The sequence below is a fragment of the Gymnoscopelus microlampas genome (assembly GCF_963454915.1).
Source record: "Gymnoscopelus microlampas genome assembly, chromosome: 13".
In the NCBI taxonomy this organism is placed as follows: Eukaryota; Metazoa; Chordata; class Actinopteri; order Myctophiformes; family Myctophidae; genus Gymnoscopelus; species Gymnoscopelus microlampas.
This window is the reverse complement of record NC_139950.1, coordinates 37,611,259-37,683,347: the sequence shown is the minus strand read 5'-3', so window position 1 is coordinate 37,683,347 and position 72,089 is coordinate 37,611,259. Positions and strand designations below refer to the sequence as shown.

The 72,089-nt window shown below is 40.7% G+C and overlaps 3 protein-coding genes across 8 annotated transcripts; 2 read left to right on the top strand and 1 right to left on the bottom strand.

The window, feature by feature from the left end:
* Positions 1–6,825: 6,825 nt before the first annotated feature.
* On the bottom strand, positions 6,826–10,379 carry fuom (fucose mutarotase). Of its 2 annotated transcripts, none has more exons than XM_084076340.1 (6): positions 10,145–10,379; positions 9,477–9,545; positions 8,262–8,339; positions 8,023–8,102; positions 7,836–7,909; positions 6,826–7,279 (listed from the first exon to the last, which is right to left on the bottom strand). In XM_084076340.1, exons 1-6 carry the CDS (start codon positions 10,224–10,226, stop codon positions 7,213–7,215), a joined length of 450 nt encoding a protein of 149 aa, XP_083932466.1. In that variant the 5' UTR covers positions 10,227–10,379; the 3' UTR covers positions 6,826–7,212. The 2 variants fall into 2 exon arrangements, with proteins under 2 accessions (XP_083932466.1, XP_083932465.1); XM_084076339.1 differs by having other exon boundaries at positions 8,023–8,109; positions 8,266–8,339.
* A 6,616-nt stretch (positions 10,380–16,995) lies between these two features.
* Positions 16,996–71,806, top strand: LOC311058965 (uncharacterized protein). 5 transcript variants are annotated; one of them, XM_084076530.1, is made up of 9 exons: positions 16,996–17,045; positions 29,519–29,631; positions 47,555–48,357; positions 58,387–58,548; positions 64,901–65,063; positions 66,898–67,037; positions 68,127–68,248; positions 70,632–70,732; positions 71,532–71,806. In XM_084076530.1, the coding sequence occupies exons 2-8, from the start codon at positions 29,598–29,600 to the stop codon at positions 70,726–70,728; spliced, it is 1,521 nt and encodes a 506-aa protein (XP_083932656.1). In that variant the 5' UTR covers positions 16,996–17,045; positions 29,519–29,597; the 3' UTR covers positions 70,729–70,732; positions 71,532–71,806. The 5 variants fall into 5 exon arrangements, with proteins under 5 accessions (XP_083932656.1, XP_083932655.1, XP_083932652.1 ...); XM_084076529.1 differs by lacking the exon at positions 16,996–17,045 and having other exon boundaries at positions 29,239–29,631; XM_084076526.1 differs by lacking the exons at positions 16,996–17,045; positions 29,519–29,631 and adding an exon at positions 37,355–37,753.
* Positions 18,279–18,997, top strand: LOC311058212 (uncharacterized protein; the record flags this gene model as incomplete). Its single annotated transcript, XM_084075577.1, has 1 exon — positions 18,279–18,997. One exon carries the CDS (start codon positions 18,279–18,281, stop codon positions 18,957–18,959), a length of 681 nt encoding a protein of 226 aa, XP_083931703.1. The 3' UTR covers positions 18,960–18,997.
* Positions 71,807–72,089: the final 283 nt, after the last annotated feature.

The following is a 72,089-nucleotide window of genomic DNA, read 5'->3' as shown; positions in this document are numbered from 1 at the left end:
CACCCCCTGATGTTTTGCTGTTGCTACATGCAACAGAGCATTCATTGTCATGCTTCTTGCATGTGCACCTCAGGCTGCTGCAGTCTGTCTTGCAGGTGCATGTAATGACCTGTAAGAGTCACTGTGGAGCTGGTGGTAAGTCAGTTTGCACTAGCCTGGAAACCAGACAAATCTGCCATTGCCGGCAGTGATATTAGTCTGGCCATGCCAGGCTACGTTTGCACAGGGACATGCCCCCATCACAATCTTTCCATACCTCCATCCCCATTCTTGTGGCAGGAGTTCATCTGTGGTTCTCTTTCAGATGTCATTACAAGACATTTTGCTCCCGTGGACTGAGGTATCCTGCATAAGGTATCCTGGTAAAAAGAAAGGGAGCTTATTCAGTGTGTGGATATTATTTCTTAATTGGTGGGCCAAACAAGACGTGAATAGCCACCCTATTAATCTGTGTTTTATTACAAGGGTGGTATAGTCATACCAAAGACTATAAAATAAAAATAAAGATGCCTCCCTGCTTGGCACGCAGCATCAAGGGTTGGACTGGGGGTAAGTCCCTGCGACATGTTCAGGGGGTGTAGTTGTACATCATGGCCGCCTGAACTCTACAGAAAGAGGAGATAGGCTCTTGACCTTTGGGGCTATATGGCTCGGGAACCATTAGTTCCTAAGGCTACTTACTCTTACTATGTCCCCAGTACAGTATGTACTATAAAATGTCATCAAAAATGTCACATGTGTTATTATAAACTAGATAAAAGTTGATAACAATGTCATCAAAAATATACTACAGTATAATGCCCTGCATACAGTATGCATTATCCTTTGAAAGCTTTTCACCCAGTTCTCTGCATCTTGGCGCGCGCACACACACACACGCGCGTGCGCACGCACACACGCACACAGATGCTTTATTGTGTTGTGGCTAGAATCACAGACTTATCATCTGTCTCCAATCTATCCCCCCTATACTATACTGTATGTGAAAGGTAATTAGTCACTCTAAAATGGGTGACGTCCTGGCCTAAAAGCCACATATGAGGGAGACTGTCTGGGCGTGAGAGGGTTCCTGTATAGTTTCTTAGAAAGGAATACCAGCACTCACTTTGATCCATTTAGGATTTCTTGTTTATTTCAGTCTTTCAACCCCTGCAGCAGCTCATAAGACAGACCTTTCGGCCCACAGGCCTTCCATTCACGCTGAGGAAGGCCTGTGGGCCGAAACGTCCGTCTTATGAGCTGCTGCTGGGGGTGAAAGACTGAAATAAACAAGAAATAAGAAACTATTTCTGCCAGAACCGTGCACCCGATACACACGTACTGTGAACTACTGTACTCGTCTGATGAGTGCTTGCTTCTCTCTCTTTCAAGGGTTCCTGTATAACCTAAACATACAGTATATGGTAATAATATACAGTGCTTACACTGCACTAGAGGGGGTCATGCTTATGTTCCCTCAGCCCTATGTTCCCCAATCCCAAATTAGACCCTACAGTATGTTCCCTCAGCCCTATGTTCCCCAATCCCAAATTAGACCCTACAGTATGTTCCCTCAGCCCTATGTTCCCCAATCCCAAATTAGACCCTATTTTCCCTCAGCTTTATGTTCCCTCAACCCAATGTTCCTTCAGGATCACATACAGTATAGCCCTTTGATTGATTGATTGATATCTTTATTGATCATGAAATAAAACACAAGACGCCAGACAGGTGGCTTGTGCAAACAAACCGGCGTGTGATTCCAAATGCAAAAAAATAAAGATGACTGACAGTAGGCCGGGGGAATTATGTGAAAAATCATCATGTGGTGGATACAGGCATAACATTTGGCACACATTTAAACTGTAAACAAAGCAACATCATTTGGTGCAAATTTTGGAAAAATTGGAACAAACTCCCGTTTGCAGTTAGAACTACAGACTCACTCCCAATTTTCTGCCCTAATCTGAAGACACCTCAGACTCCACTTTAGCCTGTAGCACTTGACCTAGCCTTGGCGACCATGCAGTCTTATGCAAAGGTTAAAATGTGATTTCCTACAGTTTGTATAGTTTTAATGTACAGATCATTTATTTTTTGATATTGCACTGTTTAGACTGATGCTAGGTTCTTGTTTGACCTATGATCCTATTACTGAGGCACTGTCTGCATTTGATGTACGTGTTTACCTTGTTTATTGTAAATCACTCTGGATTAAGAGCATCTGCTAAATGCCTAAATTGTAAATTGTAAATTTTAGGTCTGTTTTGCAAACCATACAGTATGGTAGTGCACAGGTTTATGAAACATATTTTTTTCACTTTATGGGAGAAAACCGAAGACAAAAGATAAAAAAGAGAAGTATGACTAAGTTACAGAAGTGGTAAAATGTATCACCAACTTCATGTCCTGGGTGGACTGGAAACAAAAGTCTGAGAATATTAATTGTAGCGGTCTCATATTTTGACACTACTTGCCTTTTTTTACGTTATGGGAGGAAACTGATCAGTTACAGAAGTGGTCAATTTCATCATCAACTTTATGTTGAAATTTGTGGACCAGTAGATCATATCAGTGATCATATCAGTAAAAGTGGTTCTCTGGCTGTGTGTGTGTGTGTGTGTGTGTGTGTGTGTGTGTGTGTGTGTGTGTGTGTGTGTGTGTGTGTGTGTGTGTGTGTGTGTGTGTGTGTGTGTGTGTGCGTGTGCGTGTGCGTGTGTGTGTGTGCATGCACACGTGCGCGTGTCCACTATGCAGAAACAAGAAGATACGTACTGTAGAAGGAGAAATGGTTGGTACAGTATCAATAGTGCAGCAAATAGTCAGATGGATTGAAAAACGCATAAACTAAAATATATATATATATATATATCAAAACTGTAGACATAAACATTGTGGCGCAAGCCACTTTCTTCAGTTGGGTGGAAAGTACCTAGACCATATTTACTCAAGTACTGTACTTGAGTACAATTTGAGGTACTTTTACTTTACTTGAGCGTTTCCATTTTACAATACATTATACTTGTACTTCACTACACCTTAGAGGCAAATGTTGTACTTTTTACCCCACTACAATAATATGACAGCCTTAGTTACAAGTTACTTTACACATTTAGAGTCCTTCTGGGGCTCTATTTTAAAAAAATCTAATTTTAACTGGGGCCCCCCCAAAATAATCATATTTTAACTGGGGGCCCCCAAAACAATCCTATTTCACAAGCACTTTTAGTTTGACTAGGGAACTTGAGTACGCTCCCCACTAGAGGGCTTGTGTTTGAGACAACTAATAAAACAACATTAGAAAAAAATAGAATACAATGATGATGTTTGCTGAAATTTGCTTTCTACTCTTTGCCTGCCACCAACGAGATTTCTCATCAGATTATGCCAAGGAGCAGCCTGCCACTGACGAGAATGACGAGATTTGTGTTTTCAGTGGTTTTCCACCAGTGGCGCTGTTTGCTACCCTATGAATGATGCTTTCACTGCCAGATGACGACAAACCCGGATCTGACAGTCTTTTTTTTTATGGCTCATTTACTTAAAATGGCTATATCTCCGTTCCTCTTGCTTTACGGCAAAAACAAGGCACATTCAACTGGCCACAGCTATGCAATGGATTACCGCGACCGGATTTTTTTTTTCTCGAGACTCCGTGCGTGTAATGAGGCGATCTCCGTGAGGACGGCGATCACGGATAATATTCCATGATTTTTCAAAGGTCAGTAAAATCGCTCGTTTTCGCTGGCAGTAGCATCCCACTATTATACTATTACTCTGGCAGTTAAAAAGTTAATACATTTGACAGTTCAAAATATGCATTTATAACTGCTGAGAAACATCTGGGCTGCTTGACTTGACTGTTGCAAAGTCTGTGACCCTGACCAAGATACGTGGCTCCTGATTTGATGGGATGGTATGTTAATAGTACATGACTCATTCCCAATCCCTGCTTTCATAACTAACTCTGAAAACTGGACACAGTACTGTAATAAAAGATTAAAGATTAAATTAAAGATAAATAACCTCCACCCAGTGTCAGTGATACGACCTTAGTTATGTATTATGAATGTGATAGGCCTCGTCATTGCTGATTAAGCAGGACTACATGTAATCGCATTCATTTGTCATTAGTGGTTTCGTAATTGAATGACAGCTGTTTTTTATGTGTTTGTTGACTGTAAAGGGTTGGCAAAACATTTTAGACATATAATTACTTACAAGTACAGTAATTGAATCAATCAACCTGCAGTGTCAGTATGATTAACTACGGGTCACACTTCCTACTCTAATCAATTAATGATAATACACTACTGAGACACTGTATTATTTAACACAATAGGGCTCAATGTTTTAAGGTAGTTCTTTTCATTTTGCAGATCACAACACAAACAAGTTAACCCCAAGGAATTACTGAAAACCAGCAATCATCTATCCAGAGGGTACAAAGGTGAACAGAACACACCGATTTATGAGTGAACCTTTGTCCTTTGTTTTTAATAGCAGGATTGAAGGGAAGTGTTTCAGATCTACTAAATCTGGGAAGGCTAAAAGCATTCAGAGCGCCATGTTCAGGTACAGTAAATTCTTTTCCACTTTCCATTAAAAAAAACATTAATTTATGTAGAAAGATACCAGTGGTGTAAAGTAACTAAGTACATTTGCTCAAGTACTGTACTTAAGTACAGTTTTGAGGTATTATTTACTTTATTGGAGTATTTCCAATTTTCTGTACTTTTACTTCTACTCCACTACATCTCAAAGACAAATATTATTCTTTTACTCCACTACAATTATTTGAAAACTTTAGTTACTAGTTACTTTGTAGATTTTGATTATTATTACAAAACATTCACTAACCACTTCAGCCCTATATATATTTTGTCCATTTGAAAATAGCCGATCTACAAGCTCACAATGTGTTGCGATGCGACGCATTGTGAGCTTGTAGATCTGCTATTTTAAAAGAAACATTTTAAAAATAAACTTGTGAAATGGAACATTCTGATTAATGAGTACTTTTACTTTTGATACTTTAAGTACATTTTTATGCCAATACTTTTGTACTTCTACTCAAAAATAAAAAATAAAAAATCTGGACTTTTACTTGTTATGGAGTATATCTACATTGCAGGATTGATACTTTTACTTAAGTACAAAATGTTTATACTTTTTCCACCACTGAAAGATACTGGCTATGGTTATGGTGTGGTGGCTGATCTATTGTGATGATTTGGATGGGTGACAATTCCTTTGTCACATTTGTTGACACTGAAAACTCATCTGGCTGGAATCAGACTAATAGTTGCATTTCCACTTGTAGGCTTTTCCTGTGTGTCTCTCTGCTGTTTATCAGCAGCACAGCAAAGCCGTACAAAAACTGGGTATGTATTCCTCACATCTGTCTGTCAGCAATTATATCGATAAACTCGATAAAATGATGAAATGTACATAGTTGTATGGTCACTGACATCTCAGTCATTTTTTTTTATCAGGATAAAATAGATGATTCAGCATTCCAGGACACTATTTTGTAAGTTAAGCTGTGTAGTTTCCACACATTCAAATGTACACATTCAAATGTATAGAAAATGCATTGAAGGACTGGGATTACAAAACTACATACTGTATGTATGTCTCCTGGTACTGTATATTTTACCGTATGTGCAATGTTATGTTCCCCCTTTTAAGGGACAGAAATGTCAAAGAAATTATGTCTTTGGAAGTGCAAGTGGAGCCTCCACAAGATATGGATGTGACCGGCTATGACATTGACCCTAGTATGGCCATCTGGAAGAGCATGACCGCTACTGGACAGAATGGACACTACCAAAAGCCTGAAGAAGACAATGACGAGCTCCATCATCCTTCCATCGCGGATCTGCCAGACACATTCCCTGTGGTCGATATCCAACCAGTGAGGGAAGCGGATGACACCTGGTACCATCAAGAGCCAGAGGAAGATACAGATGATATCATCCATTCCTTTTCAGTTGAGGAGGCCCAAAAGGAACAAGAATGGGATGAAATGTACCAGGGTGATAAGGTGGAAGAAGTAGTTGGGTATCTTGCTCCCCTGGTGGCTAAGAATGAACCTGGAACAGGGGTCTATGCACACACTGAACCAGAGGAGGATCATCCTTCCATGGCTGATCTGCTCAAAGCTCAGCTACAGAAGCAAGACACATTCCCTGGGTTGGATATCCAACCAGTGAGGGAAACGGATGACACCTGGTACCATCAAGAGCCAGAGAGAGATACAGATGAAATCAACCATTCCTTTTCAGTTGATGAGGCCCAAAAGGAACCTGAACAAGAATGGGATGAAATGTACCAGAGTAAGATGGAAGAGGTAGTACGTGGGTATCTTGCTCCCCTGGTGGCTAAGAATGAACCTGGAACAGGGGTCCGTGCACACACCGAACCAGAGGATGACATGGATGATCTGTATCACGTCGATGCACTCGCCCCAGTGGAAGTGGACTTTGTGCCCCTAGTAGGTGAGGTCAGAGGTGAAAACAGGGTCAGACTTCACTTGCAGCCAGAAGAGGACATGGACGACTTGTACCATGCTCACCTGGTCAAGCCGGTCCTTGCTGACGGATCTGCACCTGTCCAGGTGAGACAGCAGCAGCTGTCTTATAAAAATACCTATGAGTTTGATGAGTACAGTCAGCCAGAGGAAGCCTAGATGATATTTACCACCACTGACCTAAACGCTTCCGTTTGCCATATCCAATGACATGTCCCACATACCACTAATGGCTGATGTATTTCCCCCACCCATCTTAATAATAAAATCTGTAATAATAATAATGATGACTACATATTTCCTTCCACACACAATCACAGTGTATCATCGTAAGGAATTTATTATTTGTATTATTTAAACACAGTATACATATTTGTTCAATACACAAGAAGGAAATAATTAGAAAACTCAGATGTTTTATACAGAACAAACAATAAACAAAATATGAACAGTAGCGACTTATGTTTAAATCAGACAATGAATATGAAACGTAGAGAATGCACATTAATTCTTGTAATCAGTAGTAGGACAAACAGAAGACCAGCATAAAGCTATTGATAAAGTCTGCACACTGTTGTTTGCTCCCATTGTTTATTGCAAGGATCAACGTTTTGTTCACAAATGGATCTTCATCAGTGTAAGACTGTTTATTATATGATCATAGTTATCTTATAATAATATTGTCAAAACAAAACAAAATGTCACTGTAGTAGTTCAGCCGGAATGACCCCCTTCTTCAATATCAGATTCCCATAGATAGCGGTCTCCCTATGTACAGTACACATGAAACAGTCTGTTACTCACAACGATAAGTTGTAAAGAATATATTAATTAAGCAGCTACATTTTTGCACAGTCAAATACACAAAATTGAATCACTACCTGTGAAAGACAGACCCCACAGAGACATAATCTCTGTCTTGTGACGGTATCAGAACTCCCAGCAAATAATTAGCACAACAATCGAATAGCACAAGGTATTATACATTTGCACATAGCCTATGATTGTCTCTGTGAGGTTGGTGCAACACAATCAGCAAAGACAGTATTAAGAAACATTTACCAATTATTTACAAATAGTTTCTCCATGTTGCAGTATGTCCATGTTTATTTCCTTTTAACCACTTAAACCCTATTACAGTACTTAGGTGACTGGTGTCCCCCAGGGCTCCATACTTGGCTTTTTTTCCCTCTACCCCAAATCTCTCAGCCAAAAAATGCCGATCTACAAGCTACAAGCAGTGCTTGTAGATCTGCTATTTCTCGCTGAATGTTTGCCCCAGTATGACGAAAATAGCTGTTATAAGCACAGAGCACATTCTCACCCTGTTGCCACCACGGCGAAGGATTTCTTGGCTCGCTCATAGAAAGCAAACCTTTCCACTTTTTCAAGATCTGCCTGCATAGAAATATGAAGCAACACATATAGTTGTCATACTACAGACCATAGTACGTAGCGTGTGTATGTGAGATTATTGTGCGTGTGTGTGTGGGGGGGGGGGGGGGGTACACCTGAAGTCCAGCCTGACCCAGTAGGTGTTTGTACGTTTCCCACACAGGGACCTCCAAACCGAACTCCACCGGCTTCATGACTGCAGCCTGGTGCAACAGATCAATACAATACATATATCAATACATCGATATCCAGGATATTTCCTGATACTAATGGCAGCATATTCACTGTGTAGCCATCAATGTAATCAGCAAGACGACACTCAGTGTTTTTTTAAGCAGTAATGTGTAGTAGGAACTTACTGGTGAAGGAGCATGGTACATATCCAGGGGAAAGAGCTTCAAAATGGCCTCCAGGAGTGTTGGTATTCCAATACCTATGAGGATCAGAGAGGGTTGATCATTTCAATATACAGGTGTGTCACTGTCAACGAAATCCACAAATCGACAGTGGTGATGTGAGTACTTCTTCCATCACTCCAAATCGAAGTATGATTGCAGAGCCCCATCAGTGTTGTCAATATATAAGTAACTTTGGGCTTGATTTCCTGTAAATATTGGAAGTTGTGTTTTTTTGTTTTGTTTCTAGAGTGTAGTTGCTAATTTGGGCTTGATTCATGCAATTTAACCACATCGGCTTTTTGAAAATAGCCAATCTACAAGCTAACAGTGGTGGAAAAAGTACTCAAATTCTTTACTTAAGTAAAAGTACCAATACTGCAATATAAAAATACTCCGTTACAAGTAAAAGTCCAGAATTCAAAATGTACTTGAGTAAAAGTCCAAAAGAATTGGCATCAAAATGTACTTAAAGTACCAAAAGTGAAAGTACTAAATATTTGAAAATAGCCGATCTACAAGCTCACAACGCGTCGCGATGCGACGCGTTGTGAGCTTGTAGATCTGCTATTTTCAAATAGCCTAGGTATAAAATAGGGCTGAAGTGGTTAATGTATGTTTCATTATATCATAGTTTATATCTGAAAAGTCACTAGTAACTAAAGTTTTCAACTAAATGCAGTGGAGTAAAAGTACAATATTTGCCTCTGAGATGTAGTGGAGTAGAAGTAAAAGTATTGGAAATTGGAAATACTCAAGTAAAGTACAAATACCTCAAAATTGTACTTAAGTACAGTACTTAAGTAAATGTACTTAGTTACTTTCCACCACTGCAAGCTAACAACGCGTTGCGATTCGATGTGTTGTGAGCTTGTAGAGCTACTATTTTCAAAAGATCTTGTTTATTGGGGATCACTGGCACAAACTCTTTTCAGATGGGGATCCAAATAAATACATATTCATTTGTGGTGTTCTTGACCTTGACGTGAAAGCGTTTGAGAACCACTGCTCTAAAACAACATCAAAGTTTGAATGACCTGTCACCTGCCCTATAACCACTTATTTTGGCCTTGCTTTCATAGGTTGCTGGCTGGTTTCTTTCGCAAAATCTGGCAACAATGGCCCCAATCTTCTCTCTCCTCATACTGTACACATCACCAACATATAGTAAATACCATCAGCTCTTATCTCCTTCGGACCGCAGGCAGCAACGGAAGATGATGGGAAATTGGCATCACCCAGAACTACAGAAAGACAATAGTAAGTATTTTTAGGCTCAGCACAAGATTTAAACGATTCCACAGTAAACAATTAACTATCTCTATTAGAGATAGTCTCTAAACGTCTCTAAACCAACAATAAGCAATTTCCTCCTTCCAAAATCCACCTACAAGAGCAGATAACATTCCAGCATCATTATAGGACATTTGTCTATTTCATTTCCAGTGGTGGAAAAAGTACTCACATGTTTTACTTAAGTAAAAGTATCAATACTGCAATGTAGAAATACTCTATTACAAGTAAAAGTATGGAATTCAAAATGTACTTAAGTAAAAGTACAAAAGTATTGGTATCAAAATGTACTTAAAGTACCAAAAGTACAAAGTACTCATTATGCAGCATGTCCCATTTATGTAATTGTAGTGGAGTAAAAGCACAATATTTGCCTCTGAGATGCAGTGGAGTAGAAGTAAAAGTAGGCTACAGAAAGTGAAAACACTCCAGTAAGGTAAAAATACCTCAACATTGTAAGTACAGTACTTGAGTACATGTACTTAGTTACTTTATACCACTATTCATTTCACGTCATTAAAGAGCATATACGGTAGTAATAGTAGCATACCCAACTCATCTCCATGGCCCATTAGAGCAAGGGCATACAGCAGTTCTGGGGACAGAACAGAGGGGATTCCTTTCAGTACCATGGCAGCAGCAGCAGCAGCAGCAGCAGTAGGCTACAGTACAGTTCAGTTGTCGCAAGGCTAAAGAAATTCTTCGTTGAAGTGTTTTTTTTTTATGGTGGTTGGAGTAAGGAAATGAGTTATGGGTGACGAAAAGTGTTGCTAAAGATCCGTTCCTTTTTTGTTTTTACAAACTAAACTGAACGGATACGGAAACGGTGCGTGAGGGTGCGCGGTGCGCGTGTTTAATGTAACCGGATTTGATTGGTTAGCTGTCAAAAGGACTGCCTTCTCTTTTCACTACGATGCATGAACATGAATCAAGACAAGTAGGCTACAGCAGTGGTTTTCAACCTATGGGTCAGGATCCCCAGGGGGGTCCCCCAGGACCCCCACATGATTTTTTTGGGGGGTCCCCAGATGACAGTGAAGTGGCAATTTAAGGACCATTTTAATACCTAAAAAAAAGAAAAGAAAAAGACCATAACTGCGTCAAAAAAGGCTACTTTAAAAAAAAACGATAGCCTACTATAAAAACTGGTCAAACATTGGCCAAATTGTCAAATAATATAAGAAAGAGGCAACATTTTTGAAAATAGCTGATTTTTCCCTTTTCTCCTTAGTGTTTTGTAGGCTATTTGTTGATGACATGTATTATTGCGTTATTTTTATGGTTGATGAATTGAATACATATAGGAGCAAAATGGAAACAAGTCCCCAGGACTTTTTTTGTGTTATCCTTTTAGCCTTAATGTCTGACTGTAACACATGATTGAAAAAACATGTTTTTAGACAAATGCATGTTGAATAATTAAGTTAAGCCTATCAAGTATGTTTGCCCCATCACAAATACAGTATAGGCTATGTGCCCATAAATGTAAAATGATAATAAAACAAAAATATATATACGTGTGTGTGTGTGTGTGTGTGTGTGTGTGTGTGTGTGTGTGTGTGTGTGTGTGTGTGTGTGTGTGTGTGTGTGTGTGTGTGTGTGTGTGTGTGTGTGTGTGTGTGTGTGTGTGTACAAATGTAGTGTACGATTCTCACTTTTCTTCAAAATCAACCAATGAATAATAGCCTAATCATATTAATCATCAATATCATCATCATAATAAATAATAAAATGATGCCATTGTAAGCTAACCTCACCATCAGCCTATGCTATAGGAAACGTAACCCTTGTTTAGCCTATAGAGATAGGCTGTTATTTCTTAACACGCTCGGATGGGCATAACTCAAAGCAGAAGGCAATGAATGTTATTCAGCCACTACCACGCGGTGACAAGAATGTGAGATAGGCCTAATGAAAAGCTCCTTTTGAATTGAATTGAAATTCAGCAAGAGCGACTTTCAACTGGATGGCAAAATGATTATCTTTAAACCCATGAAGAATAACTGCCTACAATCGGATTAGGGACTAAAGCTCGATCTGCCTGGACTTTTTTTTCTCCCCTCCTTCATAATATAACATGAATTCATGCTGCTAATGAAGGGCAAATAGCTTCAGTTCCATGTGTTTTTCTTTTCGATCAAGTTATTAGTTTAATTTGTAGGAAAATGATGCGCTTTGTGCGACGGCGTGTGGAGCTGCGTGGTCGGAAGATGGAAGAGGACCGTGAGAGTGAAGAGATGAAGAAAAGGCCCCATGACTCCATGAGCCAAGCCTGTCTGTCGGTTTGAAAGCAGCCTTTCTGCCTCCCAGGACTCACGCTGTTTCCCCTTTAGTTCGCCTTCTTTAAATAAGTTTATCACGCTATGAGGGTCCAGCGCTGCCAAAATGTAACGTTTTGCCCCCTTTTGTGTGTGTGTGGAGAGCCTCAATTGGGCCTACATTTATTATTTTGACCTTTCGGTAGCCTCAAAGCGGAGCCTCTTTTCCAGACTGTTGTGCTTCCCCGCTGAGAGAGGAGACGACGTTTTTTTTTTTTTTTTTGCCTGCCCTTTTGGAAGTTTTGTTCCAGGGGCTGACACAAGAAAGCAAGCTCCAAGGGGAAAATTCAATGAAAATAAAAATCAATTAGGCCATGGGCTTTGTGAAGATATGGGGCGCCTTTCTGCAAAGAAAGTATAAGAAACCCTGAGATCTGAAGGAGAAAAAAAGGTGCCTTCAGATGATTGTTGTGTAAAGAAAGCACAGACTAAAACCAAATTTGTTCTGGTGTTTTCGTTACTTTTGAAGTGGAACTATCATGTTTTATTGTTTGTATTTTTTTTGCCAAATAACATATATTTAACGCCAAGGAAATGGCTAAAAATATCCTAAATGTAAGCTGAAGGCAATCAGATATTATCTGACTTACTTTGTTTTCAAAATCTGCAGGCCAATATTGTTTAAGAATTAGGTAAGAATTAGAAATATGTGTAATTTGGGGGATTTAAATTCAAAACCCTAGTTGTGTGTGTGCTAATTTATAGAGCACATATTCAGGGATAGGCTATGCAAAAAAAACAACTAGATGCATTCTGATAACAAAATATATTTTTTGAATTTACTGGAAATTAACAAGACATAGCTTATGGCTATATCATAGCCTACCTATTATCATAAGCAGTCAAATATTGTACCTGTTGTCTACGGTCTGGACATTTTTGTAGCCTATCTTGGTTGCCTGTTGCTATACTGCAACATTGGCTAATGGTTTACTTTCCTGCTCTGCAGAGAATAAAATAGGTAATAAATAGGTTTCTAAAATAATTGCTTTCTGAATTAAATTATAAGCCATGACTGTGGTTGATAGCGTTTGAGATATGGACAGTTATATTTCTAAGCTGTGAAAAGTAATTGATAGTAGCCTATTTTCTGTTTAATGGCCCCTAACGAATACAAATTGTGACCAATTTTCTCGCTAAAGGCTGTAAGAGAATGTATTGGGCTATTTTAAACATTGATGGACGGTAGATGATCACAATCCTTTGGCCAGATCATCATTCAGGCCTAAAGGTTTTCACATTGTATAGTAGTCTAATGATATACGGTAGGCAGGCCTAATAACGCGTGCCAAAGGCCTATATAATTATGCTTTGTTCTTCCCGAACAAAAACCCTGCGAATAAGCACAAGTTCTTTCTGTGAAGTAGGCATATAGTTTGACTGTATAGCAGTGTACTAGCTCCATCTGGTGGCCAATGATTGGCCACCAGCTCCGCGGAGCTTTTGCTGCGCTGGCCTACTCAATATGACCTACTACACTGGTTCTGGTTCTCAACGTCAGGTCCGAGGACCACCTGGGGGTCCAAATGGACCCTTATGGGTATGTAAGTCATTTGGTTCCATTTGTACACTCTCAGAGCGCCTCCGTCGCCTCCGCCGAAAACAAGCGCTCCTATGGAAACAATATAGCACCCTGTTTTCCTCCGAGGTGGAAAGACGAGGTTAAGCACCCTGTAAGGCTCCATTTGGACCCCTGGTGGGCCCCGGACCTGACGTTGAGAAACAGTGGCCTAGGCCTACTACACACCTGTAGACCCGGGAGTTGTGATTGGAGAAGGCTCTGGGCCTACCAGGCTACTCTCTCAATTTTGGAACAGAAAATAATTGACAGCGTGAACATTGAACAAGTTAGCCTATAATAGCCTACTAAAGGAATCGGGGCCATTATTGACTAACTTTGAAGTTTTGTATTAATATTGATGCGTCGTGGCCGCATGGCCGTGTTGGTTAAAAACCGTAAACAGCTAAACCATGCGTCACCGTAACAGGTAATTTTGGCTCGGGCTGGCTGAGGTGTTTTGGTTGTTTGTTTATAATCCTGTTGTCTCGTCTCTTCTGCAGCTGTGATGATGCTGGCGAGAGAGCTGCGTAGCCAGCGGAGCGGGACCTAACCTGTTGGTCCATCTGGGTCCGAAGCGAGGCTGCAGGCATGTTTTACAAGGTAAGAATTTAGCAACCCTGTGTAGAGTAGAGCAGGGGTCTTCAACGTCTTCAGGCCAAGGACCCCCTAGCTGAGAGAGAGATGAAGCAGGGACCCCCTCTATATTGTATAAAATTGTGTTTCAGATTCAACTTTTTTTGTTTACTTGGTCTGCTCTTTTTTCCCTCCACACCAAACACCTCTTTGCCAAAAAATAGCCGATCTACAAGCTCACAACGCCTCGTTGTGAGCTTGTAGATCGGCTATTTTTTGGCTAAAGTTCTCCTCAGAAAAGGGATGCTAGGGTTCAAGTGGTTAAGGTAAACAAAAAATCATATCACACAAAGATTTGACGGACCCCCTGTAGTAACTCTGAGGACCCCCTAGGGGTCCCGGACCCCCTGTTGAAGACCCATGGAGACCACTGGTTCTCAACCTGTGGGTCAATAATGAGCAATGAGCTTGTATATCGGCTATTTTCACAACATGTATCTGTGGAACCGAAAATGTAATGCCTTAACTCCTGCATTCTAAGTGCTTATCAGGGAGGGGGGTCCCCAGTTCAAATATGATTATTTTGGGGGGGTTGCGGCCTGAAAATCTTTAGACCCACTGACTTTGACCCTGACTGTAATAACTAGATTCATATGAAACAGATTCCATATGAATATGTGGGTAAAAACATGGTATCGAATTGCACCAGGTGCCCACTGTGTTTTTGGTGCCCAGCATTCCAGAGGCCCAGTCGGTTTTGGTGCCCAGAAATACCAGGTGCCCAGTGTTCCCAGGACTTTTTGGTGCCTAGACAGCAGACATACTCAGTGCCCGCATTGTTCCGAGCCGGAATTGCGAAGTGCCCAGAATGTTTAGGTGCCCACTGGACCTGTATTCACTACAAACTCCGGAGAGGACCCGTCACCCATGACAGACTTACCTCCCCTACCTAGTAACTGATCCCTGATCAACTTCAAAGATGACCCATATACCACGATATGGTGGTGGAGGGAGTTAGGGTGTGGGAGTAGCCCTGAAACATGACTGTGCTTGACCCGTTATTCAGTTCTAGGCAGAACCCGCTGTCATTGGCCAGTAGTCGCTGTGATTGACAGTTCTCGTTTTTTGCAACTATGCCTAAACCTAACCTTAACCCTAACCTCAGTAAACTATCCCTAAACATAACCCTAACCTCAGTAAGACTATCTATGCCTAAACCTAACCTTAACCCTAACCTCAGTAAACTATGCCTAAACCTAACCCTAACCTCAGTAAGACTATGCCTAAACCTAACCTTAACCCTAACCTCAGTAAAACTATGCCTAAACCTAACCCTAACCTCAATAAGACTATACCTAAACCTAACCTTAACCCTAACCCTAACCTCTGTAAAACTATGCCTGCCAGGGAGCCAATCAAACAGGTAAGGCGGGTCTATATCCTATAACGTTGGTGGGATTCATAATCACGCGTCATGGACAGACGAGCGTCATGTGAACCATGGCTAGGTGTGGGAGGTGCATCTAATCAGGCATCTGATGTTTCGTCGGGGAGAGCTGAGCAAGGCAGACAGATGTCATTGTTGATGTCAATGAAAGATGTGGCACCTGCTGCAGCTGGGAAAAGTGTCGGGAGCTACTAGAAAGGATGAGGAGGCAGGGAGGTCAGAGGTCAAGTAATTTCATCTCACCTCCGTTTTCTACCAGTTCTACCAGTGTGGCAGTGATAGCTACTATTTCTTTTAAACCTTATTATAGGATGATGATTAGAATAAAGCAAATATAGCGTAAGTCAGTAATTTAATAATAAAACCTAACAATGAGTCAATCATTTGATCAATAATACATATAAATAAATATAAATTCTGACTATCTGGGAAGAAAAGTGTTCTGCACATCAAGCAATAGGCTAATGAAAAATATAATATGGGACTTTTAAAACAAGCATAGCACATGATCCTATTTCTTTCTTTTTTTTAATGGTGTAACTAAGGCTTTAATATGATCTAATATTTTACAGAATAAGACTATTCGGAGCCACTGTATACCCTGTGTTATCTGATAAGATTAAGCTATGATCGATATATTATTGATAAGCAGTGTTTTCTTATGTTTTAGTTGGATGTGGTTGCATACAAGATTGGAGTCCTGGACCCATCTTCAAAATGGACCTACCTGTTTTGGTCACTCGTTTAAGAGACCAGAGAAAAGATCTCTATTGTCCAGGTCAGTATTGTTAGCATCTGGTCATTGTTGTCAGCATCTAGTTTGATGAAGGAGGAGAGTCTTGTAATGATTCATGGGAGGCTCAGATTATGAGCAAGGCATTATAATTGTATTCAGATTCAAAATATAAAGACTACCTGGAGCCTTCTAGCATTAATCTCTTTTAACCACTTCAACCCTATATACTTTGTTGACTGGGGTCCCCCAGGGGTCTGTACTATGTTGGCCCCCTCTTTTTCCCCTCTCTGATCTACATGCTCACAACAACATGCAGCATTTCGCTGACTGGTCACCTATCATTAAATGTGTGGTCAGAAATGTCTGAAGGTCAAGTAAAAGCATTATGTCGTTAAATGGGGACTGACTGAGATTTGTTGGTGTTGGCTGGAGGTTAATCTCTATTCCCTTTAAATTTACATTTTTATTTTTTTTGTGTTTTCCACTATTGCTAAAGATATAACATACTAGATATTGTACTTGTCTTAAGATATTTATCATACTGCTGTTCTACCTGTACTGGAACTGTATTTCTCATGTCCAGTACTATAACTTTTGTTTATCATCTTGTGTGTTCGCACAGTCTCTGCATAACATGTGCAACCAACATTTTGCTGCTTGTACCTGTATGAGTAAGTGACAAACCCTTCTTGATACTTCATGCAGGAAAAGACGACGATGGTAAAGGTGCCGATGATAAGCTGCAGCAGTCCATAACCACGATGTTTGTCTTTACGAGTTTGGAGGTTTTTCTGCCCACAGTTGCTACTGCTAATGGTATGTACGAAGGTCTTTTCAATTTCAGTATCACTGTCTTAGTGACGGTTAGGGATGGGTATTGGCAACAATCTCACGATACGATACGTATCACGATACTTGGGTCACGATACGATTATATTGCGATACGCATCACGATACTTGGGTCGTATCACGATATTGCGATATATTGCGATATATTGCGATATATTGTGATATCATAATATATTGCGATATGATACATATATCACAACTACATATTGTTTATATATACACTACATATTGAGTAGCTGCAGATCTGTGATAGGTTCTTTGAATGTTTTTCATAAAGCCTGTATTTTCTTTTTCCAATTTTTTTTTTGTTAAAAAAAAAATCGCGATATTGATACTGGAGTATCGATACAGTATCGCGAAATGAAATATTGCGATATATCGCGATATCAATAATATTGCCCATCCCTAGTGACGGTATGTCAACTTGTTGGCCCCTCAAGAGATTTGTGATTGTATAATATTTGGCAAAACTTATAGTTCCTAGAAGATTTTGCAAGGGTTTGCAAATTGACCAGCTCTTGCACTTGTATATCTGCCATTGCAGTAAAAACATGCATTTTAGTGGTTGACATTATGCCCCGTTGTAGTTTAATCAAAATCTCTTACTCTTACCACTAATCACATAACCAAAACTATCTACTTGCCTTCAATTTGTCATAAGAAAAACGTCCCTTTTGTTTTGTGCCGGCTCGGCAATTCCTTCTGTCACACATTTATTTCAACAACAATCCCTGTAGAATCTTTATTTCCAGCTGTGTGGTTGTCAGTCCAATGGCTCAGCTGATTGGTGGTGGAGGGTGTCAATTTGAGGTATTCTTATTACTTTCTTTATTTTAAAGCGAATCTGAAAATAGCTGCTTATACTCAAATAAATCTACAAAACCATGGGGTTGTGTAATGAAATGAAAATAGACGGAACACCAGACTGAGCAGTTTGAAAATGCTACAGGAGCTATCATCACAAGACTCAGATATGACATCACGCCAGTTGCTCATCTTTGACATCACACAACAAAGGGATTACGTGTATGACATTATGTGACATCACAAGACATTACTATGACGTCGGTACTGGTTGTTAGTACCTGGAGGCCATAAGAAGCGGGAGCCCTCGTCCTCCTGGTAGATGCCCTTTTCATAGAACGGCAGATATTGAAACTATTAGAGAACTCTGATAACTGAAAAAGATAAACTTCTCTAATGGAGGGTTCAATTTCAAATGTGGAGATCTGCGATTTTGCCTACAAGGGACAGTTTGACCAAGTCAAGCAATGCATATTAATAGATGAAACACTTGCCTTCAAAACAGACCAGGATCATAGAACCGCTCTCCATTGGGCCTGTTCGGCTGGACACACCGACATAGTGCAGTTTCTCTTGGATGTGGGTGTTGAAGTGAATCTGCAAGATGATGCCTCTTGGACTCCTCTTCACATTGCTGCATCTGCAGGCAGAGAGGACATAGTGAGATCTCTGATAACCAAAGGAGCTCTTTTGAACTCTGTAAATCAGAATGGCTGCACCCCTCTGCATTATGCAGCCTCTAAAGACAGATATGAAATAGCTCTGGTGCTGTTGGAGAATGGTGCAGACCCTAATGTCATGGACAAGTTGCATTCTACTCCATTGCACAGAGCCTCAGCCAAGGGCAACTCCCAGCTGATTCAGCTGCTTCTCAAACAAAGCGCCGGCACCAACATCCAGGACACACAAGGGAATACGCCACTCCACCTGGCATGCGATGAGGAACGTGTGGAGGCAGCCAAGTTGCTGGTTGAACATGGAGCCAGTATCTATATTGAAAACAAAGAGGAGAAGACTCCTCTCCAGATAGCCAAGGGCTCCCTGGGTGCCATCCTTCGTAGGATTGTAGAGGGATGAGACCGGCCCTACTACAGCCACAGTCAACTACATCTCCAGAGCGTCATTATAATTGTTAGTACCAGAGGCCAAAAGAGAAACTTCCTAGTGGAACTGCTCAAAAAAAGGGGGGAAAAATGAAAAGACTTGAATTTTTCTAAGCAATCTCTGGCGAGTATCTTATCCTATTAATTCACGGAACATCTATGTATGTGTGTGTGTGTGTGTGTGTGTGTCTGTCCCAGGAAAGTAGGCAAAAGCCACAATATGGAAGAATGGCAATAGGAAGGCATTTCTTTAATCAAATTCAAAGAAAAGTGTGTGAGGACAGAATGTACAGTATGGGAAGTAGGAGAGAGTCATCATAACAAGTTTAATTTGATTGGCAAACATCCTAGGAGCTTTATGTGGTCATTGCCAGAAGGTCAAGAAGGATTGACTTTTAATAATAAGATAATTAGTGCAGCAGGGGATATCATTTTTTGATTTATAAAAGATAAAAGAAACACGTTTTGTGGGATATATTGTAAGCAGGGGTACTCGGATAAACAGGGGGGGGGGGGGGGGGGGTAATGCAACAAATAAGGATGCCAACTGCCATAAAACCCTATAAAAAGAAGAAACGGATATTAGAAGAGCTGTGGCACGAAGCACGCAATGTGCGTGGAGCTGACAACAGGTACAACGAGTACATCAGATAACAGGTATTGCATAACAGGTGGGGCATGTATTCCAGACTTGCATCGTTCCCGACATGTATGGCCCCGAGTGGCCTTATGGGTACAGTATGACGTGACCATGGCTTTAGATTATATGTCGGTCATAGATGTTTTCAAGCTGTATAAAAGGATGTTTTGTAGGAGCTACAGTAATGTGCCCATGCAGGCCCTAAAACCACCACTGCATAATTCAGACAATATTCATTGTGGATATTGTGAATAATTGTTGTATACCTACTTGGTGATTTCGTGTGACGTCAGTTGCGTCCCCTTCCCATCCTGCATTATCTCCTTGTCTGTTACTTGGATACGATTCTTGCTTTTCCTTTTTCTAGCAAAATCTGATATGGTCTGTTTTCCAAACTAGTACAGTACTTTTCTTTCTAGCAAGTATTCTCACTTCAAAATGCACATGATTCAGGCTGTAAAAATGAAAATGGCACCCCAACAGTTTCTGACTTTGATGCATTTATAATCTATATTACTGAGTTTCGTGCATTTTTATGAATAGTTAACATTTTCCAAGAATGCAAACTCAACTAGTCAACAAGCCTGTTGACTTGTATTCAATGATGCACCAATATCTTACAGGGATATTATTAAAGTTGAACTAAACTAGAGCTTAAATGCAGCTTTTATTTTCAACTATGCACACAGTCAGAAGCTATAACAGTAAAAGCAGCCCAGGAACAGGGACTGAAAACAACCTTGATTCTCATAGTACTGATCGTAGTTCATGGTCTTTACACTAGATGGAGCTAAGTGCATGGTGAAAGCACTGAGATCGGTTATGGGTAAAAGTGAAACATGAACTCCATTGAGTGACTGCAAGTTAAGTACTGTAAATATTAAGTAGGTAAAACTCAGACGAGCGATTACAAAGTGCTCCACAAGATTTTATTTTTTAAAGGTCATGACAAGGCCTTTTAATATTGCTGTATATTAATTTCTCTACCTGTTGATTATTGTGTACATTGAGAATGAGGGCTTGCCCCTCAACTGTAGTCAGAGTTGAAATAAAGGTTATGATGATGATGATGAAGGCCATTGTCTAGCCTTGACCTTGCTCCTGGCTTCTGGCTCTGGCCACCTACATAACAAAATAGATGCATAGCAGATCTACAAGCTTAATGCAACTTGTTGTGAGCTTGTAGATCTTTTTTTGTCCTGCCACTGCATAATACGATGGAGGTGACTGAGGAGAAAGGAAAAATATGATTAGTGAGCCTGGCTCATTTATTTATATTGGCTCACTGAGCCAATAGCGGTATATAAAGAAATGTACATTTATATTGGTGAATACTTGAGTTAATGTAGCAATCAATTTGATTCTTTGATTTGTACAGGACCACAGACAATTTGTAGAAACATGATCAAGTTAGTGTTATACTACTACTATGAATACTAGCTATGAAAGATTCTGCAGATCTAGAACCTCACTGTAAAATCCTTTGGTCATTTAACCACTTTTTTAAATTCAAGATGGCTTTGCACTTTCCCCTCCTTTTCACCAAATGTCTTTTGCAGAAAATAGTCAATCTACAATCTCACAGCGTGTCGTGTTGCGACGCGTTGTCGCGTCGCAACACTTGTCGATCTGCTATTTTTTCCGAACCGTCCCCCCAGAATATGGTTGCATACGACTGTTCAAGTGGTTATAGCAGATTTACAAGCTTGTAGATTGCCTATTTTCACTATTTGTCGTAAGACGAAGTATATAAGGCTTAAGTGGTTGACTCTCAGGGTGAACAAATGTTTACGGGTCCAGTTGGTTACATTTGTACACTCTCAAGAGTCTACTCTTATACTTATTCTTTTACAATCAGCACTTAACTCTGCAGAAAACAACTCCACAAGGTTCCTATCACTGTGTGCCAGGGTTTATATTTGCTGGGTCAATATCTATCCACAAGATGGTGCTGTAAATAAATGTACTAGACATTAAACTGTTGATAAACTGTCAGTTCACAATGAAACTATAATGGTAACAGATGGACAGGGAATCAATGTACACTGTGGAATCAATGTACACAATGTACACAAAATTCAGTTGGGGGTTCAAAGCATTTACAAATTCCATGAAAAAAGGTAGGATATGCACATCCCCACAGTCCTTTAAACACGGTGCTGGACCCAAAAATTATCAAGTGAAGAAAAAGGGAATGTCCGCACACAATATACTGCTCTCCTTTAAAAAAAATATATATATTCAACCAACAATTGGTTAAATAAAGAGCAGGAGGAGAGCAGTATATTGTGTGCGGGCATTTCCTTTTTCTTTCCCTTTTCTTCATTTACAAATTCCACTTATTCATCAAACAATTTAATGCATTCAATTCAAATCTGAAACTACTGAAAGTGATGGTATCGTAGTGCAGTATTTTAAGCAAAGTGAACAAAAATTAAAATAAAAAGTAATTTACAATGAATACAAAAGCATCAGAAATATTTATCAATCGATATATGTCAAGTATCCATCGTAAAACATTCTCATCCAAGCGACCTAGTAATTCTAAACTAATCTTGGCTTGACATGTGGGATAGATTGAGACCAACCAAACCAGCCTGAGTTGCCTGGAGCTGCAACATTGTAGCTTTTAAAACAAGAGAATATTACATTTCCTGTACAAACACAATATCCCCAGTGAAAATCGAATTAGCTTTCCTGCAAAAAAACACAACACACTAACCATATGCCCTTTATATCGCCATCCAAAATGCCCACAAACAAAACACGGAGAAAGATTAGCTTACTTAAAAGTTTCCTTCCAAAAAACTACTGTATTTGTCATGATGGTCTCTAATGTAGGCTATTTACATTTTTTGGAGGCAAACTTTACAGATTTCAAATCACTTTTTATGAAACAAAATTTTGGTAAATACATTTTTTTGGACCAGTAGCTGCAATTCAACTGATAAAGTGACAAAATAAGCCAGATACCCATCTGCCATTTATTATGCCCTATTTCAATTATTTTAACACATAACGCATGAGCAAATTGAATATCTAAGACAGAATGCAAGTTTGACAGCTTTTTATTTGTTTCATTGATCACCTTGTGTTCTGGCTCTTTAACCACTTTGAACCTGGCATCCCTATTTTGGACATGTCTTTCAAAGAAAATTACAAATAAAAATGTTTTAAAAAACAAATGGTAACTGGAACGCTCACCCCAAAACACACTCGCCCCCATTTTTTCGCGGACCGCTCGCCCCCAGCGGTTCTTGAATTCTTGTATTCGTTTTACTGAGGTTAAGGTTATGAATACGTTTAGGGTTAGGCAGAGTTTTACTGAGGTTAAGTTTAGGAATACGGCTAGGTTTAGGCATAGTTTACTGAGGTTACGTTTAGGAATAAGGTAAACTTTAGGCATAGTTTTACTGAGGTTACGTTTAGGAATACCTGGTGGCGATCGCTCTAAGGTTGCGGGATTAGACCCGGGGCGAGCGTGTATTGGGGCGAGCGTTCTTGTATTCTCAAAAACAGATCTACAAGCTTGCATTGCAAAATGTTGTGAGCTTTTAGATGGGCTATTATTATATACTGTAAGTGGTTAAAAGACCACTGTCCAGACTAGAGATGTTATGTCAACCTGACCCTGGGAAAGTGGTAGCTAGTTAGCTTTTTTCCACTCACAATACTGTATATCTTCATCCATTTCACATTCTTCACACTTTTATCACTGTAGCTGAAACTCATGTAAAAAGCAAGAACAATGATTGACCGTGTAGTTAACAATGCATGCTAAGGCAGCTGATTGAATGGTTGATGTATTACTTCCATAAATAGGAGTGGGCTTGTTTGTTTTAAAGGTATGTACAGGTACCTAATTCATATGTACACACAAAACACATGTATGGAATAATGAGGTCACGTTATACAGTACTATATCTTCAGTAGTGAGTGATCCAACACAGGACAATATGGCACACAGTTCAATGTACAGTTGCAGCTACAGTCTCTCATCTGTCTTCAAAAGCTGTGGTGGATGTTGTCAATGTTGTCACATGTGGATGTTATATTTTGAAATGCGTCACGTTGAAAATCTGTTATTTTCAATGTGCGACATGGTTGTATGACAAAACTTGAATTAACCACTTAAGCCCTTTTACAAAACGTTTAGAAATAGCTATGTAAGCACATCACGCGTCTTATCATGACACATTGTGAGCTTGAAGATCGACATTTTTTTAACATTTTGACCCCCAGGTGAAAGTGGCTACATTTCACAGGGTCATATATATGTGTGTGAAATGAAACGGACTTAATGGTTGTCTCTTTATTGCCACTTCACATCCTGCATTCTCGGTATCTGAGTGCATTCTCGTCCATGTTGTGAAAGTCTGTGATCTGGAACACAGCACATGTGTTTTTGTTTGCTTTTGGATTAAGTGTTTATGCCATTCTTTTAGAAAAGGGAGGGAAATGAAAAAAAGAAGAAAAACAGCTTAGCAGCTGTGCATGAAATTGGTAGCAATGATCGATACTGATTCTTATGCTTTCATTGCAGCTTTGAATGCCATTTTCGTTGACTAATTGAAGTGAATTTGATGAACATAAAGATGGTACCATTGTCAGATGCCTCATTGTATTGATTTTGCTTACTAATACTATACATGCTAGTATTAGCACTGCATACATTCTATTTATACGCATGTACCTTCTGTACCACAATCTGATAACGTGGCTGGTTTGCAAGTCGTGACGCGTCGATCAGCATGTTCAGGTTTTGGTACCCAACATTGACCGAGTTATTGCATGGGTGAAATAGGCTCTCTCCCTCCCCCTCTCCCTCTCTCTCCTTCCCTCCCCCTCCCGCTCCATCCTTTCCTCCCTTTCTCTCCCTCCCTTTCTCTCTCTTTATCCCTGTCTCTGACTGATGGAGCTCTGGTCTGTCATCACACACAACAGAAACCTTTGCCTAAAGCAGCGATTTGAGCTGGCGTTTACCGTTGCCATAACAATTTGCGCTGATGTCACACATGTCCAGTCCATATATGGGCATATCATTGCTGATTTGCACTGACGTCAGGCATGTCCAGTCCATATTATATGGGCATATCATATGCTGATTTGCACTGACATGTCTAGTGTATCTGTGCGCCTGCAACAGACAGACACACATACACAACTTGAACTTATAGAGGAGATATCTAATATGTCCAAGTCCATTGTCCAATATAAATAATGTACATAAACTGTACCATAATATTGCTACATGTATAAGTGGTCTGTGCAATAGATATATGGCTTGTCCTATAGCCTACTGTTCACATTTGTCTGAATCAGTACTCATCGTAATTATTCCTATTTTTGAGTGGTGCCAACCACTCCTATATCTGACTTTGTCTGTGTGTCTGTCCGTCCGTCCGTATGTATGTATGTCCAATAAAGAAACATTGATGCCAACATCAATACGGGGGTCAATACGGGGCTCATCAAAGGCACCACTCTCTTCACACAGGGTGTGATTTTTTTTTATACAGTACTTGTGTTTACATTTTATACAAATTATATTTTGTACCTTTTTTCTTCTACCTGTATGTTTGGTCGAATATAACCAAATAGCACCCAGATAATCCCACCTGCTGTACACAGGAATATCCTGAGTGTCAAATCCTACCATGTCAAAATTGTTTTGTATGGGTCTATATTTGCACTCTCAGGAGCATCTGTAAGGGTACATTTTTGCAATCTCTGAGTTAAATCAACACGCAGGATTTTTCGGTGTATAATCCTATAGCACGTCAGCGAGTCACACCAGTGTGCGATAAGGATATCCTCACACATTATGAGGAACAATAGTTTTACATTCAACTCTTTTGATGACATGGCAGCTTTACTGATTGTCAGTCAAAGAAGCTATACTACAGTGAAAATTATAAATTAGGTCTTTGTTAGGCATGCACGTGCAGGGCTGTGGCCTGTACTCTGTGGAGGGTGGAGAGACCAGTATGCCCAGGTTATCAACAAGGTTATCACTGAGACTGCTGGATGTAAACATATGGAAATGACCCATTTCCTCCACCGTAGCTCTCAGTCTGTTGGTTCAGCAGAGAGCTTCCCATTGATGTTTTCTTTGCAGATTACAGTGACTTCTGTTTTCTGGGGACTCTACTTCCAGCCTCCATTAGTTACAGCAGTGGTTCTCAAAGTGAGGTCGGCGGACCCCAGGGGGTCACCACTAGCAAGCGTCATTTTACTCTACTCAGGCTTTTTTGAGCACCCCAGACAGTTTTTAAGTTGCTTGATTCAGTATTTATATATTAGATATTCATAAAATGTAAATATACTCCTTCCTATACAAACCCATTGTAACTTCAACTCCATAGATTCATCGAAAACACCTGGTCTTGGTTCTGGTAACTCATACTGCCCTCCTAATACGTGAGGGGCCATGTTTTTTCGCTAACTTTTTTTCATTCCGATAACTTGTAGCATTAAAATCAGTTTAACCACTTTAACTCTATAAGCTTAGGCTATCTGAAAATAGCGTGACGTGTTGTGACTGTGAGCTTGTAGATATTGTAGCTATTTAAAAAAAAACGTGTATTTTTTTAAAAAACACAAATCTTATGGCTATAGACGTGTCCCTGGCACAAAATATGTTCACATGGGGGTCCACAGCCAAATCCATATTAATGGCGGTCCTTGATATGAAAACGTTTGAGAACCACTGAGGTACAGTACATTGAGATAACAGGAGAATATTGTTTATCGCTGGATACTTACAGTGCCATCAGATTTCCAAGTAAAGCTGCTGTTCCGTCACTCTATTGTTGAAAAACAATAATAATGTTAGTGCAGTGTTCCCCATGGATCTCCAGAGACCGCTTTTCTATCAAAACAACATTTCATTTCAGCTATTCTGTATAGTGTGTGTGTGTGTGTGTGTGTGTGTGTGTGTGTGTGTGTGTGTGTGTGTGTGTGTGTGTGTGTGTGTGTGTGTGTGTGTGTGTGTGTGTGTGTGTGTGTGTGTGTGTGTGTGTGTGTGTGTGACAAAATGTTTGCAACAACATACAAGACATGGCTTGTCTGGCTCTTTGTTGTGGACACATCAAGGCAATGCTCTCGTCATAAATCCCCAGGCTGGGAGAAGCTCCTGCCGTACACTCAGCCTGTGTTAAGTATAGCCTTACACCGTGTCCCAGACTCAAACGAGCTCCAATGACAGAGCAGAGGGTTCATGTGGTTGGGGTGAGGTAGCAAAGGTGTGGAGGTAGGTGCAGTTTGCAGCTACATGAACAAAATGAAGAGTTTCATTCAAGGCTCCTTGTATAAGATAAGGTTGTTTTGTTCTCGTTCAGAGAACTCTTAGGATTTAGAACAGCGATAAATAGCTTTATTCTCGTTCCTGTATGGGTTGGGTGTAGTAAGATGAAACTCACAACAAATTCAATGTTGCAGAATCCAGCACAAAAGACAGTAACAGATTTAACCCTGGGAATAGACTGTAGAAATATCTAACCAATTAAACCCTATATGTGTTGTACGCCAATCGAGAAAATAGCCTAGCTTCAAGCTCACAACCCGTCTTGACACATTGTGAACTTATAGATCTGGTAGTTTTGAATATATTTTGTAGAAATTGAGAAAAACGATTCACATTCTTTAGAGAATTGGCCCAAAACAGGGACGCCACGGTTAATGTAGTTAAAATGTCTCATAAAGTTGTGTTGTTTTGTTTTGGCGATGAACACATTCCCAGGATGCAATGGATTGTGATGTTTTTCAAGGACCATATAGATGACAGATCACATTTCATAATTTGATTTCTCAGGTGTTTCCAGCTGGTGTTGTCCTTCAGCAAGTGTTAACAGGTGTTACTGAATGTGACAGTCTGACTGACTTCAGAGATCAGACAGACGCCACACTTTCCCTTTTGTGCCCTTGAGCAAAGCACTTAATCTCTCTCCACCGCCAACTCCAGTTCTGTGCTGCCACTAACCCATGTGCACTGTGTACTGTATAAAGTCAGTGGTGGAAAGTATCTAAGGCAAAGAAAAGAACACTCTTATCGATGCTAAATTCTTACAAATCCTAACTGACGTTATTGTAAATAGGATCATTGGACAAAATTACGTTTTAAGTATGTGGGGAATTTTCCAGAGCAAATTATTTTGCAGACCATAAATTCATTCTAATCTTTTACACTGGCTGTGCAGTCAAACTAATGTTCAAACGTGGAAATCATGAGGGCCAGTAAGTTCATGGTGGGAGCAGGCCTGCATCAAAACTTGAACCTGTTTCAAGAATCTGCGATAGTTTCCATACAGAATCCCAAATCAACACATATCTTATCACCAGAGCTTAGGAAGCCAGGGGTTATTGTAAATATGAAACTGCACGAAATTCCACCAGCCAGCCCCCTGGGTGATCCTTAGAATATGATCTTGAAGTCTTTACTTTTTCATGAATATCATCAGCCTTTTTCTTCTTAACTGGATATATAATAGTAACAATAACTTTTTAAAAGGTTATACAATAATTAGCAAATTAGGCATAGTTGACCTTCTCATCCATAGTGATTTATATATATATATATATATATATATATATATATATATATATATATATATATATATATATATATATATAAAATGTTTTTGTAATTCATTGATTCATTTATTTTTACATTTAAAAATGGTTAGTGTTTATAGTTCTCATAATCAGCAAAAGTTTTCTAAACTACAAGTACAAGGGAAAACAATGGTGGGGGTGAGGGGGGGTTGACATACAGTGCTTGATAGTCTGTTCTTCATCCAGCACTGGATTAGAATATATCAGGAGAAAACAATGAAATAACAGAGGGCTTTAGTCATCACGTCGAGCAAGAGTTCAGGCACACCTGATACTGTATGTTTGCTGAGCCCCGACCTCATTGTGAAAGGTGCTGCAAAGCTTAGTTTATTAAAAGCAGCCGGAATGCCTTATGATAACACAGACAGTAATCAAGTTACTGAGGTCGCTGCCCTCCATGGGGGAGCATGATTGGAAATATAGGCACCTCCCCTCCGAACCCCCTCTGTGACTTACTTCCTGTGAGTTCCATGCAAACACGGTAAAGTCACGTCAACGCCTTTAAAATATAGTGCAAAGAGCCTGCATGGTGCTATCAGGGTTAGAGAGAAAATACAAAAGCCTCAGTTGGAAGAAAAGATAATGACATGTGACAATAGGTTCTGTGCAAGCAAGCCACAATCAAGTCAACACCCCAGAAACAGTGCCCAAGAAGTAGTCTAACAGGAGTTTGAAGATAAATACAAATAACCCTCGAAGTGAGAGTGATGACTGTTCACGACCAGGGAGTTCATGAGAACAAATCAAAACATTTTAACAACCTTTGGGTCCGATCCTCCTCCTTCCAGTAGTAAATTGCCGTAAATGGGTTTATTCTTAGAGTAGTCAGCTCTGGAGTCCTTTTATGTCCATCCAGTAATTGTCAGAGAGCACTTCCAAGGAAATCACTTCAACTCTAGTTGGCTGATAGGATCACGGATGTTGCTTTTCTCCCTTTGCCCTCCAAACATGAATAGGAAAAGCACTAACAAAACAACATGTTAGCCACAGTGAAGCCTGCGGATGTCTGCAAGGATTTCTACGCATTAGAGAGAGTATTAGTGGAAGGAGTGTGAGAGAGAGTGGATGTTTTGGGATACTGGATTCTTTGAGTTTGTGTGTGGGTGTTGTAGAAAGTACATGAATGTGTGTGTGTATGCATGTATCAGTGTTCATATGAGCGAACACTGTGATGAGTCCGTTGGCGCACTGTAAGATGTATGTGTTTGGCCCTTTGTGTTAGAAGTCGTGCCTGCTCTCAATGATGTCTTTGTTCTTTGTTCTGCTCTTCTCAATTCAAGGAAATCCAGACACAATTGTGGAGAGTGGGAGGCCAGGCCACCTCTGTCTTTGTGACAGAAAGACAATCTCTACAGCAGCATGGAGGGGGCGGTGAGCAGGAGTATAGCATACAGTAAGTGCCGTTTGCCATACATTTCTCTGTTACTCCTGAGGCCCATGACCTCACCATGGAGCAATGCAATAGGAAAAGAAGAAGAGGATGTCGGTTTGTTTGTCCGGCCTTCCGTCATCCTTCTAACACTTAAGTCCCAAACAAGATATCTTGAAAACTACTGGCTGTGTTGACATGGGACATCACACTCCCTGGAGGATGAAGCGTTGTGATTTTGGTGAACCCATGGTCTTCCATGTAACCGTTAGAGGGAAGACCCTGGAGTCTTAACACATCCTTACAGCAAAATATTAATGGCAATGTTGGTTGATTCACATCACTTTGGTTTGGTTGCGTGTCAGGATTAGCACTAGGGGTCGCTGGTATGGCTTTTAGATCCCTCGTCTTATTAAACTTGGCCAAACGGTTAACTCTTTCTTTCAAAACTGGCCTGAAAAATCACCTGTCAGGAGACCACAAGGGGAGATAAATTCCATTTCCCAATACAATGGAAGTGTCATTCATTGCTGCCGACTGACTGACTGTACCTCGTGCTGTTTACATTTTTGACTAGTAAAGTATTCAATCAATCAATCAATCAATCAATTTAATGGGTTTTCACTTTAAAGCACTTCTGGAATCATTTTAAAGTCTACTCAGGCTTTTGCACCCCAGACAGTTTGTAAGTTGCTTGATTCAATATGTAGACATTTGATACGGACACGTATCAAATGCTTAACAAATGCTCAGACACTTAATTTGTTAGACTCTTTGAGAAAAAACATCCCTACTTCTGGTTTTATATATATATATATATATATATATATATATATATATATATATATATATATATATATATATATATATATATATATATATATATATATATATATATATAATTGTGTGTGTGTGTGTGTGTGTGTGTGTGTGTATATATATATATACGTATACGTATATATGTATATATATATACACATATATATGCCTGAGTAGACGTTAAAATGACCCCAGAAGTGTTTTAAAGCGAAATACCCCTTTAACTCAAGATCTAGCTATGTGGGGTGAATGTGTTGAGTATATCGGTGAACAGGTTTGATCCTCTACAGTTTGTGATTCTTGACGCATCACAGGCAGACACAGGCCTTAAAAATCTGACTCAGGGATATAAGGCTTTCTCTTGCGGTGGAAAAGGTGGAGACAAGTCCAATGGAGTAAATCACTTCCCAATCCAACACAGATGTGCTTTTATTATCATATCAGCTCCAGAGGTATTAATTCAAGAGAGCAGAGCCCATTTGGAGAGACACATGGTTTTCCTTATGCCCAAATTTTCTCTCTGACTGTAATAATTTCACTGATGGGCCAAGATATACAGCTCAAAGTCGTTTCCAAACAAGATAGGTTAAGATGCTCTGTCTGAAGTCAACTTTCTCATGAACATGAAGAACTCTGATTGTTGTGGAATCTCTGCCCATCTGGGTCTCTCACGCAAACTTAAATAATCTATGATTCGTTCAAAAAAAATCAGCACCCCTGTTTTACATCAGGACAATTAGGATACAAGCATAGTTTAGGCTATGTATATTTTTACATAATGTGTTTCTCTAATTGTAGGGTTCCTTTGCCTTTTGCAAATTCCTTTAATGACAAAACAAGGTCAGACATCATTCAAAACAAACAATAGAACAAATATGAAAGTTGGCTTACTTCTACTGCTATTGACTTTAGTTGGATAAATGGCTACCATAAATAAAGAGACTTAAAGAAAAGAAAACAAAAGGACAATTAAACTAATATTAACTTTGGCTTGCTTCTACTGCTATTGACTGTACTGGGATAAATGGCTAGCATATATAAAGAGGCTTAACGGATTTATAAAAAAGGACAATGAGGCTATCCTCTTGCTTGCCCTTCATTTGTGTTCCTCTTCTTGGAATCTAAGGTTCTGCCAGAGCTCTCACTGCTGGAAAAACAAGCTACCTCAGACACCTCCTGCTATTCACCATTTAGGCTAATGACAGGGTACCAGCAGGCAGACCAAACAAGCTCACACCTGTTAAAAGCAGGACATGGCTTCTGTGCAGTGACATAGTCGTTTATTTTTTGTCCCATGTATATTCCAGTCCATATTTTTACCCCTAATAGCTCAGTACTCTGAGTAACATCTCTCTCTGTGTGAATTACATGCTTTGTTTTTCCTCAGAACCAGTGATTATGACTGATCCGGTCTTCACATGGCATGGCAAAAAATCCACATATGATTTGGTTTATTTTGTCTATACATAAGACAGACATTAGCATGTCAGGTCTGTAAAAATCTTGTTTTCTTTTCTGGCTCTACATCGTGTAAATTACGTGGAATATGGATTATCTCACTCATAATGTATTTATTTCTGCTGTATGTCCTTTGCAATCTGAGCGCACATAGGACCGCAGTCTTGAACACTTTCATCCTGGCGTCCATATTTTGGGCATGTGCACTGTAGTAGGTAAACATTTTCAAAGAATTTCAAAACATTTCAACATTGTCAAGAAACGTAAATATAACAATCAGCCGGTGTACAAGCTCACAACAACACTGTTGTGAGATTGTATTGTGTGGGCTGTTTTTGATATATACAACAAAGTATATTGGGCATAAGTGGTTAAATCTCTAACTTTCATGTCTTACCCAATATTCAAACCAGGGTGCCCCATAAAAGCGCCAAAATGTTTGCTGTTGAGCTATATTTTGAGGGCTTGATGCAATACCTTTTGCCAACCTGTAGTGGTACTACAGTGTACCCGACCACAGGATCTAAATGTCTCAATAGAAGATCAGGGAGACCACCTCCGACCACTGCAGTTGTGTTTAGTTATATTGCATTAACATACTCCATACAGATTAGTTAAAATAACATTGTATTCACTAAAACCAAGTTGTGTATTGCAGAGTTAAAGAAACAATAAATGCTGCAGGGTTGTGTTCCTAGCTCTTAAAAACAAGAGGACTTCCTCTGTGATAAACCTCTCCTTATACCCTCACTTACCCCAGCCCCTGCTCACTGTCCAGTTTAGTTTATCAGTGGCTCACATTGTAGCTCTGACAAGCCGCTCAGATAAGGCATGTCCATAGAGTGAACACTCAATGACTCCAAGCACAATAACACAAAACGTCACTGCATTGTGTCAGTACAGTCAGTATATCTTCCTGTCATGTAAAAAAGAAAAATGTTAATATTATATTTTCCATCAACAAAAACAGGTGTTACATACACATGCTTTCCGATGAAAACTTCATTTCTTTGAACACATTGAAATCAGCAGTAATTTTCAGTGTTGCATGAGCAGTAGTTTTGGCTTGGGTAATGATTTGGCTTTGGTTGATCTTGTTTTGTATAAAACGGTATTTTAATTGATTAATTTAATTGAACTGTGACTCAAATATGTCTATCTTTCTGTAATGGCAGAATACATTTTAACAGCGAGTTTAGCCAAAAGTAACAGAATTTGGTTAAAATCTACTGGAAATATGGGAGTGCCATGTGAGAGGATATATGTTTTTAATAGTTGAGTCAACCTGATCCGTGTGTGATGTCATGCGCTCCAATCAAAATGGCATGAGAAAACAATGGCTGGCTGCGTCTCTGCCGAAACCTGACAACTTCTTCTTCTTTCTTTTTTTTACTGGGAATTATTCTTCATTTAGCTTCTTCTAGGTGCTATTGGCATTCCTAAGATTCCTAATGTGAAGCTTTCAATGGAATGCTACAGCAGCATAACCGAAGCTGCTGTTGCCCATCTGTACTGTATGTAAACATACCTGGATATGGTTCGAATTTGTCACAAAGCTTCTGACCTGACTGTAAAATGAATTGATACCTGCCACAAAGTTCTGTACTCATAGCTACTGTAGGCCAACATATCTCAGGTCAGAAAGGTTCCCTTATCTTGAAAACTAATCAATACGATACATTGTTTTTTGCACTAAAGCTTAGTGCTTTAGCCCCACCCTGCTCCTTGTTAAAATCAAACCAAGAATATAGAAGAATTCTGGTATGGTCATAGGTTTAACTAGCATAAGACGAACAGACGATTAGACACTAGACTGTCTACCGAACCTAAGATTTTAATAGTAAAACCCTGCTACGTTATTTCAAAATGTGTGAAAACTAAGCAAAATGAAAAAAAGCAAAATGGCCTAAAGAACAACTTGAGGTGAGCCTGGGCAAATTCAAAGTCAATATTATATAACACTCTTGATTTATACTTGCACATCAGCTATTTTTGACACAGTGCACAATCAAATATAAATCAGGCATTAGGTTACACAGAAAGTATTGATACCTGTGGAGACTGTTCCCATTCACATCCAAAAGCAACAGAACTGTTTGCAAATGTTCAGTTGAAAAACAAAAAATCACTTTTACCCCATCAGCATTCACAAATAAATTCTCATGTGGTTGTTGCCATGAATACAATCCTGTTTGTGTTGGCACCAACAATGCTTCACACATCCCATGATCTGACCTGTGACAATATCCCCAGCCGTGACCAGAGGGTTTCTTGTTTTTCCATGTGTTTGGAATATCACACACAATAGATGTCAGGGACATGGGAAAGATGAGTAGCCCTGGTTTCTCATCAGGGCGCTTGCTCCTAAGGTTATTTTATGAAGTAACTTCAAAAGGTAAAACAACAGGCTTATTGTACGTTGAGAAACTGTATTATTGAGCAAGCTGGGATCATTTATTTCTGGACATGTGTATCATACACGTTGCCAAACGTAAACCTTTCTCGTTAAATTTACGTTTTATGTCCTCTCCCGATGTGCTAACACCCGGGATTTGAACCTCGGTCTCCCACATGGGAAATCAAATCAATAAAAGTACTTAGTTACTTTCCACCACTGTCTATCGCACGCATGCGCGTGCGCGCACGCACGCACGCACGCACGCACTTGTGTTGTCTCTGTCCTAACCCCACCACCTGTCCCTTAGCAAAACATGCTTAATGACCTCCACTATCCCTGAAGAAAACACCAACGCTTTACTTCGGACAACACTGATAGAGCTTTGTGGGTAACTTTAAACAATGTCTTGCTTCATGGAACCCAGCAATGTTTATTTGCTCAACAGACACCCATGCTACACCGTAAAAATCCTCAGCTTTAATCATAATCAGCACATTCTCCGAGTTACAAATGAATAAACTTTACTGTGTAAGAGAGAGATGCTGTAGAGCAGTGATTCCAAAAGTGGGGTCCAGGGACCCTCAGGGTTCAAATGGACCGTTACCGGTCTGTAACTCTGAGAGTGTACACATTGACGGGACCATTTTGGTTCCATTTGTTCACTCTGAGTTATTGGGGTCCGTCAAATTAAAAGGTTTGAGAATCAGTGCTGTAGAGTAACATACAGAGAGAGAGAGGATGTGAACTCAACAAGATCTGCATCTGGCTCTCCGACAACAAGCTCTCATTACACCTGGGCAAAACGGAATGCATCCTCTTTGGGTCCACTCCTAACCTCAGAAAGGCAGAGAGCTTCACGATCAAAGCGGGTGATGATATCATCAAAATAAAAAACGAAATTACCTACCTGGGCTCTATCTTGGAGGCTGACCTCTCTGGTGATAAACATGCTGAAAAAACGATCAAAACGGTCCACAAAAAAACACGCTATTTGCGGAGTATTGATCGTAAAGTCAGTAAGAAGACTCTGAAGACTCTTGCAGTGGCCCTCATACAAGGTCATTACGATTATGCATGTACTTCATGGTATCACAACACCTCCAAGGCCTTAAAAACAAGGCTCCAAACATCCCAAAACAAACTTGTAAGGCTACTTCTTGGCCTCAACTACAAAACCCATCTAACCCCTGATCATTTTGATAGGATTGGATGGCTTACTGTAGGGTTGCGGACAGAGTACAGCAACTTGCTATGGGCCTGGTCTTCAAGATATATCACAACATTGGGATCCCCCTGTATTTGTCAAAATACTTCCAAAATGTTAATGATGTCCATGATCACAATACCAGAGGCAGCTCCACAAACCTTGTCCAACCCTTTTTTGGCTCAACAAAGGGAAGTAACTCGTTCTCATGCTATTCATCAAAAATGTGGAACGCCCTACCAAAAGGAGTAAAGGAGTGTAAAACCCTACTCTCTTTCAAAACAGCCCTAAAGATACACCTTCAGGAGGCTGCAATTGGAAAATGGCCCCTGTCTAAGTCCTAACCTAACCTACCCCCCTACCCCCCCCCCTCTCTCCTTCTCCTTTTGTACATATTTCTCACTCTTCATACCAGTAACCTGTAAACTGATTGTATGACATTCTATAGTAGTTGTGTATATCTGTCTGTCTCTTATATGTCATCATGATTTGTGTGCATGGGGAACTCATTTGAAACAAGCTCAGTGCTTTTATGAGTCTTCCAGTTTAGTAGACCTTGTATTGTGAATTTGTACTTCCATGTACTGTTGTTCTCATGTCTTACTAAATAAAGTACATCAATCAATCAATCAGTGAGTGAGTGAGCCACATGAGAAAGAAAAGTGAAAGAAAGGCAGACAAAGAGAGTTAATATGTTGCATTCATTGTAATACAGCTGCACTATATGTGGGTGTGTATGAATTCCATTACCTTGCTTTGTTTTTCTACTCGGTGAAGGAAAAACAGAGGCAAGACTTGTTTTAAAGAAGGGGGGGGGGCAGACTGGATGATATCCAGTCATGAGTCAATATTTTGAAATAATATGATCATTAAATAACATCAACAACAGAAATAAATTAGTGTCTGCTATTTCTGGAATGTTTTTATGTGTAAGTGATCACTGATAATAATGATATGGAACTAAGCATTGCTAACTAAAGCGAACGTCAACAAATGAACAAGTACTGTATATCTGCTGTGGATGCTCTAATGTTACTTTGTCTCAGGGTGTGTGTTTATTTTTTCTTCTGCAAAAATGAAACCATCATTCCTAACTATCTGCATTGTCCAGTACTAGTATTACCAATGTCACTATTGACTGAATCTGAATGTGTATAACAAGTGACTGCTGTGCAAAATGGCCACATAAGCCACAGCAATGAAAGATACTGGTGCTTCAAAGTATACTGTATTGATATAAATCTTTTATCAGGCAGGCCTGATGATCTGACCTATGCTTCTTTCCCATGGATGTGTTTCCTGGAGGTATTTTTCCCACTTCCTTGTTCATTAATGTTCTATGGTGGTACAGTGTAATAGCCTGACTTCCGATGTGGATGTTTCTTTTCGTACTCTCTCGCATTCTATAGTGCTGGAAGCAGAGCAACAAAAAAAAGTGATACTATCTGCTTTATCTGACCATCAACCCTATCCTCCTCCACCTTTACCATTCTTGTGCATAAACACATCCTTGTTTCTCTATTGCTCTCTCTCTCTCTCTCTCTCTCTCTCTCTCTCTCTCTCTCTCTCTCTCTCTCTCTCTCTCTGTATCCTCCCTTTCTAGCCCTCTCCGGCTCTTGTGTCCCTCCCTGTTATTCTCATGTTCGCCCACTGGTTGAGTTTAAATCTCAGCTAGCCTCCTTCTACGACTCTCCCTTTACTCCCTCGGTCCCTCTGTCTCCCTCTCTCCCGCCCTTCTCTCTGGCTGGGTGCCACACCTCTCTAGCTAGCCCTGTGACGGTGTGAGTGTTGCCGGTGGAGCCCGGCCCCCTTTTTACTCTCCTCAGCTGGAGGAATCTCACACACACTCACACACACACACACGCGCGCACACACTCTAGATGTAGGGAGCAAGCCTTCCTAGACAGACCAGCAGGCAGGCAAGGAAACAGGCTGGCACCATGACCCTATTTAGGGACACCATCCTAGCTGTAACCTCTGACAACAGATGCCTCCACCGCCACAAGTGAAGCCTTTTGTGTTGTGTTGATCTACTGTAGCAGTGAAATGATTCACAGAAACCAAGAGATCATGTGGAAGCTTTGAGGAAGTGCCATATTTTTGTTTTGCTTTTATTTATTTTTTGTTTTTCATTTTCAACAGAAGGGACCGATTTAAGTCTTTGAACACGTGGGATTATTCTTTTTACACCATGAGCGTGAAGAAGAAAAAGGCTGGCCTGGTGTTCAGCTGGCAGAAGTCTTTCTCCATCCTGTCTTGGAGGAAAGGTACAGTACAGTCACATTGTCGAGATCAACCTGTTTGTGTTTGTTGTCTTGCCAGTCTAATCTGTGCCACCCGGGTTTCCCATCACAGATTGTAATTTGAGTGTCTGCAGGATGAGTTGCTGTGGTTCGAGGAAGGAGCTATAATTTCAACCTCAAGGTGTTTTTTCTTTTTCTTTTTCTTTTAAACACAAGCATTGCTGCTTTAAGTGCCAGCCTTTCATCCACAGACAAATCCCCTCATCACATAGACGACTGCCTCACGTCTACAAACAGCCATTTGTTTTGCTTGGCATGTGCGGGGCATTTGTCTCAGCAAACAGAGGGCTGATTCACTGGTGATGCTGGGTGCCAGCTACTGGGTGATAGCTGTGATGGATAGATCGAGTAAAGATTCTGAGTGTGGGACAGATGGGAGTTACTTTGTTGTGACTCAGTCAACAGGTGCGTTTAATATGAATCAAATGTGCTATAGACCAGTGGTTCTCAAACTTTTTCATGCCAGGGACCCCCAAATTGATATATATTTGGCCACGGACCCCCATCTGAAAATATGTTGTGCCAGGGACTCCCAGAAGCAAAGAGTTGTGTTAAAATGTTCGCTTTAAAAGAAATATATTCAAAGATTTGTACGAAACTTCAAGATTTTTTCAAAAATAGCAGATCTACAAGCTTATAGCGCGGCACCGAGTGCCGCGCTATAACATATATAATATATTATATAATATATATTATATATTATATAATATATATTATATATTATATAATATAATTATGTATATCTGCTATTTTTGAATAGCCAAAAGTATGAAAGGTTAACATTATTGTGACGCTATATTAACACATTTTGCTGGGGACCCTCTGGAACCCCCCCAAGGACCCCTGGGGGTCCCCGGACCCCACTTTGAGAACCAATGCTATAGACTGCTCTTTTTGTAGTGGCACCAACTTCATCATATAGCTCTTCACATAAGGCTGTAATCACTTTTGCAGACTCCAGAATTACTTTTGTTTCTAAATGGTGATAAAGCCAATTGTTTTAACATTTTGAAGAGTGAAAATTAACTTTTACGACACATTCCCATTCTACATCTGCCCCTGATTGTTCACTACAACGTTTTTAAAGGGGTTGTCTGGTTTGGTACCAATGGCATAAAAAAAAGGCTTGTTTAATGAATTTAATGAGTTATAAAAGTCCCATTCTGGAGAGTTGTTAAAAAGTAAGTCATATGAAGTGTCTTTATGTGTTGTGATGGTTGTCATTCTCAGCAGAGGTGGAATACAATTAGTGCACTCCCTGCTTTGCATGCCAACTGTAACGTGAGCACTGGACAGCCCATATGTGTACAAAACAAAAACACAATATAATTTATATATATATTTTAAAAAAAATATGAGAGTATCATATCTCATATCATTGTACTTAATCAGTTACAATGCTACACTTTGTGTTTCTTCATAAAAGATGTTCTTTCAAATCAAGGAAAGTCAAGGAAATATCTGTGATCCACCAGGAGTTCTCATTAGCCTGCCTTCAGGTTCCTCTGCATTCCATTTATTGAACCTTGATCAGATAACAATCTCAGTTTATGTACAGTGCGGCCTCGACACCTGCTGAGCTGCAGCGTTGTTGCCTCAGATCCTCAGGCTGTATTGTTATGGGAGGGAGAGGGAGAGAGAAAAACAGAGTTCTACTCATTGTTGCCGTTGTTAAAGAGACTCCCAGCCCTCCCTGACAGCTATCACGTTGTTTGCCATGGTACTTGGAGAAGGAATAAAAGGGCCATTGTAAAGATAACTTACATTGTGTACAGTACATCGAGGCACAATTTTTATTGGCGTATTCTTGTGAATCCCTGTTGTCACTCGATCTCTGTTTAGGTTTCAGGGAGGGGAGTCGTATTAAAGGAATAGCTCACCCAAAAAAGTATTTATTTTCTATCAATTACGCACCCCTTGAAGCCTTGAATTCATGGAGATTTTTCGTTTTTTACGCATTCCTGAGCCAATAATTTGATGACCAGGTGTAATTCCGGTAGGAGACTCAAAGAGACTCCTTTGAATCTCCTACTGGATACATTAGCATCTTTCCACTGGTAATCAAATTATTGGCTTAGGAATGCGACAAAAACAAAAAAATGTCCATGAATTCAATGCTTCATGGGGTGTGTAAATTGATAGTAAATAAGTAATTATTTGGGTGAACTACTCCTTTAAGGAACTGAGCTGGGATGAAACAACACTGCGTAATGCTCCCCTGGTGAGAGACACAAACAATGGAGAAAAAAAAGTGTTAATTTGATATTCATAATTTCCTGGAAGGAAGAAATTACTCTGAACCATTGAACCATTCCAGATGACGCCCTTTTTTAGATTCCTAAATCACCACTGTGTGACTAATACCCTGAAATATGTAAAAACTGACCTAGATGAGCTGGAATTTTGTGATATACAGAATCACCTTGTGGACAAGTGGTGTCAGAAGTGAATCAGAACTCAGGCATTTGGATTGTGAATTGAAGAAAGTAGTAACATATGTTATGGGGCACATATGTTCTCCCTGGTCATCTGACCTGACCAGACAAACCACAGGGCCCCTTTATCTAATGAAGTCGTTGGTCATATTAATGGTCAAGTGTTTTAATTTAATGAAGCTTGTAATGCTACCAGTCTAGAGGCAAATACTAGCTTCAGGGCTTGCACCGTGTCAAAGTTGAAAACAGTTGTTGAGAAAGGTCTGTTTTGAATAGGTTTTGGGGGTAGAGTTAAACTACAAGCTGTCGGGGGAAATTAGCCCGAAGGAGCGTTCTTGACTTGAGTTACAGCGCTCCTGCACATTCTTGCCTTATCGCAATGTTGTCTGATAGGAGAGGCCGGGGTCGCAGGCCCCGTTAGCTTGCATTGATAGACGGGGAGCGTCTGGGAAGCGTCCTTGGGTCTGACAACGCCATGGTCAGGGCAGAGATGGAAACAGACAATCCCAGCTGAGCAATGCAATGGAGTTGCGAGGTATGCTGCTTCTCCAGGCGTTTTCAGAGATGAGTGAGAGATGGGGGGGGGGGGGGGGGACAGGGAGAAGGTGTGTGGTGGTATGTTCCACCTCATCAGACAGGACATCTGGTTTGTGTCACCTGAGATCCTCTGGCACCTTGGGGCACAAGAAAAGGATGCTACTTTGTTTTGGAAGCCCTGTGATTGCTGGTTCTAAGACTCAATGTGTATACGTGGTCTACATCTACAATCTCGGTTTGGGGGTTATTATTGCAAAATATATGTAAGATACTTCGCAATTGGAAGTGTGAAGCTTGTCATGAAAAATGCTTCTTCATTTATCATAGAGATTAAACCACATGAAGCCTAGCGTCCCTATTTTGGGGTGAAGAGATTTTGGTGTTGAAATAAGGAGTGGATCCTAGTATAGAGCCCTGGGGTACTCCGGCAAACTAATAATCAAAGGGTTTAAGTTGTTAACTCGGGCCAATTCCTTAGTATTTCCACCAAGTTCCACTTTTTCTGGTGGCCAGCTTGCATGTCATTTGTTAAGGCTGTTCAAAGAAACTACAGTGAGAAATAATTTCAATGATTACAATGACCAGGAGCATACAGTAGTACAGTACAGCAGGACCAGTGGTCAGTTTTCGCCAGTGACCACCCAAAACTTCTAACAGGGAGCTGACATACCAATAATCCACTTTGGCCGTAAAAATAGCCAACATGTCCTGGCCTGTTTTTGACTCTCAGGAACTGAGAGGCCAACTGAGCTAACAGTTTAGCCCCAGGGCTTATGCATGCCTTGGCTCCAGGGCCCACGGACCTCCCAAAACACGCCTATTGCTTAAGAGATGGGTAGGCAGTGGTACACACCTGCTGCAGAAGTTAAAACCTATATTCATAAACTCTATGAAGACGTTCAGGGATACAGTACAACCTTCTTATTGTCAAAATGATTTAGGTAGAATGTAGAAGTTTGAGTGAAAGGAGCAGAGATCATAATTATCTGCATCTTAACTGCTGTGCAAACTCTGAAAGTGTAGCAATGGACCATGTTGATGTCAATTATGTGTAAATCCTTACACTTTAATAAGCACTCAGACATTTGCTGTGCACGCACGCGTGCACACACGCGTGCACACACACGCGTGCACAGGAGGGGGGGATATGCATGTGTATCCTTCCCGCCTCTGGCAGTCCCCTGGCACAGGTGCTGTTTTCCCTCTGTGAGGGAGTGACAGCCTTCCAGGCAGCTCAGGCCTTTGTTCTTTCAGTGGACCAGGGCTCAAGGCATCTGGGAGGGCAACGGGGCAATCCACCGACTTTGCTAAAACTCCCCATTCTTGAAAGCACTGAGCAGTCCTCTTTCCAGGGGGAAAAGTATTTGGCTCACTTCAATGGTGACATTAGCAGTGTCTGGAATGTGAAATTAATATTATGGGAAATGGCTGAGCGTTTTCTTTTTTTTTACAGACAGACCTGAAGCTTAGGATGAGTCGTTGGGGGTTGGGTGGGGGGTGGACCATCAGTAATTATATGTTGTGGGGTTTAGTCAGACAGAGACTGGAAATAGGCTGACTCAGCCAGCGCAGACAATTATACAGGATAGGATATCTGTTTGTGTTGTTTGGTGCGGATGATGACAGTGACGACACCTGTGCAGTTGTTGCCGATTGCGTGGAAGTGACTGCGGGGAAGGGATTGTATCACAATGGCAGAATGTCAGATTACACAGCTGGGTTGACGAGGTGACTTCAGTGTGTAATTAAAGTCAACCCGGTCTGCTTCTTATTGTCTGCCTGTGATGCACAGGAAAAGACTGTCACATAATAAGTTTGTGGAAGCAGTTTTGGAAAGTAACAAAGTACATTTACTCAAGTACTGTACTTGATTTTGAGGTACTTTTACTTGACTTGAATATTTAGATTTTTTTTGATACTTTGAACTTCTACTCCACTGCATCTCAGAGGCAAATATTGTACTTTTTACAATTATTTGACAGCTTTAGTTACTTACAAGTTACCTACATTATTAAACCACTTACCACTTAAGTAAAAGCATCTGAGTAGCCTACGTCTTCCTGCACTTTGTGGAAGAATTGAGGAGGTGGCAATGGAATGAATAGTGAAAATCAACTTGTGTTTATTCCTCCAAGGAACATTCTGCTGTCAATTTGCCCTTAATTAATTACAGGGTGTTCAGATTCTATTCTATCTCTTTTTTTCTCCACACATTCTTGGTGTTGAACAGAAATTCTTGTGGTGTGTTGTCACTGAAAATAGATCAGTTTTCTCTTACCAATAATGATAATGTTAATCAGGAGAAGATGACTAATGAATCCAATGATGTTGGAAGATTTTCCCAACCACCACATAGAACATTTGATTCATTATGAATAATGGGAGTTATGCTATGTACTGTAGGCTCAGTCCCTTTTGCTGGCAGCTTATTTATTGCTTCATACCTATGCTTGACATCTGGTATGAGGCAAACTAAATGAAACATAACGCAATTATTCACCTAACGTCACCTTAACTGCTGGGTGAAATGAGGTTTTATAGAAGAAAAAATAAAGAAATAAACTCCCCATCCATTTCATATCCGTTTAAGATAGCCGTGACCTACATTCTGTTGTTTGTATATCCCATCATACTCCTTGGCAAGGTACTTTACAATATATTACATTATTGAGATTCCAGGCTGCGTGGTGCTTGGTGAGTTCCTGTTTGATCTCTCCCGTGAGGGCAGCCAGGTCTACAGGTTGTTAAATGAAAAATCCACGGGGATTTAGAATGCAGATTGACTTTTGTTCATGAACAATGACCTGATGAAAGCATGCCACCAACAACCATCAAACGTACTCCTTGTCCTGTGTTAGGGGCTTTGGCACCTTGACAATGCGTCTCACTTTGCTTTGCAGCAAAGTCTGCTTGCTGACTTTAATTGACTGACCTACAAGCAGCAGTGGAAGTAGGCTACTCAGATTTTTTTTTACTTAAGTAAAAGTAGCAATACCACAATGTAAAAATACTCTGTTACAAGTAAAAGGCCTATGTTCAAAATGCTCAAGTAAAGTAAAAGTATCTCAAAATTGTACTTATGTTCACCACTGCCTACAAGCACACTGGCTGATGGCGTCCTCAATTACTGGTATTTAACCACATTAACCCTGTGGTTAAATACCGTTCTTGGAATGTCATGATAATGTCATAATAATAATGTCATACTAGACGAACATTCAGCTAAAATAGAAGAAAACGTGGGGAAAAAACAATACATTCACTGGTCAGCAAGAGAACAAATTAGCAAACATAATCTGACCATTCACACTAACTTAATTCACCACCGTGTTATAATGACCTATGTTTATAGACTGAATACCTACAGGTGTCTACAAACTTTAAAATGCTACAAACTTTAAAGCCTACTGTATGTGACTGTAAAACCATCTGGAATATAAATGTACAGTTTATATGCTTATTGGTACAAGATTGTCACAAACTGGAATGCCACAATTGCATTCCAGTTGAACAGAGGTAGCAGTATTATTTTTCATGTATTCATTTATTTGGACGGGATAATATGTATTAATGAACAATGCGTAACTTGCACTATAAATACATAGGATTTAGCAAGAGATGCACATTTGTATCCTTTGTCCCAACATAAAAACAAGTAACATACAAAACAAACATGTAATGCTGTAGTGTTGAAAGAGGAAAATGAATTCTGTGAAAGAATTGACCATTCAATTTAGGATCAAAGGAACACATTGTATATTGTATTAGTGTACTGCAAGGCTTGACAGCTTGCATTCATATAGTATATGTTTAAATTCCACAGCTAACTGTATATATATGTGGCAGACATTGTACAGTGGGCTATCAGTGTTGCTCTTGAACCCTCTAATTCCTAAGAGGGTTCAACACAACAGTTCTCATTAGCCCAGCACTGATAACACACGACTAACCGCAGACTGACTTGATACAGACAATTATGAGATTATGTGCGCCATACAGTTGAAGACGGTGGACATGGGCTTTAAGGCTTTACATCTCTCCTTTGGGCTTACAGTCTTATCAGGGCTTTTCTGTTACAAATATGTTTAAATGAGTTCTTCACATTCACAGCGCAATATCCTTGTATCCTGGCTAATGCTCGGCATGTGTTCTATGTGCTCTATTGCTTGGTACCTCATCGTTGGAAAGTACTTTCTGAAGTATTCATGTTTTGAGAGTGGAACAATGTAGCAATGGACAGTGCACTTTATATAACTAGGCCTATATATTTCGCATTTCACCGCTATTGTTTGGAAGGGGGCAGACTGTTCAGAGCAGTTAGTTACATCATTCTTTGGCTTTTAGTGCTAGTGTTAGAGGTATTTCTCAAGAGGCAGTGAAGAATGACTTGGGTTACCTCAAGAATAAACACACAATGAGCTTGCTCATTCACTGCCTGCTGTGAGGTAATCGCTGTAAACAATGGTTGATTTGGTGGTGGTGTGTTTAGTCCACCCCAATGCTCACCATAAAGCATAAGTAGCTGAAAGCAGTGCAAACAGGAAATGGGTTCTCTAGCCTCTGCCGAAAAATATTTTAGCTGTGAGAAGCATTAAATCGAGGTGATTTTTGTACATTACTGCAGCATCAGAAGCATGGGATGATGATCAGACAAATGTATGTCACACTGCAATAAAGTGAGACATACTGTATTCAAACAGTGTGGTACCTCACCACATGCAATTTATTTAAATGAAAACCAATTAGTGGTGTTGTATAATAAAATCAACGCAGAGATTCGCCTGTGCATTTATTTTAATTAAGGCTCCATTCATTTGAAAATAAATGTGCTCAGCATCGACTCCATATGGAAATAAAGAAACAGTTATGTAACTCAAACTACAACCTTATAAAAATATACACACCTGTTACAGTAAATTGAACGTTTGTCTTTAAAAAAAGTCTGTTGTAGTCTAAAAGGAGTCTCATAAACTGACATTACAGCTAGTGCAGATTATCCTGTGACATGAGTCCAATCTACTCCAATATGCTGTTTTATAGCATACAACTTTTCATAGCATAGTTGGAAAAGTGCAGTTTCTGTCAACTCCTTTGAAGTGTGTGTGTTGTGGCCACAGTGCTACCTTGAACCACTCTGGGAAAACACAGTCTGTGTTTAGAATGGGATGAGACTCGATCCAGACCCCAACCCGTTATTTCCCAACAAGACCACAGTCCTATCATTATTTTGGCAGAGGTGTAAGGCCTATCCAGCAACACTGTTATCACAACAGGGATTTATTTTTGCATCCCAGTGGGAAAACATGGCCGCGCCTCTGTTTTGTTATTGACTTTGAAATCAAATCAAGAGATTCTGATTGATGAGAACTAAAACAGTATGTAATCCTATATCCTAAAGATTTCCGTTACTACAGTTTGCTGCTTTGTAATGTAATGTAATATTATTTGCTTCAGGTATTTCGCCACAGGATATTTTCTCTTGAATCAAAACCGCCCCTCCATTCAAAGCTGTGTAGTTTATTGAACCCGGTGAGATCATTTCCTGCCAATCAGAGGACAGTGGAGCTATCATATTATCCTGAGAGTTTCTGTTAATTAACTTTTCCAACAAATCATTCATCATTCACTGTGTGCCAACTCCCCTCATAATCACAACATCCGCCTGACTCATTTAAACTACCGTACAAGGAATATATTCCACCCGGAGTGTTTACATACACAAGTTCCCCAACCACAGCTCCTTCTGCTGTTGCTTTCCAGGGCCCAACTAGTAATAACCCAAATACTCTCTCATCCCATTCAAATTCCCACAACACGCTTTCCAGAACATTCCCTGAAAAAAACTCCCCTTTCTAAAGTTCCCCTCAGCAGAGGATGAAAGCGCAGGATTTATAACTTCAAAGACGTTTTTTAATCTCAAATTTGGCTTGGCGCGATCTCCGATTCAACCAGCAGGAAGTCGCCAAACCTCCTCTATTGTTGAGGTGTGATCAAACGGGACTGGGGTTACCTTATTCCAAAAGGTGCTTGGAGCTATGTTTAGTATGCCCCATTAGACTAAATAAATAAAACGTGGTTGTTTAATCAGAACCCCAGGATTTTCCCAGGGAAAAATACGAAGGATATCTGCACGAAGCTTTTCTTGAACTCCCAAAAGTTTGGAAAAGGAAAGAATGAATATTTGATTGACAGGGAGACTATCAGATTGCCTGCAGCGAGTAAGAGGAGAGGACACATATGACTGCTCCCTCTAATGGTATTAACTGGAGCTCTAGATCAAAGCCAGACAGTCAGGTATTGGGGACACTGACAGATAGTGTGTGTCCTGCCGTATTTGTGTGCCCCCGAGGCAAAGAATGCAGGATTGTATAGCCTTAAGTGTAAATCCTCAGGTTTCAGTAGTTGATACTTGGCTGACTCTGGACTCTAGATGTATATTTTGCTAGTACATCAGTGTCACTTATGGTCAAAGGAATTGGACATGCAGCCGTGAATCCGTTGGAAGAGGCACACTATCAGCCCTCTCATAAAACAGGGCACGTTTAATATCCCTGAACTGTCACAGTTCATTGTTTTGTTCTCAACATATTTCTTACAGGCTAACATGCTTAATGACAGTGATGATACTGAATGCCATGGGAACGCATGAATTTAGGCTCAAACTCAGGTATTTCGAGGTCTTTCATTTCATTGTGAATAATTAAAGGAAACTTTAGAAATTGTGCAAACTGAACCCATGTAATGTATGCAATAAGGCACATGTGAATACATTTTCTTTCTCTGCCCTTCACAGGGAAAGGGGACATGGTGCTGGACAGTGAGGTCGTGCTGACCAAAATGAAACTCTTCAACAACTTTCACGAGAAGCTCCTGATGGCGGACGACTCAGTGTCCACGATCTCCACCGTGTCGGCCTGTGAGCAGGACATCTCAGAAGCCTCCGAGGTGAATTCCCACCACGACAACATTCCTGGACAGCCTCTGATGGAAACCAGCACGGACTACCTGGCGGCCATGTTCTCAGACTCCCAGATGCCCAGGCTGTACAAGTTTGAGTCAGAGGACTCTGGCGTGGAACTACCCAGTGGAGCTAACTCTCCCTCGACACCAACGGGCTCTGAACAGAGCTTTGTGGTTCACAGTCGAGAGTCCTCCTGCGACTCCTGCCACTTGAACACTAGTGGCATGATACCCGACACACTACACACACACCAACAGGACTCTGACACCGCAGAGACAGGGAACTCGATTGATAATCCTCCATGTACGACGTTGGATGCTCAGGACAGTGTGATTGTCAAGTCAATGGAACTCTGCTCCTCTGAGAGGGTAGAACTGCACATAACTGAAGGCGAGGCCCAGTACAGAGCTTTGGGAGACACCCCTGAAACAAATATAGTGAACTCGGAACAGGTTGAGGAAAATAATTGTGTGACTGAAAGGGCTTGCTCGGAGAACAGCAGGCCTAGCAGCCGATGCTCAGCAGGGGCCTCTGATGACTCGACGGGAGCTGGATTTGAGGAGCAGGCCCTAAGGAAAAGCACCACCAGCGACAGCCTGGAGGAATACATGGAGGAATGCTGCAGAATCAGTGAGGTAAGGAACATTTTGTCTGTACATGTTTACTCCAAACTGCTCGCTTGCAAATATGCAGATGCTTCCCATGTCTTATTTACTTGTTATGCAACAGCCCATAAAAAAATTAGGGCCAATTTGGAGGGACTTCTAAAACTTTCAGTCTGCTTAAATCACTGATGTGGTTCTTTTGTACTGTGAATTATTTTTTATTTATTTATTTTATTTTATCTCACTTACCATAAATGTTAAGATAAATCAGATACTTTAAAGTGATAATGAAAAAAAGTGATTTGCCCAGATCATGATGCAGATCTTCAAATGGATACAAAGACATTAAAACCGTTTATAAACTATTGCTAATTTCTCCACGTTGTCACACAGGACGTCACAGTTGTTGTATCACAGTGCTTACTTACGAATGGATGTTGTTGTCCAAGGGCAATTAGATGGGGCTATTTGGATTTCCTGCAAAGTGGCAGGGACTTGACTTTAGGAAAGCCCTTTTGGGTGAACAGCAAAGATATTTTAGGACCTCTGTCATTATCTCTAATTACCAACTCTTCCCAGCTTCTGTCACCAGCTAATTATCTCATCGCTGGCAAAATAAGGTTATGGGAGTCGATGTATTTCGCGCAGTTTATTTCAGGGTATGATTACAAGCAAAGAGCCTGAAATCATTGGATATTTTCTTCAGTCTTGCCACCTCAGAACTAAATGTTTGAAACCACTTTTAACCAGGCGTCCCTATTTTGGGCTTGTCGTTACAAGCGGAAATCTTCAAAATTCCAAAAGATTTTCCTGGATTTTCAAAAATGTTCTCTACTTTTGCGGGACACTGTCCTACGATGTATATAAACTAGTATTAAATGTAAATTGGAGCCGAGTTATCATGCTCAGACCTGCTCCTTGTTCCCAAAGGGCATGACAATAAAGCGACTGTACTCATTCATACCGGCAGTGGCATGTTCCCTAATGAAAGCTTGATAGTAAAGACCCGTGATTTTCATTCATCTTATGGGGGGAAAAAATTGACATCTGGCTTTTTCGTGTCTGAACTGGAAAAAGAAACAGTGTGTTCTTCTAAGAGAGGTGCACCTGACAGCTGTACGGGTTGTCATAATCACCTGTTTGATGTCCTGAAAGCATCACGCTCACGCCTTGGTTAAGTCTTTGGCTACAGAGAACTGTTAGCATATGAATTTGATAAAGACTCAAGTTTTCTTTCCATATGAATACCTGCTGTTGTTTTAGAGTGTGATGAGATTTATCAGCTTTTTCATGATGGAATTGAAATCATGCTAACAAAAGGCTAGTCCTCCTTTAATGCATCAATCTCATTCTCAAAATATAACTAGTAGATTATTTGGAACTGGATCAAAAGTAAAATGCACTTTTTGAAACCAAATTTATTTTGGCATATGTATGCTTTATTTTAGATAGGAGAGTGTAGAGATACAGAAAAACTAGGGCAAAGGGTGTGGGGGAGATGTGATATATTACGAGAGTTGGAATCTCGCTTCATGGGTCTTCACGACACACAAGAAGCACAATGGTTGGTGCACTGGCTGTGCCTTCACACCCCCAGTTTTTTTGTTGTTGTTGTTTTGTTGACCTTTTTTTTCAGTTTGAAGAACGGACTAAGTGATTAATTTCCTATTAACCCAAAATGAACCTTTTCACGGTTGAGTAGAAAGTGGCGTTCTTCTTATCAAGAACCACAAGGTTAAAGCTTTGTGATGACTTTGATGACCTTTCAGCGATTTCCCAGGGCACAGATAATGAAATCACATGAGTAGCCTATGATCATATCCTAAAAATGAAAAAAAAAAAAAGTTTGACAAAGAGAGATATTGATAGTTCTATTCTACTGTAGCATAACGTACACTTCCCTTCAGTACCATGTCATTGAATAATAAGGGGGTCAAATTCCAAAACCTAGACGTACTGTACATCAAAGCAGATATCCAGATATCTCAACACATCCTCTCCATCTCTCCCCTTGAAGACCTTTCACAACAACGTTGCGTTCAAAGAGACCCCACCGAAGACACAGCTTTCATCCTTGCCGACGGATCGGGTGAACCAAAACACCAGAATCTGCTACATGTGGGCAGAGGAGGAAAGGTGGAGAGGGCATGCGTTACAGTGCGAGGTCGCTTTCCCCTGCACCCGCATGTCATGCAGCACCTGTTCATCTGTGCTGAGTGACTGTGAAGATTGCTGTGGCGATATTGTCGCCGACCAGCGGCCCCTCTCTCATCTGCGCCCTGCCTGCTCTCCAAACCAAAATCTTGGCGGCCTACCTAGACGCATCAAACAGGTGTCAAATAGCTCAAATTACTCGCATATTTACCCAGATAAAGGCCCTTTTATAGATGTCTGGGGCCTCTGAGGGAACTGCGAGCAGTGGCGGTTTTTAGGGGGCCCACCTCAGCCTTCTTTAGGGGTACATTGCTGACAGGCTGGTAGCCGTCCGTTATGGTCACTTGTCACCACAGCTAATAATGTAATTCCTTTGCCTGCTAAAATGAATCTCAGTGGTCCAAGGAAGAGGGAACTTTTTCTAAGTGAACATCAAGGGCTTTGCCCCTTCACTTCATTCCATCTATTTTTTCTTTCCATATTTCTCTGCAGTTTTTATGAGCAAGATGGACACACAGTAGTGACCTTGCTTTGGCAGTTACTTAGTTGCCTGTCAAACAAAATATGTTGCCTTAACAACAAAACACAGCCTGACCGCATAAAATATGTTGATGGCTCAGAGATGGAGCTGTACAGCACATAGCAGTTGTATTTCTAACATCAGGAAAAAAGCGCTGATCATATGGACTTGTTTAGCCCTCCATGTGATCTGCAGCGTCTGTATCCGCATTTGGGAAACCACCGGGTATTCAAAGCATACTTCCCTCATCAGTGTAGCAGTGTGAAATATGGTTCAATTAAAACACAAAGCCTGGATATTCTTTTGAAATTGTGATTGTGACTGAATTCCTCAGCAGTAACATATGAACATGCACAGCACTGGTGTGCAGGCCTCAGGATGGGGTTCACTCCATTCACTCGTAGTGGTGAAACTGTGCAAATTTTATATTTTTAAAATGATTATATACAGTATATGTGTGTGTATATACAGTATATTTATACAGTGTATATATATTTTTGGGCGGTGCAACCGCCCCTATATGTGAGGTTTGGACATCGATCCAAATTGCACCCCCCCAACCCTGAGCTGTGATTGGCCACCAGTGTACCCCCCTAACCCTGCACCGTGATTGGCCACCATGACTCTATTCAGGACTGTGATTGGCTAGAAATACATGACACATGTGCATAGCCCTATAAATACGCGCGCACACTTAAAAAAAACACACTTTTGTGTTTTTTTTTTAAGTGAATCACTTCCATCCCTGTGATGACCACTATGACCACACCGCCCACTTCACACTGGGTGTGATTTTTTAAAGTATTATTATAATCTAATTAACTTAATTAGTAGTAAATGTTTTGATTTTTTTTTATGGCGGAAATATCAGATCTACAAGCTCACACCGCCTTAAGTGGTTAACATTACTATCAGAGATATCGTCTTCATGCGTGAGGTGTTAGAGGTGAGGTAACCAAATGTGCTTCTACGTTGTTTCACCACCACTGACCCATTTCTCTATCCATGCTTCCCTCAAATAAATCAGTATAACTCTTTTTCTGTCAAAGCAGAAAGAAAACTCATCACAAAAAAGCACGCCGTGCATGTAGTGTGCTCCCCATTGGTTGCTTTCAAAGATCGACTGTAGGGAAAGCGAGGCAAGCGTGCTATCTTCACTCTCCAGATTGTATGTTGAGAAAATAAATAAAAACAGAGCCTGGCTTGGAGAACGTGTGTTCGAGTACTGCACGTACCTTTCTTTCTATCTCTGTGCGCACCCCACATCTGGTGCTTCATTCCTTTCCAACACTGTCATGTTTAGGAAAGTATTTTGGATGCAGGAGGTGCTGGAAACATCTAGAAGCAATGGCCAAAGCAGGCCGTAGTTTTCCATAGTGATTTTGGCTATCATTCGCCTTATCATTCTTATATTTATTTGATATGATGGGGAATAAATTAAAAGAGAAAACCATGGCGACACAGCAAAGGAATTCGCAACTGTTTTTGATTTATTCCCAGTTGCTGGGGAAAAAAAGAAAAGAAGCTTTCTCACTATATAAATCTTTATAACTCGCTCATTGAAAAACACATCTTTCTTTTACTATATCGCATTCCAAGCAGTTATAATAACAGCGACAAGGAAGAATGCTTCAAGACTGTAAGTAGGACACAGAGGCACCCACTTCCTCGTCACCCTGGCCATTCCCACGTTTAACACATTGTTGTCCTTTCACTCACAGTGACAGCGGAAACGCAGAGGAAGGGAACAGGGCGTGTGGATGTTAGTGTTTTTTTGTGTGTGCATCGTTCAAAAACGCTCTCTGCACGCAAAAAGGGGGCATTCCCCGGACCCCCAGGCTCTCTTCCACTCTCTGGCCCCCTCATCGTGCCCACAGGGGTCTCTGAGGGGCCGCGGATGAACTGATAAGATCGGCCCTCCCCACCCAATCACCATCTCTGCCAGGAAGGCCACTAATAACTAATGGCCAGTGGCCTCTCGTGACTAACTACCCCGAGGAACAGTGTGTCATCTCCTGGGAGAAGGAATACCCCTGTTTATCTCAATATGCTGCCCATAAACTACATTAGCCTACTGTTTACAGTGCTTTGACTGTCCACCTGTTTGATCAGTAACCAAATCCACCTGTTGAAGGTTAATTTAGATTTTAAAGAAGGGAGCACATGTAGGACCTTCTTTTATTCCTAAATTAGGAATTTCAACATAATCATTACAGACCATAAATGCCCATTTCTTATTAGCCACTTGAACTCCAGCGTCCCTATTCTGGGGGGAACGTTTGGCAAAAATACAAGCGACCGGTACAAGACAATAACGATCTACAAGCTTGTGGGTCGGCTGGATTTGGTGTAGAGTGAAAAAAGAGAGCGTACCAAGTACAGTTGGAACTCAGGTCCGTTTTACTCAGTATAGAGGGTTTAAGTGGTTAGATTTACTGTATGTCCTTGAGACAATGCAAATGTGAGAAGCATCCAATGAATCTGAGAACAATACGCAATGAACTCCTCAGTGTTAATTTATCCATTTGTAACATAAATGTTAAATGAATAGTACTCTCAGGCTTTTACAGTGTAATATCAAATAAAGAAATCGCAGTGTGAAAGAAAGATTGAGGCGATAAAAATGTCAAGGTGGGTAATGGATCCCGGTCAAGCGGCATGTGTGTGATCTTCTTTCTCCGTCAGAGGAAGTGAATGATGTCAGACCTCCATGCTGTTATGGCTGCTGTCCTATTGTTTGTCCAGCCTGTCCACCAGAGTGCCAGCTCCCTCACTGGACGTTCACAGCCAGTGGCACGGGAAAGGGCTGCTGGAAGGGGGGGAGGAGGAGGGTGCGAGACCCCGACCTGAGCTCACATCCTGCTTTTGTTGGGACACTTTTTGGAATGTTGATGATTGTGTAAATATTTTCTCAAAAAGTTCCTTTTTTGTATTTCTGAAAAGCGTGAACATCTGCGCCTTCCGGGCAAGCCATGGCACGCCACTACACCCCAGAGCAAATAAATTCATGCAGAATTTTAACGTTAAATGAATTCGCAGTGACATTTGACGTTAAACAGCCCACCCCTAAAGACACTTTAAACTTTTCCTTTACTATTGTTATGATTTATCATGGACTGCGTAACCAAGTCTTCCCAAAAACGTATTGCAGACTATCTTTTCTAAATCTAACCTGACTGCAAAAACATTCCTCTCAATGGCAACATAACACATATGTTATCCTGTAAGTGAAGCTACCCATAGATCCTATGACATTGTTTGTGTAAAATATCTCAATTTCTGCCATGGGAACATGGAAAACATACTCCCTGACAATTAATCAGAAGACCACAAGTGAAAATGTACACAATTGATGCTGGCATGTCACGATTATGTAACAAAGTCAGGATGAGGTTAATTGCTTTCATTCTTTCGACCCTCTGGTCAATGTTAGCATGAAGAGAGACAGACAAGAGAGACATTGGAATGCATCAGGTTGGTAAGACTGGCTTAAACTTATATGTGCTTCTCATATAACTGTGTTTTTAAAAGCCATACATCATCCCAGTAAGAACAGACTAAAGCCTGATTTATACTTCGTCGTATGGCGGAGTACAACCACTTTCATCCTGCCATCCCAATTTTGGGCAGGTCATAATACAGTAGGTGAACACTTTAACCACTTGAGCCCTAGCATCCCTGGGAACATTCGCTGAAAGTCCTGTAGCAGATCTACAAGCTCACAATGCTGTGTGTTGCGACACAATGTGAGCTTGAAGATCGGCTATTTTCGCCAAAGAGATTTGGTGTAGAGGGGAAAAAAGAGCACACCAAGTACACTGCCAACTCAGGGCTGTTTTACTAAGTATAGAGAGTCTTATGTGGTAAAAGAAAAAGCAGATCTGCAAGCTCATTCTTTTAGATGTGTACAAGTCCAGTGTACAGATCCCCAGGACTCCTTGAGGGGGTTCCAGGGGGTACGCCAGCTAAACCAAATGGACCCTTACAGGTCTGTATCATTCGTGTAAATAACAAACAAAAATATAGCTGCAAGCAGCGATAATATGGGGCCAGGAGAGAGAAATGATAATTCCTTTAACAGGTCAGTTCATGAAAGTCCTTGCGGTCTTGTTTCCAATGAGTGCCTGTGAGCAATTAGGGGTTAAGAGTCTTGCTCAGGGACAAATTTCATTTCATCGACACATTTGCTGACCTGGCCTGGAATCGTACCTGGGGCAACCAGAGTCTCTGGCTCCCTAGACGGGCTCACTAACCACTCAGCTATGGCCACCCCTCAGAGAGAGAGAGAGAGAGAGAGAGAGAGAGAGAGAGAGAGAGAGAGAGAGAGAGAGAGAGAGAGAGAGAGAGAGAGAGAGAGAGAGAGAGAGAGAGAGAGAGAGAGAGAGAGAGAGAGAGAGAGAGAGAGAGAGAGAGAGAGAGAGAGAGAGAGAGAGAGAGAGAGAGAGAGAGAGAGAGAGAGAGAGAGAGAGAGAGAGAGAGAGAGAGAGAGAGAAATGGAATAGATTGAAGAGACAGAGAGAGAGACATGGAAACGGAATAGATTGAAGAGACAGAGAGAGAGACATGGAAACGGAATAGATTGAAGAGAAAGACATGGAATAGATTGAAGAGAGAGAGAGAGCGCCATGGAAACGGAATAGATTGAGTCATGTTTTTTGCATTTCAACTTAAATGAGTCTGCATCAAGTGAGGCTTGAACCGGCAACCTTACGGTCATGAAGCACTCTTAGGTAGCTGCAACACTACCTATAGTGCTATATCTTTGTCCAGGCTGATATTGTCTGTTGAGGATCACAAACTCTTGCCTTCTGTCATGACCCAAGCCCCTGTTTCACTAACACTAAGATCACTCGTTCACAAACCATTTACCAATGAAGAAATTGTACATCTCCTCAGAACCAAAATTAGTGAAAGTAGCCGATCTACAAGCTCACAAACCATTAAAAGTTGTCAGATTGTACATTGGCTATTTTCACAATGAAGTATGTTATACATTGAAAAAACATACTCTCATTGCTATCTGAAAAGTTGTGAGATTGTAGATCAGCTGTATGTAAAAAACACTCAATTAAGTATTTAATGTTATCTTTAACAATTGCAGATGTATTCATTGATAGTCATGTTGTGTGAAATGCAACTTAGATGAAGTCTGCACCAAGTGAGGCTTGAACTGGTGACCTTCAGGTTGTGGGGCACACATTTAAGCGAGAAGCCACCAACAGACAAGAACCTGTGAAAAAGGAGATCACACAGATCATACAGTTTCACGCAAATAGCTGAAAAATCCTGGGTTTAAGTGTTTTTCAAACTGCTCAAGATTGCGGACAATCTAAGGGCGGTGCTTACTGGTCAACGTGATAGATGTGTTCCTCATTAGTCAAGGCACATGTGTAAGCAGGTCTAATGGCTGTCGGCCAAACGAGGCATGACTTTTGCCTGTTTAAAGTTTCAATTTTCAAAAAATTGCTATAGCGCCCCCGTTTGACCAATTGGAGTAAGATTGGTCTCAGTGATATTTGGAATGGCCCTTTACATTTCTGCAAAGTTTCAAAGAATGGTAAGTCTGCATGTATGTGTTAGGGGCAGATGAATAATTGTCATAAAACTGCAATATTCATTGGCTCATTAAAGCTTCATTTTTTCACTTATGGAAGATATTTTGCAAACGTTTTTTGGTATAGGTCCAAAGTTCATGTGTAAAAAGTTTCGTGCAGATTACTCAAAAATCCCAGGAGGAGATAGGTTTTAACTGTTTTTCATATAATTCAAAATGGTGGGAGATCTAAAGGTCAGAGGTCAAAAGTCAGAGTGTGAAAGTTGTTCAGCATGAGGAGACGCATGTGTGCATCGAAGTTTCATGGCTGTAGGTGAAACAGGGCATGAGTTGTACCTGTTCAAAGTTGTCATTTTCAACTGAGTGCTATAGCGCCACCTTTTGACGAAAGATTGTGAGATTTATATTTTGATCGTTTTTCATGACCATCTATCATATGGCCGAGTTTCATAAAAAGCGACTGCACGGTTCAGCCAGAACTGGCAAAAACGGCAGAAGAAGAAGAAGAAGAAGAAGAAGAAATGGAATAATGCGAATAACAATATGGGTCCATGCTGGAAGCCTGGCCCCATAATAAGTAATATGGCAAAGCAGCTGCTTAGCAGAGATGGAGATGAAAAAAAGATAATTCAAAGCTGCTTTAAAATAAAAATGTGATAAAGCGATCACGCGTCGCTGGTACCAACAGGACCCTCCAACCAAAGAAAATTGGATGGACATTATTGGGGAAATATATACTATGGAAAAACTAACATTCACACTCGGACTACAAAAAGTTACACAAAAAATGGGAAAAGTGGACTTTCTTCCTTCAGCCCATGGACAATCTATAACTTATTTTTACTAAAGTAATAACTGTAACAATTGTAGAATACAGCCCTTTTGTGCTTTGTTTGTCTCTTGAAATCCTTATCCAATTTTTTTTTTTTTTATGTTGTTGTGATTGGTCACAGCTGTCATCTGCTCTGCTGTCATCTGCTCTGAAGAGCAGATGACAGCTTCCTGTTCTCAACTTTTATGGGGCGGAATTACAGACTCTGTGTGTAGCATTTGAAGATTGTGGAAGAGGTAGCCTGGTTTGAGAGAGTAGCTTATGATGGAGCATCTTCATGTGTTGAATAACGCTGTGGGTGGATACAGGATACATCATCTACAGGATAGATGATGTACAGGATATGCATCTACATCTATCAATGTCAATTGAGTCAGACATTCAGGCAAACTTCCATTCACAATCATGCTTCTCTTACCTCTGAAAATTCTGTGTAACAAATTGTTCTGTCCATCAGAAAATGACATGTCCTTTTTTTATAAGACAGTTTGAGGATTAGGGATTATGGGAGAGACATTGCTATAATACCCACAGCATAGTGGACAGTACCATTACCCTGTCACCAGTCTTACTTAAGCTTCTTGTTTCCTTGTAAAAAGGATTATATTACCCACCAGTGATCTATTTGCTTACAGGCAATCCATTAATGAATAAAATATTCAAGTGCATTAAAACCAGTCGACGTTATCAGATAATCATATCATATTTAAAGCCACAATATTTTACAAATACATATATGATAATAAAATGTTACATTATTTAACTTTACGACAAGACTCTTTTAGACTTCTACCGAGGGCAATGTGATCTTTCTGTCTAATTTATTTTGTGAAAATATCTAATTTCTTCTGTGACAAATCTGTCTGTTGATTTGATCAACAGACGGATAATCCATTCAACATCAAATTGTCTTTTCCTCATAGCTTGTCACTGCTGATCTACTCTACTGTATAGACTTCTGTTATTTTTGATTAATCCTTATTTCTGGTGATACTCCAGGTACATCAGGCTAGCGCCAACCCTCTGGGCTCAGGTCTGGGCTACCTAGAACACATCTGCCAACTCATTGAGAAGATTGGTCAACTCCAGGAGACCAACCTACGACTGCAGAGACAGATCTGTGGCCAGGAGAAGGATGGCAGGATGACCAAGACTAAAGAGGTGTGTGTTATCTTTTAAAATGAACATAAAACTGGGGATGTGAGGACTGAGGGTAGAGGTAAAACCCTCACCCTCCACAGTGGAGACTGGTTCAAATCCCGGCAGTGGTGCCTCCGGCTTGGCCAGGTGCTCTGATAAACACAATTGGCAGTGTTTGTTGGAGGGAAGCTGGTGAATGATCATGTAGTTGTCACTGCACTAGAGAACCCTGCGAGCTGACATGAAGTGGCTTATGACTCCGTGTATATCAGAGACATGGTACATGGTAGTCTACACTCTCCCAGGCCAACAGGGGGTTGGCAGTAGGAAGGACCACAACTAAGCACTGGGGATAAATAATAATATAAAATGTGCAAAGAATAGGGTAGAATGAAGCTTTTGATCTTGGATTTGTTACCAGCTGTCATGCAGGTTATTCGGCATCAGCCATGTATGGCTACAACCATTACATTACTCAGCCATCCTCCCTCCAATTAAAATCAGTAGTAAGGGTTGTTAGTCATACAGGATGAAAAGTGTATTTGATTAATATAACAGCTGTGCCAGCCCACTATAGAGGAATGGCGCCACATATGGGCCACACATTTGGTAGCAAACATGGAGATGCATACAGTATCTATCTATGCTATTACCAAATCTGTGTGTGTGTGCGCGCGTGTGTGTGTGTGTGTGTGTGTGTGTGTGTGTGTGTGTGTGTGTGTGTGTGTGTGTGTGTGTGTGTGTGTGTGTGTGTGTGTGTGTGTGTGTGTGTGTGTGTGTGTGTGTGTGTGTGTGTGTGTGTGTGTGTGTGTGACACTCTGTCCCGGGTGTAACTTGGAAAGCGTCTGACCGAATGGTCTCAAACTTGGCATTTGTGTCTCATTTAATCCCGAGGTGTGCACTGCCGAATTTTTATTTAACATTTATGCCTTATGTGGAAAAAAATAAACACAAAGAATAAGGGAATTGAGTCCATGCGCTACACATGTAGACTACAATCAGAACATTTTCCACAACTGTAGAAATGTTAGTTGAACTTGAGGAAAGTACAGGGTCAAACGATGATTTACTATGGTCAAATAAAAAAAATCTTTTTAGAAAATAACATTAGTAGAATTCCAGTAGTCTGTAATTAAAATATTTCAAATTCTGGACAGTTAACCATGAGTAACCTATAAAATACTGTTCATAGTATAGCCCAGCAGCGTTCCTCTCACTTGTATCAAACATATCTACTGTAGCTTTGCTCTGGTTACTAGCTCCATGCTGCAAAGAAAAACACTGCTTATTGGTATTGGTTTGCCAATATTTTGCTGGAATCGTTGTCTTTTACAGTATGTCAGAGTAGTGTTAATACAAGCTCAAGGGAGGCATTTTCGACTATATGGCTATTGAAGATAGTGTTTATTGAATTCATGGTTCCCATACTATTAAAAGATAATATTGAATCTTCCTTTGTGCAAATAGTTATATAATAATGTTATAAGCGTAGTCATTTTAATCTGACACCATCATCTTGGATTCTGCCTTTCTCTGCATTGTGTTGGCGTGACCTCTCACTCTGGTGACATTGTACAATGTACAGGGACCTGTAAAGAAGGCATGTTGTTTTCTCCTTTAAGGTCTTGGCACAATACAGGAGCGGCTCCATTCAGGGGGTTTCACATAGCCCGTTCTGAAACTAGCCTTGTCAGTTTGGGCCCGGAGGCCGGAAAAGCTTTCCAGTGGAGCGGTGGGTGAACCCAGCGTGAGCTCCCGACTTCAAAGCATTCAAAGACAGGCGGAGAGCAAGAGAGACAGAGAAGGAGAGAGAGAGGAAAAGAAGGCTCAGTTTCGTTTTATTTCTACAACTGCCTTTAACCGCTTTCAACCTGGAATCCCTACTTTGAGCATGTCATTAATAGGCGAACAGTTTTTTCAAAACATTACTGATATTCAAGCTCACAACATGTTACATTGCGATGCGTGGTGAGCTTGTAGATTGGCTATTTTCACATGCAACACATTTTGAGAATAAGGCTTAAATGGTTAAAGCAGCGCTATGTAACTTTACTCTTCTACCCCGGATTTGAACCTGGTTTCTTGCTTAAGTGCTGAAATGTTTACCATTGACCTAATAGAGCCGGCCTGCTTGCTCGGGGGATAAATTGGATATTGACCATCAGGTCAATATTCGTGTCAGATCCTGTGTTTAGGTGAGACATGACCTTTGACACAATCTAAATGTCTCAATAGAAGAGCAGGGAGACAAAATACAACCACCCAAATTGTACAAGTTATATTGTATTAACATACTCAACAAAAAAAGTTTCTTTAAGTCTAGGAAGTCTAGGACTCCCAAATGTGTATTTTCAGTGATGTTTTTGCAGTCGTAGAAGGATGAGATCTCAGGAATGTGAGATACGTGTGTGTGCACTGCTCTTAGACCAGACCACACCAGCTGCTCTCCCCTTTCTCCCGCTGTGACATTCTCAATGGCAAAGCCACGAGCCGAGACACGTCGATGACACATCAAAAGGGGGACAGCGGCTCAGCTTGGACGTGTCTAAAGGTCCTATGAATAGGCCATAGTGACAGCCGGAGCTCCCCTGTGTGTCCGCCAAACCTCGTCCACCTTTCACATCAGCCCCAGAAGCACAGCTGGACACATGATCACCAGGCAGCAGACAGACAATAGGCAGTCTACCCCCTTCAGACTAAACGACCTTGCTGCCCACCAGTGTTGATCTTGACAGCAAATTTTGATTTAGTTCTAGTCATAGTCTTTTGAATAAAATTATGTTAAGTTTTAGTTATCTGAAATGTTTACTTTTAGTCTAGTTTTTAAAAAAAATAGCGGCCCCGGGCCGTGACGGCATCGAAAAGATTTTCACTTAGCTGCATGCCGAAACGCGACGCGTTGTGAGCTTGTAGATCTGCTATTTCCGGTCTGTGCACCCATGATGACTTGTCTTAGTTCTACTGGATCTCTTCTCCACTTGTCCCTCCCAAACATTTTAGTCTAGTTTTTATTTGTTGACGAAATTGTCAATATATTTAGTCATAGTTTTAGTCATCATAGCTTAGTTTTGATTTCGTTTTGATTTCGTTTTTTTCCTTTTTCCGAAAAAAGGTGATCGAACATTTTTCGTCATAGTTTTAGTCAATGAAATCAACACTGCTGACTGGAGTTGGTTCACATGGCGGTGAACTGTATAAAACTGCCACACAATATCTAGCATAGATAAAATATCCTTATAGATTTGAGTACACTTACGAGGTCAACATAATAACAATAATATAACAAATATCATAACTTAAGATCTTTTCTAAGTACGACTCATTTGCTCAGTATACTGTATATACTGACAATGAAAATAAAATAGAAAGTTGCCAAAAGTGTGTTAAAAATGAAGCCCTATGTTCAAAATGAAGTAAATACATTGTAACGATGACTGTACACTGCACATACAGTACACAAACACACACCACCTGCACGGCTTCAACGTGCACCGTAGCTTCTCACTAGGTGAAGTCATTTCCTGACCTTTTGCAAAGTAACTTCCCTGTCTGTCCCAGAGTTACCTCTCACCTACAGTACATGGACATAAGGTGTACAGTATAAACTAGGTTCCAAAACAATGCATCATCATCAGCCCACACACATGCGCACACTCACACGAGTGCATGCACACACACAGGTTGTGTTCTAGCTGGTGTCTGATCACTTTATTGCAACATCCCCGGATCTATTCTGGCAGGAGAGCTGTGTTGTGTGTCCTTCTCTCTCTCTCTGCCCTCAGTTTCCTATCTCTTTGCTATCCTTATGTAAGAAAAAACACGCAAAATAATAACAGATATCTGTTTATCCTGCTTGCACCCTACTCCCATTCCGAAACACCGATCTTCTATATGCTTCTTAAAGTGGTCTCTTCAGTCATTGAGGGACAGGAAGTATGTGGTGGAACATTCCAGAATTCCAGAATGTTTGTTTCCCCTTGACTATACAGATAATACTTCTAACAGCATAATCCTCCGCTGGGAGGTCAGGGGTCATTGGCCTAGCGTGGGTGCACCCTCTGAGCCCCAAAAGGTTGGCCGGGGCTCACTTATGAGGGAATAAGCCCACCGATGGGGTGGTCCGTCCATCCATAGAGGGAGTGGCGGTGGTCACTATGCAACCTGCTCAGGGACTGGACCTGGGTTCCTGGCCGCGCCTGGGCTTGCCTTACAGGCACAGGCGTGTCTAAAGCAGTGGTTCTCAAAGTGGGGTGCGGGGACCCCTAGGGGTCCTTGAGGGGGTTCCAGTGGTCCCCAGCAGTTTAACCACTTTACCCCTATATACTGTACATCGGCTTTTTGAAAATAGCTACAATCTAAGCATTGTGAATCTTTTCAAATGCGGGCCCGCAGCCAAATGATTTGGGGGTCCTTGACATGAAAAAGTTTGAGAACCACTGGTCTAAACGTTTTGTAAATAATAAAAATAAATGGTGCCACAGCAGAGCGTGACTTCAGTGCTCAATTACCATGCTCCGCTTACTGCCATTCTGCAGAGAATATAAATGACCTGTGCATACAGTATGTAATGTTAGCAATGGGAAAGGGGGGCTATTGAGACAACTCTGAGGAGCGAGAATGTGTGCGTGTGTGTGTGTGTGTGTGTGGACCAAAATTAAATGATGCATTGTTTTGGAATCTAGTTTACACCCTGTGTCCATGTACTGTAGGTGAGAGGTAACTCTGGGACAGTGAGGGAAGTTTCTTTTCAAAAGGTCAGGAAATGACTTCACCTAGTGAGAAGCTACGGTGCACGTTGCAGTCGTGCAGGTGGTGTGTGTTTGTGTACTGTACGTGCAGTGTACTGTACTGTACTGTACTCTACTGTCCACGCAGGTCCAAGTAGAGACGGCCAATAATCCCCCCTGGGTGACATTGTAAATATGATTCGGCACAATGGAGTAGGAAAAAACATCTTGTGCGCTGTCTTTCATCTCATCCGCGTTACATTGCCGTTTGTGTGGTTTGAACTATTCTGGGGTTCTACGTGGAAGTGACATGCTTAGTTCCCTTTGAGTCAGAATTCACAGATGTGAACTTTGATCACACCCATCTTTGCCCTAAAGTGACTCAGTTAATCCTATTGTTATTTTGGTTTTTACTCTAAAGAGAAGAGGAGGAAAATTGTCTGACCACACACACACATTTATAAAATTGCCATCCTGCATTGTTGATGTCCTCACGAGTATAGTAATACCAATGCGTGTGTGACTGTGGAGTGGGCGGGGTTGTGTTTTGTTCAGTCTTAACCAATTAAACTATATATACAACTATATACTTTATTGTACTGGTTATTGTACTGGGTTCCCCTCTACAACAAATCTGCCAAATGTGCCCCAGAATAGGGACGCTAGGGTTTAACCACTAGCACCTGAACCCCAGCAGATCTACAAGCTCACAAAGTGTAGCAACGCAATGTTGTTAGCTTGTAGCCTGGCTATTTTTGGCGAAGAGATTTGGTGTAGAGGGGAAAAAAGTGCAGAGCCAACTCGGTTCCAATTGACTAAGTCTAGAGGGTTTAAGTGGTTAACCAGGACTAGTCAGACACACACACACACACACACACACACACACACACACACACACACACACACACACACACACACACACACACACACACACACACACACACACACACACACTCACAATTACTGTATTTTATACTAGTTAATAATTACAATACAGTATGTTACAACTCAACACAAGCCCAGCACTGGCAATGGGAAACATATCATGTAAGAAAACAATAAACAAAATTAAGTTTAAAACAGTAAAGCAAAACTCAAATATCACGGGGCCTTTAAAAAAACAAAACCTGCGCTCATATGCTGCCAAGAAATGCAAGTGCATGGCGGCCCATAATACATTGCTTCTGAATTTTTACCAGATGCTTGCTTCCTCAGCCAAGTATGTAACATTGGAGGATCCTTTTTGACCCGTGAGCAAGAAACAAAACAAAGTTAAAACTTACTGCAGGGCATTTTCATTTAACAAGGTTGAGCTGCAGCCATACAGGTTTAAGTTGAGAGTGTAAACATTGACCCGTAAGGGCAATGAATTGCTAACTTGGACGGCATTTCAATTTTCGACAGTGTGAAAACACCCAGAGTGAGACAGTGCTTCATATTCAGTGCCAATATTCAACAATTGACGATTTTTGTGAATAGCTTTTTCTTGACTGAGTTCAACATCTGTTTCTCATGCAGATCTCTGTTAGTGGCCTTAAGAATTGATATCAACAGACCTGTGTCCCAAAAGAAGACCGGTCAACCGAGGTGAGCCTCCCAGAATGTCTTTCACAGTACTGATCTGTTTGCATTGTCATTCTGTACAGGACTTCTTCCAGCAGCACTGTAGCTGTGGTGCAGCCTGCCTGGCCTTCCAGGAAGTTCACAAAAGACAGTCCAGGAGTGAATTTCTCTCACCCAGCGGTACCCTCTCCGACCTGTCCACCATTCCTGAGGTCACACGCCATCCACTTATCTCAAGGAAAAGAGGTGCGTTGTAACTGGTGGGACATTATATCTGGCTTAAAAAAAGTTGTATTGAAGGGATGCCTTAATCTGTGATCTGATCTCCATTGTTCACTTGTTAAAATGTAGGAACAGCTTGTATTGCCACTTTAGTTTGAGGGGGGAATCTTAATAGTCGTGTTAGTAGTGTAATCACTGATACCATTGAATCAAGCATATATGTATATAGTTAAATATGCACATTGTTTACTTTACATTTGAGGTGATGGGTGCTCTTCCGGGTTTACCAGACAGTCTCTCTTCCTCATTAAACCCCATGTGTCCTCGTAGCACAATGGATAGCACATTGGACTCATTGTCTAATGGCAGACATTATATTATATAATATGATATAAATCCTGTGGCCTCTGTTGTAATCTACTGTATCGGAAGGCATTTTCCTGTGAGCACAAGTATGGTATGAGGTCACAGAACCATTATGACATCATGCCACCCAGAGTCGATCCCATTACAAAATTACAATTTCATTAGCACCTCATAACCTGCTCCAGTGGGACGCGCGCGCACGGCCGCACGCACACACACACAACCACTAACGTTTTGGGACGGTGTTTGCCCAGCGTCAAACTGAAATTAATCCGGGTGGGTTTGTTTATAAAAAAAAGCTTTTGCAGGCCTTACATTTCACAACTCGACCGTTCAGCGACCCCAGGTGTGTTTTTCAGTGTTGACCTTTACCATGTCATCACTATACCATTATTCTAGCCAATGGAAGTCATTTGGTCGGCGGGGTTGGCCCCCTAAATGTTATTACTGTTGTGTTTTTTGGAGCAGCCCACTTTGCCTGGGGTGGCGGTGGCTGACAGTTTGGTGGTCCCACGAGAAAGGTGAAATTATGACTTGTATGGAACACAGGCAGAATTCCAGGCATTCTGCTTACGAACGGAACATATAATATTCTCTGGAATTCTGTGCTCCTTCCTCTGATGGGCGGGAAATTGGATCTGGAGAAGAGGTTGAAGAGTCAGGAGAGATGGGGGGGCCCCGGCTGATGGGTGAAACGGGTGATGGGGGCCCCAGCTGATGGGGGCCCCCCGGTTGAGAGGCAGCCAGGGGGAGTGGATTGTCTTTCCATACACAGTCAAATCCTCAGTGTCATTTAATTCAGAGAGTGTACAAATGGAACCAAATGGACCCTTGTGGGTCAGAGTTACAAATGGCACCGAAACAAATACTGTAACAAACTGGTTACAGATCATTCACTTCAGTGTACTGTACACAAAAGACAAGGGATGTTAGAGTTTAGAAATCTACAATTGTAGTGATTATGGTCACTTTATTGTCAAATGAGTAGAAACCTTAGGATCAAGCTGAGGCTCTCTGTGTATAGAGGTGACTTACTTGGTTAGTAGAAACTATAAGCCACTGTGTTAACAGAGGTTGTGTGTGTGTGTGTGTGTGTGTGTGTGTGTGTGTGTGTGTGTGTGTGTGTGTGTGTGTGTGTGTGTGTGTGTGTGTGTGTGTGTGTGTGTGTGTGTGTGTGTGTGTGTGTGTGTGTGTGTGTGTGTGTGTGTGTGTGTGTGTGCGCGCACGCACGCCTGTGGGAGGGGGAAACAGGCGAAAAGCAGAACTCCTCCGGGACCTCTGATTTCCATCACCATTTGTCATAATAGACCTCACTCCCTTCTTTGTGCTCATGAAAACTGTACACACACATACAAGTGGAGAAAGACCATCTCTCTTTATCAGCAGCTCAACCCGGGTCAGTGTCCTGTCCAAAAGAATAAAAAAAGAGCTTTCACCTTCCCTGAGAATGTAAATAAACACATCGTATCTGCTTCCCATGTTGTTTGTGCAGACCTGGCCAGTGACGGTTCATGCCAACTTTTGGGACCTGTGCCGCTGTGGAGGAGGGGTCAGAACCGAAGGAGCTACACGGAGGGGGAGACACGCTTCCTCTCTGACAGCACTGAGGGTCTCTCCATCCCCCACCGAAGGGTGAGTCACTTAGAACCCCCACCCATCTGACTCATACCGTATGACTGAGTCGTACAAAGTCGCACCGCAAAAATCATCACGACGCGCTGTGAGCTTGTAGATCTGCTATTCCCAGCAGTGTGTGCCCAAAGTGTTGACATGTGAATGATAAACTTTCATAGATAAACCTTCTCTCCTGAACTTTTCTTAACTTCAGAGATCCTCCCAGGAATGGCAGGAAGTGATAGCTGATGTACTGTAATTAAATATTTAGGTTGTTGGATGATAAAAGCTGTACATTACGGTGCCATTTATAAAGGAATGTGCGTATCGCTGGTAGCATTGTTGTGTTTAGTCTTGGATGTTCCTTCACGTATCTGTAAGACATTCCTCTGAATAAATCCTAACGTAGACTCTGTAGCAGGACGATGTTGCTTACCGACAAGAATACATTTACAAGCTTTACAAAAGCTTTTCAAGATTTACAAGAACTGTTTTCAGCAGAAAAATAACCTTTTGAACAGCTTTACACAGTTACTGTCGGATATAGAGGTTGTTTGTTTTCCATGTTTCTCATTTGTGTGTCACTTTGAGACCAGGCTTTGTCTACTTTGGTGAGAAAGATGGTATGATTGTAGCAAGTGCCATTAGATATTTTTAGCTCCACTTGCGGCTGGGCTCTAAGGATGACTATGTCAGTGTGTCAGTCTGTTTCTCCCAGACAAGATATCTAAAAAAGTACTGGCTTGATTGCCAGTCTGATTTGCACCTTCATGCTCCCCAGAGGATGGCCGATATTGGTTTTGGTGACCCCATGGCCTTTTCCCTCTAGCTCCATCATTAATTCAAAATGTGTAATTTTGCACACAGGATATCTCCAAATATAATTGATGGATAGCCTAGGAATTTGCTGAGTGCATTCATGCTTCCTGGAGGATGAACCTTTCTGATTTTGGTATAATATCTACTATAATATAATGTCTACTCCCAGCCTTCAGCCAAAATGTATGTTAGTGGTGCTTTTAATCTTTTAGTCTAGAGTCTTGACTTTACATGACCAATGCAAATGAGGCTATACAGATTCTCATACATGGTTGTCTATGTGTGCAGCTGAGTGAGAACCACACATGGGGCAGAGTTAAAGACTTGGTGAAGAGGACAAAGCTGAGGAACCAAAGCAGGCTGGGACTTACTTCACCATCTCTGAAGATGTCCTGTCCACAGCTTTACAGGTGAGGATACGTCGCCACATGCTGGATGTGCTGGGTGAAAACAACATTACTTTATTTTTGTTTGTTTTGAATGCAACAACAGCGGCATGTCTTTACATTTTTGTTGTTGACTTTATTAAAAAATATATAATTATGCATTTTATTTAAACTCAGAATCTGAGGCGTGAGTTGTTAAACCCTCTTTTATACTTTTATACAGATCTACAAGCTCATAAATGCGAGTTGTGAGCTTGCAGATCTAATATTATTGAAATGTATGTAAAACTTTGAAAACTTTTTATTTTTTTACATTTCCGATATGCCCAACATTGGGGCGCCAGGGTAGTCCCAATGTGGTTAATGTTGTATATCTATTCTAAATGTTTCTCTGTTGTAACTTTTTTAAACGGGTGTACAAAAACACGTAGAGTACAATATCGTAAGAAGAATACAATAGAGAGTGAAAGTACAGTATATGACCCCGGTGGATGTTTAGTTATGTCTCTTCGTCTGAGAGAGAGCCCACTTTTTGTGAATCTGTAGTTTCAAATCTGACTCATAACAGAGTTAGCAAGCAGTGTTTCCTTGTGTCACTTCTCTGTACTTTGTTCTGGTTTTGGTAGTAATTTACAATAGCAATAATTTCAATGTTTGGGTTTTCAAAGGGTATTTCACAGATCCACTGCACAACCACAGAACTATCTCTTCTTTCATCACCCTTGGCATGCCTGGCTTTTACTGAGCTGTAAGATGTAAGAGTGTTTATTTAACTCTTGGAGTGTACAAATGGAACCAACTTGTACACTCTCAGTGTTACAGACACATAAGGGTCCTTTTGGTTCCTAACTGTGAATCATTTATCTGGGGACCCCCTGTTAATTTAACTCTGAGAGTTAAATAAACACTTGGAGTTAATTGCATTTAATGCTAATTTAACTCTGAGAAGTTAAATTAACACATTTTGCAGCTTACATCTTTACCTCACATAACACAAGTAAAACCCTTCTAAAGAACCACAGTGGCTTCTCACAGAAAGATTAGTGTGATGCCTGTGGAAGTTTGCCAAGTTTCCATGTTTTGTTTGCAAATATCCAATTTCTTCATTATGTAAAAGAGATTCCTCACAGATGGGGTGTGAGTGTGTGTGGCTCTGTATGTCTGTATCAAATTTCTTATATTTAGTTAAGCATTAGCAGTCTCTGGAGATAGTGGGAAGGCAAATGTATCTTACTTACACGATTGGTATTGTATATTTGCTTTATGCTATTGTCCTTTAATGTTTTTTATGTATTGTATTGTATTGCACTGTACAAGCACTTTGTAACTTCAAGAAAGGTATATTATTATTATTATTATTGTTATTAAATAACATTACAGGTTGAAAGAAATACATCATACAGAGTAAAATAAAGAAAAATGATGGAATCAAAAATCTATATAGCAGATAAGTTAATTACTGACAATTAATGACATTAACAGTCATTTAACATTTTCTTAACAATACGTGCCATTATTCTTTTCAACCATCAGAAGGAAGGTCAGACTTCTTAATTTCTTTTTTGGTTCTGAAGTACAGCCCAAAACCACTGAACCACTGTACTCACCTCCCTCATTTGTTTTAACAAAACAAAAATTATGAAGAAGACCTTCAAAGACTTCACCCCAACCAGAGAATCACAGCAAAAAAGGGAAAAATTACTATATGGGTTATTTGAGGTATAAAATGGGTGATTTTGTGTGAGAAGTAAACTGTCATGTTCTTGGGACATTGCATTGTGTAGAAGTCATTTTCATCTGTAAGATGGATGCGTCAGTAGAGGGGTTCCTTTGTTTGAGTTGTTCTGGAACATTGGAATCTGGTGGGAGTTGGAGGGCTGCAGGAAAGAACAGTTCTTTCTCTGGCCTTTCAACCTATTCCCCTAGCCTGAGCAGGGCACTTGTCTCCAAGAGCTTGGCCGTGACCCAGACTAATAGAGCTGGGGGTTGGAGTGTCAGCCGTGAGGTATGCCTGGAGGAGTAGGAGAATTCCCCCATGGATTTTAACAGTGGTCTGGTGAGATATGGCTCTTATCCAGCATTCATTAAAAGACGCCACTCTCCAAGACAGAACTGCACCAGGGGCGTCTCCAAATCACGGCTTATTTTATAGTCTTTATGTCAATGAAATGCGTTGATATTCCCAGAGCTGTCTTTGTTTAGTGTCAGGTACAGTAATAGCAGTGAAATGAGGACAACACCATTATTCTATGTCGGGTTGAGCAGAAAATGGTAATACATTTCTCCCAAATTGTTTTCTCTAAAGGCGCTGCTTCATTGTGCACTGAAGTGTCCTAAGTGTCTATTAGAGACCCTGTAGAATGCAAGTGGCTCTCGGTAATCAAAGTCTCCGTCTTTTCGCCCGCAGGCCTGATTTGGGAACGGTAGAGCTTCCTGGAAGAAACAGGAACTCCATGATTGCCTTGGGCCATCAGCACAAACTCGATTTCCCCTGGCTCCAGTAACCATGTACAGTAGGTACACACATGTTCTTTTCACACTGTGGTGTTGACCTTGTGTCATATACTGGCTAAAATTGTTGGGGGGGGGGGGGGGATCCCACTGCAAATGCTACTGTATAATACACAAAACTGAGGCAAATGTCAACATACTTCAGTATAGTTTACTTTAAATATTACAATTAAAAGAAAACTTACTCAAAGGAGATGTGAAATGTTGGTTTCAATTTAGATTCAAGCTGGGAATAGGACTACGTCAAAGTGGATATTAAGCTGACATGGACCAAAAGACATTTTGATTCTCATTGTAATAGTCTAAATTGTACCTAGGTATACAGTATATTCCCCCAAAGTTATGATTGTGGACATTCTCTTACAATGAACTATGTTTATTCACATGTGCAAGGTTTAAACACTTAAGCCCTGATATATTTAGTTGTATGATGAATAGCTAAAATAGCTGATCTACAAGCTCAAAACGAATCACAATGTGACTTATGTGTATATATATATATATATATATATATATATATATATATATATATATATATATATATATATATATATATATATATATATATATATATATATATATATAAATAAATACATATAATCTTTATAGATTTATTTATCTATTTTCCGCTCCTTTCTATGGGCATGTCCTCCTATGTTGCGGACTGGGGAGCGCCTCACTGAAACAATAAGATTCACTGCCCATATACTGTATCTGCTGGAGTTATTCAAAAAGGTGAACAGATTAGCACTTTTCTAGACACTGCCCACAATGAGCACCTCTGTATTCTACACAGATACGATCCAGATGGGGCCGGGTAAGAAGAGGCTGCCTTGAAGAGCAGAAGGACTCGATGATGTTGCACAGAGATTCAAGATTGGAAAAGAGAAGGAGGAATGGAGGGAGGGATCAAAGGACGAAAGGAGAGCACCAAGAAAAGACAAGATAAGGGTTAATGTAAAGGTTCTAGAATAAGGTATTGATGGTCTTGCATGTAAGGGAATATTGCTGTGTTCATACAATATGTATTTACAGTACACTAATGGTGTACTTGGAAATGATTATATCTGATTATTTTTTCATGATCAACTTTTGGAAGTGAGGCATTTTCTCAATCCTTTCTTTTTCAAAAGAGTAACAAACAGCTGTATATGCTACTGGGTGGTATAGTCCAAACATCTCAGTCATTGTGAAATAGTTATTGGCAAGTATAATTGTGCTTTAATCTGTGTTAATATTCATTCACCTGTAAAAAGTAATCAGGCCTTGTAAAAATTCAATTTCAAATTCAGAACAAGGAAATGAATTGTCCCAACACAAGCACATACACTACAATACAATAAGAATGCTGCAA

Bases quoted from the DNA above. Each gene is read 5' to 3' on its own strand.
- fuom (XM_084076339.1), bottom strand. From the start codon at position 10,226: ATGGTACTGAAAGGAATCCCCTCTGTTCTGTCCCCAGAACTGCTGTAT. The intron at 8,340-9,476 runs GTATTTACTATA...TGATCCTCATAG, and splicing joins GAAGGAGATAAGAGCTGATG to GTATTGGAATACCAACACTC. The intron at 7,280-7,835 runs GTGAGAATGTGC...TACTGTACATAG, and splicing joins TTCGCCGTGGTGGCAACAGG to GGAGACCGCTATCTATGGGA.
- LOC311058965 (XM_084076526.1), top strand. From the start codon at position 37,678: ATGAGCGTGAAGAAGAAAAAGGCTGGCCTGGTGTTCAGCTGGCAGAAG. The intron at 37,754-47,554 runs GTACAGTACAGT...TGCCCTTCACAG, and splicing joins CATCCTGTCTTGGAGGAAAG to GGAAAGGGGACATGGTGCTG. The intron at 67,038-68,126 runs GTGAGTCACTTA...CTATGTGTGCAG, and splicing joins TCTCCATCCCCCACCGAAGG to CTGAGTGAGAACCACACATG.